The sequence below is a fragment of the Hyperoodon ampullatus genome, assembly GCF_949752795.1.
Source record: "Hyperoodon ampullatus genome assembly, chromosome: 5".
NCBI lineage: Eukaryota > Metazoa > Chordata > Mammalia > Artiodactyla > Ziphiidae > Hyperoodon > Hyperoodon ampullatus.
In genome coordinates, this window is record NC_136918.1 from 50802928 (window position 1) to 50875016 (window position 72089).

The following is a 72089-nucleotide window of genomic DNA, read 5'->3' on the forward strand; positions in this document are numbered from 1 at the left end:
TTCTTGGCACATAATAGGCATTCGGTAAATGTTTGGTGAGAGAATGAACTGTGCCAGAACAAACCAGTTAGGTGAAGGGAAACAGACTTGAGAGCAGCACCTTGTTTTTTCCTGGAACACAGACAAAACAGACTGCCTTCAGTTCACAAGAGGCTGAATCATGTTACTTTTGGGGCACTTAAAAATGTTCAGTGTAATGAGAAATTTGGTAGCAAAATAAAAAAGCAAAACTTAATGCCTATACTACAATGTCAGCATCTCTTCTATTTTCCTCTCTTATCCACTCACTCCATACAGCTTTAGATTTTTGGCCAACTTCTTGAGAAAGAAAGCCACATGGGAATATCTGTAATTGGAAGACTACTTGGGGTGGGTAAGCAAGTGTGTTTTTACATTCTTCTGAGAATGATCATAAAAGCTTTAAATACCTTAACTAATTCATTAAGGGTTTAGGGTTTTTTTTTAATAAATAAAGTATAGAAATTATGAATCAGGATTGCAGAGAGAAAAACAGAATATTAGAGAATTTAATTATAATAATAGCAAACTTTTCTGATAGGCTACTAGTAGGTAAAAGTAGTTTACATTTAAAATTTTAAAGTACAGTTTAAAATATTCTTTCATGCCTTACATGAGCTTTTCATGATTCATATGAAAATTATTAATAGTTAAGAAATACTTGTATGTCTTTGTCTTACGTGGATTAAAATAACTGTTCACTAACACAGCAATATAATTGTACAGGCTACATAATGCCTTGCTTTAGTAAAAATTCTGTGGACATTTTAAGAAGTGTAGAGAGAAGTCTATTTGAATTATGCAATTGTATTTTTTCCATTTTATTTAATAAGTTGGCTTGGATACAATGACCCATTGATATTTTTTGATATTTGTAACTGGTACAGCTGAACTTTTTAAAGGATAATTGATATGCTGCCTTCTGCTTAACTAACAGTGCTTTCACTATATGATCAAGTTATTTAAAATGTGTTAAATGAATCAAATACTCATGTTGAGAAAGAACCTAGTCAAGAAGTTATAGTAATTAAAAGAGCACTATGCTTATATCAAACTAATTTCTGTTAAATTATTAGTTTAAAATTGCCTTAGTTAGTAATTTCAGTACAACTGCAGAGATTGTGATAAACAGCTCCAGTTGGATCTTGAGTAAAAATCACTGTTGGTGAAATTCCTTGACTGTATCCTTCTGATGATTTTTTTGTGTTTTTTCATAAAGGAAGGTAGAGATGGCTCATATCTCATACACGTCTGTATCTTTCCTTCCTCCCAGGAGGGAAGTTTCTTAACTAGCTGATCGAAGATAGATCTGGAAAAACATAAATATTTAAGAAATGAATTGGGGGTGGGAAGGGGCGGGGGGAGGAGCCCACGATGATACGGATAAGGAATAGTCAGTGAAGTACAAGGAGGATCTAGGAAGTGAGGGGTCTGGAAAGCTACTGGAGTAAAGCTTGAATAAGAGGGAGGATCATTAGATTCAGTGGAGAGATCTAACAAAATGCCCTTCCAAGGAGGCGAAGTGGAGTGATTGAGAGACTGGGTTACAGAGTCATACACGCTTTGATTCAATTCCCAACTCTGCTTCTAATCTTAGGCAAGTTGTTTAACCTAACCTCAGTTTATTTTTAAATTTCATTCCATTACATTTATTTTATGGTTCCCAATGGACTTAAGGTGTGTTAAAAGGTAAACTGAGGGACTTCCCTGGTGGCGCAGTGGTTGAGAATCTGCCCGCCAATGTTCGACCCCTGGTCTGGGAAGATCCCACATGCCATGGAGCAACTAAGCCCGTGCGCCACAACTCCTGAGCCTGCGAGCCACAACTACTGAGCCCACACACCACAACCACTGAAGCCTGCATGCCCTAGAGCCCGCATGCTGCAACTACTAAGCCCACGTGCCACAACTACTGAAGCCCGTGCTCTCTAGGGCCTGCATATTGCAACTACTGAAGCCCACGTGCCTAGAGCCCGTGCTCCATAACAAGAGAAGCCACCGCAATGACAAGCCCACACACCACAACAAAGAGTAGCCCCTGCTCGCCACAACTAGAGAGAGCCCGTGCGCAGCAACAAAGGCCCAACGCAGCCAAAAATAAAATGAAAACAAAGGTAAACTGAGACGTATTGGATTGGCCAAAAAGTTCCTTCGGTTTTAAAGTAAAAATAAAAGACACATTTTTCATTTTCACCAAGAACTTCATTGAACAACGTATTCACAGTTTTGTTCCACTACCTTCTGTTATTTTTCAGGCAACTTCGTAATTGCATCTTCCCAAAACTTTTTCTTTTTGAGCAAAGAACTGTTCCAGGTGCCTTTTACAGTCTTCCAGGGAATTGAAATTTTTTCCATTAAGAGAATTTTGTAAAGACCAAAATAAATGGAAATCTGAAGGTTCAGTGTCTGGTAATGCAGTGGATGAATCAGAACTTCCCAGACAAGCTGTAACAGTTTTTTCCTGGTCATCAAAGAAATATGCGGTTTTGAGTTATCCTGATGGAAGAGTATGCGTTTTCTGTTGACTAATTCTGGACGCTTTTCTTCGAGTGCTGCTTTCAGTTGGTCTAATTGGGAGCAGAACTTGTTGGAATTAATCATTTGATTTTCCTGAAGGAACTCATAATAGAAGACTCCCTTCCAATCCCACCATATACACAGCATCACCTTCTTTGGATGAAGACCGGCCTTTGGTGTGGTTGTTGGTGGTTCATTTCGCTTGCCCCACAATCTCTTCTGTTGCATGTTATTGTACAGTATCCACTTTTCATCACCCGTCACAATTTGTTTTAAAAACAGAACGTTTTTGTTACATTTCAGTAGAGAATCGCACGCAGAAATACGGTCAAGAAGGTTTTTTTCCCTTAACTTATGTGGAACCTAAACATCAAAGCGATAAACATAACCAAGCTGGTGCAGATGATTTTCATCTCTTGATTTGGATATGTTGAGCATGTCAGCTATCTCCCACGTGGTATAACATTGATCGTTCCCAATTAATGTCTCGATTTGATCGCTATCAACTTCAATTGGTCTACCTGACCGTGGAGCATCGATTTCCAGCAAGAAATCTCCAGCATGAAACTTCACAAACCACTTTTCACGTTCGATCAGTCACAGCACCTTCTCCATACACTGCACAAATCGTTTTTTGCGTTTCACTTGGTTTTTACCTTTCTTGAAATAATAAAGCATAATATGTGGAAAATGTTGCTTTTTTCTCCCATCCTCAGTATTAAATGGCTACACAAAAATTCACCAATTTTGATAAGTTTTTTTTTAATGCACACTAATATGACAGCTGTCACAATACAATGTAACAAAATTGTTTTGAATGAAGTTAAAGACAATTAAGTGCTACTAGAGCCATCTTATGGAAAAAACCGAATGAACCTTTTGGCCAACCCAATATTAAAAAGCTTAAGTTTTCTGAGCAGAACTCGATTTGGATTGGGCACTACCAAACCAGAGTGGTTAGGAGTGTTCCACCAGCCACCTCTGGAGGTAGGGGTAGGACTTTTATAGAGAAGAGGAGGAAGTGAAGCAAGGGAATTATTTGATTGGCTGTAGTTTATGTGATTGCCTTATTGGTTTTGTTTGTTTTGTTTTGGCCGTGCTGTGAGGCATGTGGGATCTTAGTTCCCCCATCCCTAGCCCCCTGCAGTGGAAGCGCAGAGTCATAACCACTGGACCACCAGGGAAGTCCCCATTGGTTGTCCTTAGGTTTTGACTTCTTAACCTTGAGGCATTTACAGGCTTAGGTTTTGATTTGCTTACACAGGCTGCTAAGGTATTAGAATCACCTCAGTCTAATGGCCTCCTTGTTTAACTGAACGTGTGCAAGAATTGGATTAATTGTAAATATAGTGTTCATGGATCCATGTATGACTCACTGTTATATATTTATATTTGCTTGCTTATTGATAATATATAAACACCTGTAAAGCAAATATCCAACTCAGGAATTTGGAAATTAACAATTACTTGCAACTCCTTGTGTGTTCCTTCCTTCTCTCTTATCATTCTCTTGCTTCAAAAAAGTCTTATTGCATATATATGCATTCCTAAACAATATATTATTTAGTTTTAGTTGGTTTTGAGTTTTGTAAAGAGTATTATGCTGGTATGTGTCTTCTGGAACTTGCTTTTTTCCTCTTAGCAGTATTTTTCAGATTCATCTATGTTGTATACATCTGTAGCTCATTCGTTTTCACTGCGATGTAATAATTTGCTGTGAAAACACTGTAATTATCCATTTTCCTATTGGCGGGTGTTATTTTATTGCTATTACAGGTGGTGCTGTATGAATCCAGCCCTTGAGCACAAGTACTTAAGTTTATTTTAGGGCTCATCTACCCAGAAGTGGAATTAAATTGTCAGATTGAAGATACACATATCATCACCCTTGTTAGATATTGCCAGATTGCTTCCCAAAGAGCTGTCCTACCAGAATATGTTACCATTTCCCCACATCTTTGCCAGCTCCTGGATGAGAAAAAAAAATCTGTTAATCTGATAGGTATGAAATTGTTTATTTGCATTTCCCTGATTACTGAGGTTGAGTATCTTCTCATTTGTATATTGGCCTCTTCTGGTTTTCCTGCTGTGACCCGCTATTCGTGCTATAATTTGCACATTTTCCTTTTGGGTCATCAGCCTTTTTCATTATTAGCTTGTATTTTATTATTAGCTTGTAGGAATTTTAAATTCTAGATTCTGTAGACCTAAAACAGATAGACTGCCAGATATTTCTCCAGCAAAGGTGGGTTTATTTGGGTTTATTGCAGAGAAGTGCAATTCAGGGTCTGCAACCAGGGCAAACTAGCTGCAAGTCTCGCAGGGCAAGGGAATGAGAACTCTTTTATAGAGATGAAAATGAAGTTGGGAGGGCTCTAGTAAGCAGAGTCCATGGCTTTTCATTGGCTGAGTCCTTGCCAGGAAAGAAGAGGCATCTTTCTTTTGGGCTGTATTATGTCACAGGGTGTGAGAGCTCCCTCTTCTGACCTCCCAACTCTATTTAATTTTCTGTTCATTAATTTTTTATAAGGCTAATCCTTTCTTTGAATTTTAGCTTGCAGCTGTCTTTTTCCGATCTGTGTCTTCTTTTTTTGTTTTTTTCTTTCTTGCTCTTTGGGGTAGAGGAGAAACTCTCTTCTCATCATGCATACACTGTACTTCCACAGCTGAAGATGCTAGCTCTTATAGCTGACCTTTCCTCCTCTCCTCCGTCTTCTTGTACATAGGGATAATTGTGAAAATCATCATCAACTGTGTGTGTGTGTGCGGTGGTGTGCAACAGACTGCTGGGCTGTTTAGTAAGCCTGGAGAGTGATTCTGCTCCCACATGTTGGAAGCTTTTTAAAAAAGTAGTGTGTTTGTTGCCTCTTTGTTTTCAGTTTTGGACCAGTTACCAGGTCTGAGTCCTTAGGAGAAGTTATACTCAATTTTCTGTTATGCACATAACCAGTGTACATGGTATACTTTTATTTCTGTCTATAATCACTTCCTTTTTTGGTCAATAACTTAGGGAAAGTCTGATCAGAGACTGTTTTTTGGTTTACTCCCTTCTTAGGTTGGGATCTAGATTATTTTAAAATTTAGATAAGACTCTTCCTTATCTAAGAAGTTAATTTATACTGCACTTAGTCTGCCTGGCTACACCCACTGAGGATTTTTTCATTCGTTGGTGACTGTCTTACTGGTTTTCTCCTGTCATTATTTTCCATATTTTTCTTTTCCCCACATAGAATTTACAATGCTTTATAAAATATTTCGCCACTTCCCTGATTTCTGTCCTTTATTAACTGTGGATGCAAAGGAACTGCAGGAGGGCAGGTAGTCAGATGACTTTGTTTTCTACAAGTCAAAAGATATGCCCATAGAGACTTCACTTCTCTGATTTGGAGCATGCTCTTAGGTGTATCGTTTGAGGGAGCTACTTTAATAAACTATACCTCAAGCAACAATATTTTTCTCAAGAATTCAAAGCTTTTCTAGCCGTATTATATACACACAGACCATGGCAAATACACAGATGGGCTACTTCTTTAAATCCTCCCCTTCAAAGCATAATTTATTAGGATTTATCATATTAGGCTTCATCTGGGGGTATCCTGTTGCTTCTTTTTACCCTAATCAGCCTCTGGGCTTGTCTGGAAGTAGTTTATAATCTACTAGTCTGTGCTGCATGTACTTTTTTTTTTTTTTTTTTTTTTTTGGTATTCTTGGGAATACAAAATTGTCAGGTGAGAAGAAACCATCAACAGAAAGTCTGTATAATCAAAATGTTCTTCCTCCATAGTGACAGGACTAATGTAAGCAGTTCAGGTAGCGGGTCCCCAAGAAAGAGCATCAAGAATGGCTTTCTTGACAGAGGAGAATCCATTTTGGCCTAAGCCATTTTGTGCTCTAAACCTGGCGGCAACACTTGCCCTTGAACGGGTCTTAGTAATTAATGATCTTAAGGGAAGAAAGAACGACAGGCAAGAGATGTAACAACAGCAAAGATAATATATCAGTCATAAAGACTCCCAGTTTTATTTCTGTGGTAAAAGATAAGCCTGAAGGGCTCAACCACCAGATCAACTGGAACCTAAGGGATGATGATGTTTGTTGACCTTTTCTGACCCTGGTAACTTCAATCAACTGCAGTTTAGCCTCTGTAGACTGGCCAAGCCCCTTCTTGAGTCTGCATGTATCTTTAGCTTAAAATTTCCTAAGTTTTGCTGCTGGGAGACACTGTTTTGGGAAAGATCCCCAGTGTTCTCCTTACTTGGTGCAAGTAATAAATCCTTCCTTCTCCCAGTCTTTAGCTTGGTTGTGTTTTTTGGCTTGACACCCACCAAGAGGTGAACCCAGTTTTCGGGTAACACTAATAAGTTTTCAAATAAAGAGTGAAAAGTTAGTTCCTGTTTTTAGCAACAAATATGATAGGCGGGGAAGGCTGCTTTGACATTTTTCAGACATCCAGAGAAAGTTTGTGGTATTCAGTAGCGGAAGAAAAGTAATTTTCACGCTACCCTTCTGAGTTCTTGGGTGAGACCCCATGTAATAAAAGATTAACAAGAGAAAAACACACAAGTTTATTAATATGTATACCTCCAGTATACATGTGAAATACCCAGGGAAAAATGAGTAACTCCCTGAGGTAACCCAAGCCACCAGCTTAAATATTGGGTTGGCCAATAACTTTGTTCAGGTTTTCCCGTAACAGCTTAAGGAAAAGCCCGAATGAACTTTCTGGCCAGCCCAATACCATCTTCAGCTAAAGACAAAAGAAAGGTTGGGAGGTTAGGGGTGGAGACTAGTCTTGGGAGGATCCTAAGAAAAGCAAGGGTAGGGTTTGATATGCAGATTTGAATCCCAAGACTCTTTGTCATTTATAGTCATCCCTCACTGCTGGTACCGAGAAGGAGACACCCTTACAAATGGAGATTTGCTTTGTAAATGTCATTCGCCATTGCAAAGGGGTAATTTCTACTCTTGTTTTCAGAGTTTCTCTTGTATCTGTTGTTTCTCAAGATAATCCTCCTGCCTAAGAGGCATATTTTGGGTAGGCATATTTTGCTACCCTTCATTGGGCACAAGCATCACAAGGGTTCTGATTTTGCTGCTTGGAAACGTTTCTCGGACAATCCGTTGCTTTATAATTACCCCCTTCTTTTACATTATGCCTGCTTAAACTTAGCTGAAGTCATTGGGCATGAGACTTGAGGATTCAGAATTCCATATGAGGAAATAGGGTCATGTAAAGGCAACTGTCTTTGAAAGTTCTTAAACATAGAAAAAGGACTGTAAGTGATGGTGAAATATAGAATCAAGGAGTTTTTTTTTTTCTTAAAGGGAGAGACTTGAGTGTGTAACCCCTAATGGAAAGGATACAGTCGAAAGTGAAATGCTCCCCAGAGGTTGTTTGCTGAATGAAACTGAATTACAACTTTACAGTAGATGTGAATACACTGATCAATCTTAGCTTCGCTAATAGCGGCATAAACATTAAGTTCATTCTGATGTATTGTAATATGAAGTCTAGTCTCACCTAGAAGTATTCTTGCCAAATACATTGAACTTGAATATCATGTAGCCTGTAGATCTAACTTCCTTCCAGTTCATAGGCAGTATAGAGTATAGAGAAACAAGTTAAACAATACCATGGGAAGTAAACAGAATGTGGGACATTCTGCAGGACAGCTGTCTCCAATAAGTAAATTAGCATAGAGAAGAAAGCAGGAGATGGATTCTTCTGGATGGAGAGATTTAAGAGATAAAACCAAATATATTATATAGTCCTTTAATTGGATCCTAATTTGAACAAATCTGATGTAGAAGACGTTGGTGGAATAATTGGGGAAATTTGAAAATGGACTGGGTATTCGCTACTAAATAGTTGGTGTTAATTTGGGAGGTTTGTTAATGGTATTATGGTTTAGTAGGAAAATGTCTTGATATTTTTGGAGATGTGTACCTGAAGTGTTTAGGGGTAAAGTTATCTTTTTTCTTTTATAAATTTATTCATTTATTGGCTGTGTTGGGGTCTTTGTTGCTGTTCACAGGCTTTCTCTAGTTGTGGTGAGCGGGGGCTACTCTTCATTGTGGTGCGTGGGCTTCTCATTGCTGTGGCCTCTCTTGTTGTGGAGCACAGACTCTAGGCACGTGGGCTTCAGTAATTGCGGTGCACGGGCTCAGTAGTTGTGGTTTGCGGGCTCTAGAGCACAGGCTCAGTAGTTGCTCCGCGGCATGTGGGATCTTCCCGGACCAGGGCTGGAACCCGTGTCCCCTGCAATGGCAGGCGGATTCTTAACCCCTGTGCCACCAGGGAAGCCCTAGGGGTAAAGTATCTTGATGTCTGTGATTTTTTAAAAACTTGTTTTATTGAAGTATAGTTGATTTATAATGTGTTAATTTCTGCTCTACAGCACAATGATTGTTATACACACACACATATATATATACACATTGTTTTTCATATGCTTTTCCATTATAGTTTGTCACAGGATATTGAATATAGTTTCCTATGCCACACAGTAGGACCTTGTTGTTTATCCATTCTATATATAATAGTTTGCGTCTGCTAATCCCAAACTCCCAATACATCCCACTCCACCCCTCTCTCCTTGGCAACCAAAAGTCTGTTCTCTATGTCTGTAATTCTGTTTCTGTTTTGTAGATAAGTTCATTTGTGTCATATTTTAGATTCTACATATAAGTGATATCATATAATACTGGTCTTTCTCTGTCTGACTTCACTTAGTATGATAATCTCTAGGTCCATCCATGTTGCTGCAGATGGCATTATTTAATTATTTTTTATGGCTGAGAAATATTCCATTGTGTGTGTGTGTGTGTGTGTACCTTTATCCATTGATGTCTGTGATTGACTTTAAAATACTTCAGCAAAAACAAAAGATGGAACAAATACAGTAACAGTATTAACAATTTGTAAACCTTCACGGTGGACATTATGGATGTCTGTTATATTAATTTCTCTGCCTTTCTCTGTGTTTGACATTTTTCTTAATAAAAAGACTAAAACAATCGAGAAAGAGTGAGAGGTTGAATGTACTAGATGAAAAGGGATAATCAGAAGTGTAAGATTACTGAAAAGTTAGGGAGAGATAGGATTTAAATCTCAGGAGGAGGAATTGACCCAAATGACAGAAAAGTCAGCTTCTCTATTCTAACAGAAGGGAAGGAGGAGCATATGATGAGTCAGTCCTGTATGTATCATTTTGTAAAACTAATAGTGGAAAATTGAAAGAGTTCATGTCTGGTGGCTTCTATTTTCTCTGTGATATAGAAGGTAAGCTCACTTGCTGCAAAGAGGGGTTGTGAGAAGATCAGAGGCTGGCGAAGGATGCAAAGGAGCTGAAATCATTGATACTGAGTGGACGTGATGGGTAAAAGGCTGCATATGGTAGCCAGGTGGTTTTGAGGGCCCAGCTAGATTGCTTATATGAACTTGTAGTAGAACTAACTTGCCCCGCTGTTTGACTTTTCAATCCGTGTTTGATAGATTGAGTGCTGGCTGAAAGAAAGTACAGAGTTGGGTTCATCGAAGTTGTGATTTTTGTCGGTTGAATGTGACCAAATAGAAGGGCAGGGGAAACTAGGGTACTGGCAGAGTTGTTGATGAGGTGCTGGACCTGAAATTCAGCCTGTATGAGAAGGGAGTGCAGCTTGCAACTAGAAGATGAATAAGTTCTGGAGATGTAATGCACAGTGAGTGTAGTCAGCCACGCTGTGTTATATACTTCAAAGCTGCTAAGAGACTAGATCTTAAATGTTCTCTCCACAAAAAAGAAATCGTAATTATGTGATGTGATAGAGGTGTTAGTTAACGCTTTGGTGGTAATCATATAGATATATAAATATCAAATCAACATGTATGTCTTAAACTTACACAATATTATATGCCAATTGTACATACCTCAATTTTAAAAAAGGGGGAATTGCCACAAACTCACTATATTTCACATTGGACCCCTTATCTTTCATATAAACCTTCTGCCTGTCATGGACTGTAAAGGGTCTGGGATTTTACCTACTTATAAGCTAATAAATTAGCCTGTTAGTGTTTTGTGGATGCTGGCAGAAGACATGAGACTCTTGGGTCAGAGACCAAGGACGTTATTACTCGCAGCACCCCATGTAGCATGGCCTGACGTTGGTTTTTGCCCGTTCCCCATGCTCCTCAGTCCCATGGAGGTGACCCAGGTATGCCTAGATGGATGCCACATATGCATTGGGTTTGCATTGCAGTCTAGAAACACTGAGCTTAGGGAATTTACCACTTTTACAGTAAGAAGCAGCAAGGTCTCTGTCTTGGGGCAGACGTTGTCTCATCCCTCAAGGTTGCTCACTCCAAATGCAGCTTTGAGAAATAGCTTAGGTAAAAGTAACTAGGGTCTTGTATTTTTGGCATATGCAGCAAGAATGTGCAGGGATGCTCAGGGCCCCATGGCCTCTCCTAGTATTCCCGCTCCACAGAGTAGTGCTGGTGATGAGGGAACTGCTTCCTCTTTGTCATTTCTATTCGCGGTACCTCCATCCTTTTGGCACCCAAGCTGGAAAATTTCATTCACTTGGAACAACTCATAGTCTTTCCTGAATAACTCTTGTTAGCTGCAGATAGCTCTTCTTTAGAGGGTCCCTTGTGTGTGTGTGGCTTTGGGGGTGGAAAAGCAGAAGAGTTGGGTAAGAGGTGGTTTTGAATGCCCTTAAAAGTTATATGAGACTTCTTTGAGCCCCTTGATATACCTACAGAAAGTCATTCTGTAGAAAGAGAAAAACAAAGCAGGTATGAAGAGAGAAGCAGGACAGGTAGAGAAAGAATACTGCCAGTTTCCAGTCTCTGTTTTCTTCTTGAGGTCATAACGTCCTTGCCTTTTACTTCTAGGATTCATGCTAAATCCTTAGAATGAATTTTCCTTTAGTTCTTAGATTATTTTCAGGTTGGTTAATTTACTGGAGAATGAAGTGTCTCAGGTGCTAGAGATGTAGCAAAGAGTGAAGTGAGCAAAGTCCCTGCCTTAAGGAGCTTACACTCTACTAGGAGGAAGCAGACAACAAATAAGCAAATACATGTTAGATGGCATTGAGTATTACAGTGAAAACTAAGACAGGGTAAGGGGCCTAGTTGGGTACATATGTGCTATCAGTGAAGGTTGCTCTGAGAAGGTAACATTTGAACCGAGGTAAGGGTGCAAGCAGTGAAGATATCAGGGGCAAGAGAGTTCCGGGCAGAGGTAAGAGCAAGTGCAAAGCCTGAAGCTGGAGCCTGCTTAGGGTGTTCAAGGAACATCAAGAAAGCTTTTGAGTGGCTGGAGCAGAGAGGGGGAGGGGGAGGAGAGATACGAGGTCAGAGGGGGTGTGTGTAAGAGACTGTGTAGGGCTGTGTGGGTCAAGATAAAGAGTTAGATTTTGCTCTGAGTGGAGTGAAAAGCCATTGTAGGATTTAAAGCAGAAGAGTGACTTGTGTTTTAACAGCATCTCTGGTTACTATATTTAGAATAGACTGGAGAGTGGGTAAGGGCAGTAGAAAGGAGACCAGGTGGATGATGGTGGCTTGGACCAAGGTAGTCAAAGTGGAGGTAATCAGAGTTGGTCAAATCCTGGATATGTTTTGAAGGAATGCCTGACATGATTTGCTGATGGATTAGATGTAGGGTATGAAAGAAACAGAACAGAGCCGTTAAGGATGACTCCCAGGTTTTTGGTTTAAACAGTTGGAAGGATGGAATTGCCATTTACAGAGATGGGGAAGACTTAAGGGTGGTGTGGGGTTCAATTTTGAAATAAGTTGAGGTGTCTGTTAGGCATCCAAGTGTGGATGTCTACTGGTGCCCTTGAAACTGTTGTAAAGTATTTCTCCCTGGACTCCATTCTAGTACTGATTCTCTATAATTAAGTCTTGAATACTACAACTCAAGCTGTCTCTTCCTTCCTCTGATCCCATTCCTCCATAAAGTCCTTTAGTAAATAATCTAGGTCTATATTTACTAAGCAGTTTTAAGTTCCAGTAATAATTATCTCACTTGAGTTTCAGAGGGACCAAAAGGAAGTTACATGTCAGTATTTAAAAAGCAGATTAATATGTAAATGGGGAACTGAGTCAGTCTGTCTCTCTTTCTTTTTGAATAGTGACTTTCATTTGTTAGTTTCTGAGGTAAACAAATTCAAGGATGAGTGAGCTGGAACAGTTGAGGCAAGAAGCCGAGCAGCTGCGGAATCAGATCCAGGTAAGAGCAAACTTTTTCATTTTGAAATTTTAACATTTTTATGTAATACCAGCGATGAACAAAATTTGTGCATTAGTTTATCAGTCTACATATATTAAATAATTTGTAAGGTGAGAAATGGTCGATTTGTTTTTATCATGCCTCTGAAGAACTCTCCAAAAATCATTCCTAACAAATACCTATGTGGACCAACGGCCCCTGTGTCCCTAAGAAGTTAATAGTGTACATGTAATCTCTGCTGACATCATAATTCTCTTCTACTCACACACCTGGAATCGTAGTTTGATTTTTGGTATGATGAGGCATAATGTAATATCATAATGTTACATAATATCACATAATGTAATCTATTAGAAAATTAATCTCTAAACCATTAGATTGCAGAAAAACATTAAAAATTATTGGTGGCATCATGAAGATGTCTGTCATCTTTACTCTTGGAAATCAATTCAAAACAGTAAAGAGCATAAGGAACAAATTACAAGCTTCATCTTTAACAAAATTAAAGACACTTAGAACTTCAAAACCTAATAGAGTGGGGGAAAAGTTGTCAAATGTTAGGGTGTGGAAAGGCTCTGAGAGAGGGTTTCTGTGGCTGTAAATCTCATATTCCCTCAGGGACAACATCATTCCTTTCTTTTGGAACAGTGAAAACATATGCTTCCCTGGACTGAGAAATATCAAGGAGGGCAGAAATAAACATGAAAGGATATAGACATGCTGTCTTTTAGGAAGCCTCTTGGTGAGAAGGTAGAGGAGAGACTGAATTGTGAATAGCCTGCTGCTGCCTACTTCTTTTCACAGGGAAAATTAAGAGCTAAACAACTTACAAATATAAATGAAAAACTTCATAACGAAGCATGGAGAATCCAAGTTATTAGTAACTTGGAACACTGCTGTGATCTCTCCAGTATGAATCTTTTGCAGTAGCGATTTCAGAATTACTTATCTAATTTAAAAGTGAAGAATAAGAAAAAAGGAACAATCATAGGATCTATGCAAAGATATTACAGGAAAGAGAGGAAAGGAACAGGAAAATCGAGGGATGGGGGAAGAACACTCAGCAGAAAAATGTTGGTTCTGAGCGGATTAAAATCATAATCATTCTGATCACCAGGAATTCAAGGAAGTTAGTGATTTAAATGTGAATGAGAACTCTGAGTGGATACCTTAGGTGTCTGAACAAACCTGTCAAAACAAAGGAGGGATTTATTTTTTCTGGGATGATTAGAGAAGGCTTCATAAGCTAATCTCTGAGTTAGATGTTGCTACCACCACCAGAATGGATTCTCCACCATCTCTACTTTGTGTCACTTGCTCCAGATGCTGAGCAGGAATGACTGATTGGCCAAGCACATTGGTCACATGGCCGTCTCATTTTTAAAAATCTTTTCTCTGTATCTGTAAGCTTGGTTTTTTGTTTTTTGTCTTTCTTTAGCTTGCACATATAAGTGAGATTATGTGGTATTTGTCTTTCTCTGTCTGACATATTTCTCTTAGTGTAATGCCCTCAAGGTCCATCCATGTTGTCACCACAAATGGCAAGGTAGTCTTTTTTATGGCTGAATAGTATTCCATTGTGTGTATGTATGTGTGTGTGTGTGTGTGTGTGTATCTCACATTTTCTTATCCTTTCATCTGTCAACAGATACTTAGGTTGTTTCCATATCTTGATTATTATAAATAATGCTGCAGTGAACATGGGGGTGCATATATCTTTTTGAGTTAGGGTTTTTGTTTTCTTTAGATAAATACCCAGAAGTGGAACTGTTGGATCATACGGTGGTTCTTTTTTTAATTTTTGAGGAACCTACATACTGTTTTCCATAATGGCTGCACCAATTTGCAGTCCCACCATCAGTGCCCAGTGTTCCCTTTTCTCCACATCCTCGTCAACACTTGCTATTTCTTCTCTGTCTCTTTTTTTTTTTTTTTTTTTTTTTTTGCTGTACGTGGGCCTCTCACTGTTGTGGCCTCTCCCGTTGCGGAGCACAGGCTCCAGACGCACAGGCTCAGTGGCCATGGCTCACAGGCCCAGCTGCTCCGCAGCATGTGGGATCCTCCCGGACCGGGGCACAAACCCCTGTCCCCTGCATCGGCAGGCAGACTCTCAACCACTGTGCCACCAGGGAAGCCCCCTATGTCTTCTCTTTTTTTTTTTTTTTTTGCTGTACGTGGGCCTCTCACTGTTGTGGCCTCTCCCATTGCGGAGCACAGGCTCCGGACGCGCAGGCTCAACGGCCATGGCTCACAGGCCCAACCGCTCCGCGGCATGTGGGATCTTCCCAGACCGGGGCACGAACCCGTGTCCCCTGCATCGGCAGGCGGACTCTCAACCACTGCGCCACCAGGGAAGCCCAATCTTCTCTTTTTGATGATAGCCATTCTGACAGATGTGAGTTGCTCTCTCATTGTGGTTTTTATTTGCATTTCCTTGATGATTAGTGATGTTGAACACATTTTCATGTACCTGTTGGCCATCTGTATGTCTCCTCTGGAAAAATGCCAGTCAGACCCTCTGCCCATTTTATTTATTTTTATTATTTTATTTTTTGGCTACGTTGGGTCTTCATTGCTGTGTGCAGGCTTTCTCTAGTTGTGGAGAGTGGGGGCTGCTCTGTTGCGGTGTGCGGGCCTCTCACTGCAGTGGCTTCTCTTTGTTGCGGAGTACAGGCTCTAGGCATGCGGGCTGCAGTAGTTGTGGCTCTCGGGCTCTAGAGCACAGGCTCAGTAGTTGTGGCACACAGGCTTAGTTGCTCCGTGGCATGTGGGATCTTCCCGGACCAGGGCTCAAACCCGTGTCTCCTGCATTGGCAGGCAGATTCTTAACCACTGCGCCACCAGGGAAGTCCTCTTCTGCCCATTTTAAAAATCAGATTATTTGTTTTATTTTTCTGTTGAGCTCTATGAGTTCTTTATATGTTGTGGATATTAATCCCTTATCACATATACGATTTGCAAATATTTCTCCCATTCAGTAGGTTGACTTTTCATTTTATTGATGGTTTTCTTTGCTGTCAGAAGCTTTTTAGTTTAATGTAGTCCCACTTGTTTATTTTTGCTTTTGTTATCTTTGCTTTTGTGGTCAAATCCAAAAAATCATCACGAAGACTGATGTCAGGGAGCTTACTGAATATGTTTTCTTCCAGGAGTTTTATGATTTCAGATCTTGCATTCATGTCTTTGATCCATTTTGAGTTAATTTTTGTGTATTATGTAAGATAGTGGTCCAGTTTCATTCTTTTGCATGTAGCTGTTCAGTTTTCCCAACACCACTTATTGAAGAGACTGTCTTTTCCCCGTTTTGTATTCTTGGCTCCTTTGTTGTAAATTAATTGATCATATATGTGTGGATGTATTTCTCTGCTATCTGTTCTGTTCCATTGATCTATGTATCTGTTTTTGTGCAAATATCATACTGTCTTAATTACTATAGCTTTGTAATATAGCTTGAAATCAGGGCATGTGATGCCTCCAACTTTGTTCTTCTTTCTCAAGCTTGATTTGGCTATTTGGGGTCTTTTCTGGTTTTATACAAATTTTAGTATTGTTTGTTTTATTTCTATGGAAAATGTTATTTGGATTTTGATAGAGATTGCATCGAATCTGTAGATTGTTTGGGGTAGTAGGGACATTTTAACAGTACTCTTCCAGTCTGTAAGCACAGAATATCTTTTCATTTATTTGTGTCATCTTCAGTTTCTTTCATCAGTGTCTTAGTTTTCAGTGTACAGGTCTTTCACCTTCTTGGTTAAATTTATTTCTAGGTAATTTATCCTTTTTGATGCAATTGTAAATTGGATTGTTTTCTTAATTTCTCTTTGTGATAGTTCTTTATTAGTGTATAGAAATGCAGTTGATTTCTGTATATTTATTTTGTATCCTGCAACTTTACCAAATTCACTTACTAGTTCTCAGTTTTGATGGAGTCCTTAGTGGTTTTTGTATATAATATCATGTCATCTGCAAGTAGCAATAGTTTTACTTCTTCCTATCATATTTGGATGCCCTTTATTTATTTTATTTCTTTTCTTTGCCTAATCACTCTGGCTAGGACTTCCAATACTATGCTGAATCAAAGTGGCAAGCATGGGCATCCTTGCCTTGCTCCTGATCTTAGAGGGAAAGCTTTCAGCTTTTCACCATTGAGTATGTTATATATGTCATATATGGCCTTTATCATGTTGAGGTACATTCCCTCTATATCCACTTTGTTGAGAGTTTTTATCATAAATCGATATTGGATATTGAATTTTGTCAAAAGCTTTTTCTGCATCTGTTGAGGTGATTTTATGATATTCATCCTTCATTTTGTTAATGTGGTGTATCACATTGATTCATTTGTGGGTGTTGAACCATACTTGCATCCCTTGAATAAATCCCACTTGATCATGGTGTACGATCCTTTTGATGTGTTGAATTCTGTTTGTTAATATTTTCTTGAGGATTTTTGAATCTATGTTCATCAGGGATATTGGCCTGCAATTTTCATTTTTTGTGGTGTTCTTGTCTGGAGTGACTGGCCAATCACTTGGTCATGTGCTGATCTCATTTAATGCTTGTAGCAACCCTATGAGGTAGATGGTGTTACTTCGTAGCTGAGGAGACTGAGCCTCAGTGAGATTAAGTAACTGGCGAAGGTAACATAACTATGAAGTGGTAGATCAGGACTCAAGCCAGGTTTATTTTGGTTCCAGAGCCTGTGCCATAGGTACCCCTGTGGCCCTGCCTCCCCATCATGTCTGCTAAGATCTGGCTCTGTAGCCTGTGCTATAGCCACATGAATCTGGTTGTCGTTCCCTGAACATGCATTGCTCTTTTCCACTTTGTTGCCTTTTTTCAAATCGTTTCCTTTGCGTGGAATTATACTACCTCTGCTCTAATTTTGTTCCTGGGACTTCTATTCATTGAATCCTAGTCTTCCTCTAAAAAGCCTCCCAGAGTCCTGCACTTGGATTTCTTATTCTTTTGTTGGAAGGCAGCATTGCCTGGTGGAAGGGACATGGATTCCATCTTTTAATTATTTTGTGGCCAGGACATGTTTACAGCTTTTTTTGAATGCTTAATGTCTTTGCCCACTATATAGGTTTGCGGAGAGGAGTAAACAAAATGACATGTAAAGGATTTAGATCAATGCCAGTAAGTGGCAGTTCCTTACTTGTACAGCCCTTTGGATTTGTGTTACAAGGCTGATTACAGCCCACCTGATATTATAGTTCCTTGTGCACATTTGTCTTTACTACCTGTACTTGGCTGGGAAATTCTGTGTTTTAATTATCTTTGTATCTCACCAGCATCCAAGCAGAATGTCAGGGGCATAGTTGCTCACTGAATCATCTTCCATGATTTCAAGTAACCACGTGTATGTAAAATACCATCAGTTTCATCATGTCATGCTATATTTAAAGACCATTTCTTCCTTCTTTCATTTTTTCCCCCTTAATTCCAGAAATATAATTTAACTATATATTTAACTATGGTATAACACATGACATAATAGAAATGTATGCTATTTGGTGCAATACATGTTTCCTTTAAAAAGTTTATTTTATTTTATATTGGAGTAGCATTGATTATAATTCATTTTAAATTAAAAAAACAGAAATAGAGAAAATGTAGATTGTCTTTTGTAATTGTTACTTGTTTGATTTGGAGTGAGAAACACCACTTTTATTTTGCACAAAGATATTAATATCAGAGCTTTATTTCTTAAGGTGGGCAATAAAGAATTCAGCTGTTAATTGGGACTGATTCTCTTATATTCAGTTTTATAATGGATAAAAGTGTTCATAAGTTCAGTAATTTTAACTTGCAGTGTTTTAATTGTGTTGTTAATATTAAGGTAAGCTCTATGAGGGCAGGGATTTTTGGTTTGTCTACTGCTCTATCCATGGTGCCTAGCATAGTACCTGACACAGTGTGCAACAGACTCTTTTTATTGAATGACTGAATTAAGAAAGATGATCTAAACAGTGATAGTTCATTTTCATAAAGCTTAAAATCAGAGAGCTCTTTTTATAGAATTGTCTTCTACTCCAGCATTTTTGGACATGGCTCAGGCTGTCACTGTCGTTTCTGGAAATTCTTTTCATTGTAGGAAAGTGGGCTAAATTATTCCTTGCCAAATGAGGTTTCTAAACCCACAATCTGAGAATGAGAGAATCAAATCATATGTTTGTGTAACTACTTATGAACACCCTTACATAGAAATATTCTAAGTGCTTATAAATAGGTTGAAAAGGCCGCCAAAAAGATTGCATACTTATCCAGCCTTTGTTGCAGACGGTGGCAGGCATCCCTTGGCTGAATGGAACAGGTTGTCCTTTGGGGACAGTAATTCAACATATCGTGTGTGTCTCTCTGCACAGAAGCGTGCACAGCACACTGGGGAAGAACAGAGTTGAAGACAACACTACCCTAACCTTTGGGGGGAAAAATTGGAACAAATCTAGTAGGAAGAATTAATTGTGCTTCCCATGTATATGAATCCTCTAAATTTATCATTAACTGATAAACTTGATTTAAAACATTTTGTTGCTTATTAAACATGTTCTTTGCTTGCCGTTACTTATTTTGTTACATTAATTTTTGTTTCACTATCTTCCGTTTAATAATTCTCTTCAGTTTGTGTAAAAATTTAAGGTCTTTTTGAAAGGCTACCCTATAATACTTAGGCAAAAACACCTGATTACATGTAGGAAATTTGCTTTTAATATAAAAATATAACTCATTATATAAAAAATTATTTTCCTGACATACTGTATCTTTTTATCATGTTAGATCAAAAGTATTTTATTTCTAATAGCACCTGTATACAGTATACTTGCAAAGTATTTTAAAGAAATGTTATTTTTAAATTAAATTTTAATTGAGGTATAGTTGTACAATATTATATAAGTTTCAGATGTACAACATAGTGATTCATAATTTTTTTTTTTTTTTTTTTTTTTTTTTTTTTTTTTTTTTTTGTGGTACACGGGTCTCTCACTGTTGTGGCCTCTCCCGTTGCAGAGCACAGGCTCCGGACGCGCAGGCTCAGCGGCAATGGCTCACGGGCCTAGCCGCTCCACGGCATGTGGGATCCTCCCAGACCGGGGCACGAACCCGTGTCCCCTGCATTGGCAGGCAGACTCTCAACCACTGCGCCACCAGGGAAGCCCGTGATTCATAATTTTTAAAGGTTATATTCCATTTATAGGTATTATAAAATATTGGCTATATTCCCTGTGTTGTGCAGTATGTCCTTATAGCTTATTTATTTTATACGTAGTAGTTTATACCTCTTAATTTCCTAAGCCTATCTTGCCCCTCCCTCTTCCCTCTTCCCACTGGTAACCAGTAGTTTGCTCTCTATATCTGTAAGTCTTTTTCTTTTTTGTTGTATTCACTAGTTTGTTTTATTCTTTAGATTCCACATCTAAGTGATATCATACAATATTTGTCTCAACCAAAAGCTGCTTCTTTTTTTTTTTTTTTTTTTTTTTTTTTTTTTTTTTTTTGCGGTAGGTACGCGGGCCTCTCACTGTTGTGGCCTCTCCTGTTGCGGAGCACAGGCTCCGGATGCACAGGCTCAGCGGCCATGGCTCACGGGCGTAGCCGCTCCGTGTGCGGCATGTGGGATCTTCCCGGACCGGGGCACGAACCCGTGTCCCCTGCATCGGCAGGCGGACTCCCAGCCACTGCACCACCAGGGAAGCCCCAAAAGCTGCTTCTTTGAAAACATAAACAAACTTGATAAAGCTTTAGCCAGAGTCATCAAGAAAAAAGGGAGAGGGCTCAAATCAATAAAATCAGAAATGAAAAGGAGAAGTTACAACAGACACCACAGAAATACAAAGGATCATGAGAGACTACTACAAGCAACTCTATGCCAATAAAATGGACAACCTAGAAGAAATGGACAGATATTTAAAAACGTACAATCTCCCAAGACTGAGCCAGGAAGAAATAGAAAATATGAACAGCAGAATCACAAGTACTGAAATTGAAACTGTGATTAAAAAACCTCCAACAAACAAAAGTCCAGGACCAGATGGCTTCGCAGGCAAATTCTATCAAACATTTAGAGAAGAGTTAACACTTATCCTTCTGAAACTATTCCAAAAAATTTCAGAGGAAGGAACACTCCCAATCTCATTCTATGTGGCCACCATCACCCTGATACCAAAACCAGACAAAGATACCACAAAAAAAAGAAAATTACAGGCCAGTATCACTGATGAACATAAATGCAAAAATCCTCAACAAAATACTAGCAAGCCAGATCCAATATACATTAAAAGGATCATACACCATGATCAAGTGGGATTTATTCCAAGGATGCAAGGATTTTTCAATATCCACAAATCAATCAGTGTGATACACCACATTAAGAAACTGAAGAATAAACACCATATGATCATCTCAGTAGATGCAGAAAAAGCTTTTGATGCAATTCAACACCCATTTATGATAAAAAAAAAAAACTCCCCAGAAAGTGGGCATAGAGGGAACCTACCAACATAATAAAGACCATATATGACAAACCCACAGCAAACATCATACTTAATGGTGAAAAGCTGAAAGCATTTTCTCTAACATCAGGAACAAGAATGTCCACTCTCACCACTTTTATTCAACATGGTTTTGTAAGTCCTAGCCATGGCAATCAGAGAAGAAAGAAAATATAAGGAGGACTTCCCTGGTGGTCCAGTGGTTAAGACTCTGCCCTTCCACTGCAGGGTCTTAGTTGCGGCATGTGGGATCTTTTGTTGTGGTCCACAGGCTCTTCGTTGCAGCGTGCAGGCTTCTCTCTAGTTGTGGTGCACAGGATCCAGAACACATGGGCTCAGTAGTTGCAGTGCGTGGGCTCTCTAGTTGTGGCACACAGGCAAAGTAAGTCAGAAAGAGAAAGACAAATACCATATGATATCACTTATATGTGGAATCTAAAATATGGCACAAATGAACCTATTTGCGAAACAGAACCAGATTCGCAGAGAGAGACATCAGACTTGTGACACAGAGATCAGACTTGTGGTTGCCAAGGGGGAGGGGGGAGAGAGAGGGATGGACTGGGAATTTGGAGTTGGTAGGTGCAAACTATTACATTTAGAATGGTTAAACAACAAGGTCCTATTGTATAGCATGGGGAACTATATCCAGTCTCCTGGGATAAACCAAAATGGAAAAGAATATTTTTAAAAAAGTATATATGTGTAAAACTGAGTCAACTTGGCTGTACAGCAAAGATTGGCACAACATTGTAAATCAACTCTACTTCGATTTTAAAAAAAAGTCTAATTTGTTTGATATGAGTATTGGTACTCCGGCTTTCTTTTGATTTCTCTTTTCATGGAATACCTTTTTACATCCCCTCACTTTCAGTCTGTATGTGTCCCTAGATCTGAAGTAGGTCTCTTGTAGATAGCATATGTACAGGTCTTGTTTTTGCATCCGTTCAGCCAGTCTGTGTCTTTTGGTTGGAGCATTTAATCCATTTACATTTAAGGTAATTATCAATATGTTTGTTCTTATTGCCATTTTGTTAATTGTTTAGGATTTGTTTTTTTTTTTTTTTTTTTTTTGCGGTACGCGGGCCTCTCACTGTTGTGGCCTCTCCCGTTGCGGAGCACAGGCTCCGGACGCGCAGGCTCAGTGGCCATGGCTCACGGGCCCAGCCGCTCCGCGGCATGTGGGATCTTCCCGGACCGGGGCACGAACCCGTGTCCCCTGCATCGGCAGGCGGACTCTCAACCACTGCGCCACCAGGGAAGCCCTAGGATTTGTTTTGGTAGGTCTTTTTTCTTCCCCTTTGGTCCTCCTGTGATTTGATGACTATCTTTAGTCTTGTGTTTGGATTGCTTTTTCTTTTTTTGTGTGTGTATCTATTGTAGACTTTCACTTTGCAGTTCTCATGAGGTTTTGATATAGCAGTCTGTATATATACAAGATTGTTTTGATTTGCTGGTCTTTTCATTTCAAATATATTTCAAATATCCTGCATTTGCATTCTCCTCATGATTGCTGGTTTTGATATCATATTTGTTTGGGGATGATTTTCTACCTTTACTCTATGTTTGCCTTTACTGGTGAGCATTCCTTTTTGTAATTCTCTTGTTTCTAGTTCTGGCCTTTTCTTTTCTGTCTAGAGATGTTCCTTTAACATTTGTTGTAAAGCTGGTTTGGTGGTGTTGAATTCTCTTAGTTTTTGGTTATCTGTAAAGCTTTTGATTTCTCTGCCAAATCTGAACGAGAGCCTTGCTGGGTAGAGTCTTCTTGCTTGTAGGTTTTTCCCTTTCATCACTTTAAATATATTGTGCCACTTCCTTCTGGCCTGTGGAGCTTCTGCTGAAAAATCAGCTGACAACCATATGGGGATTCCTTTGTTTGTTGTCTGTTGCTTTTCCCTTGTTGCTTTTAATATTTTCTCTTTGTCTTTAATTTTTATCAGTTTGATTAATATGTATCTTGGCATGTTCCTCCTTGGGTTTATCCTGTATGGGACTCTCTGTTCCTTTCACTCTCTTCTCCTTCTGGGACCCCTATAATGCAAATGTTGGTGCATTTAATGTTGTCCCAGAGGTCTCTTGGACTGTCCTCATTTCTTTTCATTCTTTTTTTCCTTTGTTCTGTTTTGCAGCAGTGATTTCCACCAATCTGTCTTCCAGCTCACTTATTCGTTCTTCTGCTTCATTAATTCTGCTATTGATTCCTTTTAGTGTATTGTTCACTTCAGTTATTGTATTGTTCATCTCTTTGTTCTTTAAATCTTCTAGCTCTTTTTAAACATTTCTTATATCTTCTCAGTCTGTGCCTCTATTCTTTTTCCAAGATCTTGGATCATCTTTACTATCATTTCTCTGAATTCTTTTTCAAGCAGATTGCCCATCTCCACTTCACTTAGTTGTTCTTCTCGGGTTTTATCTTGTTCCTTTGTCTGGAACATAGTTCTCTGCTGTCTTATTTTGTCTAACTTTCTTTTCATTTTGTTGATGGTTTCCTTTGCTGTGCAAAGATTTTAAGTTTAATTAGATTCCATTTGTTTATTTTTGCTTTTATTTCCTTTGCTTTAGGAGACATAGCCAAAAAAATATTGGTACAGTTTATGTAAAAGAGTGTCTGCCTATGTTTTCTTCTAGGAGTTTTATGGTTTCTGGTCTTACATTTAGGTCTTTAATCCATTTTGAGTTTATTTTTGTATATGGTATTAGAGAATGTTCTAATTTCATTCTCTTACATGTAGCTGTCCAGTATTCAAATACTATGTATTTTTAAAAATATTTCTGAAATGACTTGGGTTATACTGTAAATATTCTTCCCATCACCTCAATTTCTAGTTGCCAGAACAAATAGAAGGGAACTCAGAACTCTTGCTTTTTGGTGAAGCTTATTAACAAATATAACTCTGAATATGATGGGCTTATTAAATCAGTCTAGTTCAGTTTATTTGGGGAATGCAATTAAAAATCTTTTAACCATAAACCAAAAGTATATTTGTGCAATAGAATAGAATTGTGTGTCTATATATAAAGCCATATATCTATGGCCAATTGATTTTTTAGCAGGGGTAATAAGACAATTCAATAGGGAAAGAATAGTCTTTTCAACAAATATTGCTGGGACAGCTAGATATCCACATATAAAAGAATGAGTTTGGGCTCCTACCTCATACCATATATAAAAATTAACTCAAAATGGCACCTAAATATAACAGCTAAAAGTGTAGAATTTTTAGAAGTAAGCCTATTTGTTAATCTCTGTGACCTTGAATTAGGCAACAGTTTAATATGACACTAAAGCTCAAGCAAGAAAGAAAAAAATAGATAAATAGACAAATTGGTCTTCATCAAAACTATAAAAACTTGTGTGTCAGAGGAAACTATCAAGAAAGTGAAAACTCAACCTACAGAATGGGAGAAAATATTTGCAAATCATAATCTGATAAGGGTCTACTATCCAGAATATATAAAGAACTCCTATAATTCAACAATAAACACATAACCCAATTTAAAAATGAGCAAAGAAGTTGATAGACATTTCTCCAAAGAAGATAAACAAATGGCTAATAAGCACATGTAAAGACACTCCACATGAAAAGATGCTTAGCATCACTAATCATTAGGGAAATGCAAATCAAAACCACACTAAGATGCCACTTGACATCCACTAAGATAGCTGTAATAATTTTTTTGAAAAAGACAAGAACAGTGTTGGTGAGGACATGAAGAAATTGGAACCCTCATACATTCCTTGTGGGTATGTAAAGTGGTGCACCTACTGTGAAAAACCATTTGACAGTTTCTTAAAATGTTAAACATAGTTGCCATATCACCCACCAATTCCACTTTTAGGTATATACCCAGGGGAATTGAAAATGTATGTTCAAAGCATCATTAATCATAAAACCAAAAAGTAGAAACAGCATAAATGTCCATCATATTAATTAATGGATAAACCAAATGTTATATTTTTATACAGTGGAATATTACTCAGCCATAAAAAGAAATGAAATACTGACACATGCTACAACTGAATGAACCTTGAAAACATTACTCTAAGTGAAAGAAGCCAGACACAAAAAGGTCATATATTGTATGATTCCATTTGTATGCAATGTCCAGAATGAGCGATCCATTGGAAAGTAAATTAGTGATCACCTGGGGATGGGGGAAGAGGGAATTGGAAGGTATAGGGTTTCTTTATGGAGTGATGGAAATGTTCTGGAATTAGGTAATGGTGATGGTTGCACAGCATTGTAAATATGCTAACCAACCCAACTACACACCTTAAAATGATTAAAATGGTTAATTTTATGTTATGTGAATTTTATCTCATTAAACCTTTAAAAATAAAGATTGTGTGGTACAGTAAGAAGTATATTTCAAATCTATATTTCCAATGAAAATATTATTTTAAATCATATCTAGGGATTTCCATATCTAAATGTATAATTATGTTTCTTTACTTCAGGATGCTAGAAAAGCATGTAATGATGCCACGCTTGTTCAGGTAAAGTTTTTATTTTTCCTCAATTCATTTTATTAATTCCCATGAAACTGCTTGATACTGATGCAAATGATGTTCAGATTCTCTTTATTAGTGTTTAATTGAAAGAAATGAGATCTCTATTTAAAAACACTTTGTAATTTGTCAGATGCTGGTAGAAGTGCTTTTTAAAGCATACCTGTTAAAATGGAAGTCTGCGAAAAAATACAATAAAAATATGTACATTCATATAGTATGTGTTTCTTTTTAGGTAGCTTCTGATTCTTTTGATATGCCCTGGTTAAGATCTTTTTTCTTATGTAAACTATTAGGAAGGTTTCATTAGTTTAATTAATATTGATAATTTTTATTAAGGAGATATTTTATGTGTTGTTTAAATATAAAATTGGCTTTCTTTAGATAGTTAAAATTAGAAATGTTTTACTATTTGATCATCTGCTATTAGATTTTTATTTGTGGCTGTTTTTTTACTAAGGTTGGAAGGTATGTCTGTTCTTTTTACTTAATAGTCTACAGAAGATGTTCTCACTGGAAGGTGTGCAAATAAATCATACTTTTTCTTGAACAACATATTAATCCTATAATGACTCTAGGAATTATTTGTATTAAAATACCTTCAATAGCTATAAATTTGTTTTATGTCTGCTTTTTTGCCTATTAATTGTTTCTACTTTATTTTCTGAGCTATGTCTAAGGTAAAGAATGACATTCTCGTCACTTCCTATAGATCACGTCAAATATGGATTCCGTGGGTCGAATACAAATGCGAACAAGACGTACACTGAGGGGTCACCTAGCTAAAATCTATGCTATGCACTGGGGATATGATTCGAGGTTTGTACCTGCCATTTTCAGACTGTGTGCAGAATTATTTTTGTTGAGTCATCATTTGCATTTTCTTTTTAGAAACAACCTATATCTATGAAGTATTTGCAGAAAATGCATCTAATGTGAACGCTTTGCTTTTAATAAAAATACTCATTGATACTTTAAAAGTTTAGAAACCTTTAATATGGAAAACAGATTTACCTCTCAGAAATATCCTTTATCAAATGATTTAGGGAAAGCGTTTAGGATTTCTTTTCTTTGCAGTGGGGTATTATACTTTGTTTTTTTTTTTTAACATGCCAAGGCAGCTTTATTGTGTATTAACATTGAAATTTCAGTTAATAAGGAAATATTTGTTGAATATTGCTATGTACAAGTTACCAGATATTGCCGTAATTATTTATTACCTAAATTCACAAAGGATGGAATTACATAAAACAATGACATTTTTGTTGAATACATCTTTTATTCCCCTAACCCCATCATACAAGTGTGTGTGTATTGAACACACACACACACACACACACACACACAGAGCCACCATCTGGTTGCAGTTGTGTGGTTGGTCATGATGATTTACTTTGTTCATAGGGTTACAGTGTGGCCTGTGCTTTTTTCAGAGTATCTGGCACTGCTTCCCTAGTGGTTGACTTGTTCCTTTGATTTGGTTCACCTAATTGGGAAAAAGTCTTAACTAAAAAATTACTTTTTAATAGAAGTTGCATATTTTTCCTCTTCTTCCAGGAGAACCTAAAAATGTTGCTACCTGTTGCTAATGCCTGGCACATCTTGATTTAAATAAGATACTTGAATACAGTAATATAGAACTTGTGCCTCTTAAGAGGGAATAAATAAAATTATATAACTGGCAACTGACATAAAACTAGGCCAAATGTTTTATTCTTTTTCTTAAAGAAGTTTAAGAAGTAATCTACCTATTGAGATAGCAAATGTGTAACTCGAAATACAATCACTTGAAACAATGTTAATGGTTCTTACTTTCTTATAGTTTTCTCAAGACTATTAATCTCAATAGAGAACCAAAAGTGTCAACAGAACCTATCTCACATTGTCTTTCTACCCATTCTGATTATCAACTTGTAACTTAATGTCCTTCTCAACTCAATGCTGATGATGCCAACTGATTTTTGAAGAACTTTAGGTTCCATCCCATACCCTGTGGTTAGATCTTCCCTTTCATAAAACTTACAGTAATTGCTATGTAAGAACCTGATGTTATTTACCTACAGTGAAGGGTGATAGGGACAGGAAGGTGATTCTTTTCACTGTATATCTATCCTTTTGTAGTTTTTGAATTTTATACCATAGTGAAAAATAAAATTCCAAAACAAAACAAATTCAGTGGCAGGTAACTTAGTCAAGATTTCATATTTAGCCTGGCAAACAGAGCTTTCTGTAGTTTAAGCCCAGTCCCCTTTTCTAAACTGTTTTTCCCATTTCTTACAAACTCTGTGTAACTGGGCAATTCACAATTCCTGAAACACCTGTTGTATTTTTCCACCTCTTGCCATGGAACATACCCTCCTCATAGAACACAGATTTCTCTATCTTTAGCTTTCGAAATTCCATTTTTTCAAGACTTGTTTTCTTTTGCAAGACTACTTGAGTAACCCAGTTAGCACTTATTTGTCCCTCATTTGTTTTCCTATGGCCTTTATTTTATACCACTCCTCTGACTATTTTCATTTACCTAATTTATTTTATTAAATGTCTTATCCCCACCAGATGATGGAGGGCCCCAGGGTAGGCGGTATAGCCTGTATTATATCCATAACACTGCCTTGCATTCACAGGCTCTCAATTGATATTTTTAGATTGAATGAAACATGGTTCGTAGGCTTATATGTACTCTACTGTCATTATATTTAAGTCAGTACATACTAAACCAGTCAGCAGAATCTTGAATAAGAACTAGAATGTTGTTACCATGAAAAAGTTGTTATAACCAGAGACATTTTTAGTAAAATGTCTAAAAAAATTTAATGTTGAAATTTTTTTGGCATGCAGAATATATATTTTTTAAGTTGTGAGAATATTTTCTCGTATCAAGTTTTTAATTCGAAAAATTATTTTTGTCTTTTCTGAACTGTTCTACATTAATGCAATGCATAACTAACTTAAACTACTTTTTTCCTCTAAGTGTCACATTATTTCTGTGTTTGTTCCTCTAGGCTACTAGTCAGTGCTTCCCAAGATGGAAAATTAATTATTTGGGATAGCTATACAACAAATAAGGTAGAGTTTCTTAATCATCCTCTTATATAACCTTTTATTTGGTTTGATGTCCACCAATTCTTTCCTTTATTCTATTACTTCAAGCTTTAATTTCTTTCCAGGATAAAATTACTCCGTTAATTTTAACTTAGATCCTTTCTTTAGACCTAGTGTTTGCTTTTAATATTTAACCTTTTTTTTTATTCCCAAGGACAACTACAGGAATATATAGTTCAGTGTGTCTTGAGTCCCATATTTCATACTTGAATATTAGAAGACAGTGTGCATCAGTTTTACATATAAATGATTTTTTTTAAAAGGTCCCATTTCCTAATGTGACAGTGACCCTGCAATTTTTTTTTTTTTTTTTTTTGCTGTACGCGGGCCTCTCACTGTTGTGGCCTCTCCCGCCGCGGAGCACAGGCTCCGGACGCGCAGGCCCAGCGGCCATGGCTCACGGGCCCAGCCGCTCCGCGGCACACGGGATCCTCCCGGACCGGGGCACGAACCCGCGTCCCCTGCATCGGCAGGCGGACTCCCAACCACTGCGCCACCAGGGAAGCCCGACCCTGCAATTTTTATTTTTAGTTGTGGATAAGCTAGCATGTTTTCTTTGGTCCACACTAGGCATTGATTTGTGTTTCTGGACTGCTCAGAAGATACAGTAGATTGGAGGCAAATTACAACTTGTTTAGATCCCTTGGTGGTAAAAGCCAGTGGGTCCTCTTAATATGTCCACTGGAAGGAACCCCTCACATAGAGGTGTTGAGTGATCATGAAGAAGCTCCAGGAAAATGCTCACAAGTCAAATACTTCTAGATTCTGTGTGCACTTATACCACTGTTTCTAGTAAAGATTTAGAAGTACTATTTTGTGAAATAAACAGTAACTTCAGCCTGGTTGAGAATTTAAAGCTAGCTAAGACACATTTGTAATATAATAGTTTTTCTGTATCAATCAGAATTGAGTGTGTCTTTCAACTATATTTTCCTAAAACAGAAAAATATTCTTTTAGGTTATGTGAGAGCATAGTAATCCCACAATGTGTTGATTCTGTGTATGGGCCACTTAGCCTTTATGTTCCCATTCACATTAAACTTTGCTACCTGACCTGCAAATGCTTGGTGTTGGGTAATAAGGCATCATACAATGGTATGAGTAGATCAGTGCAAACTATTACCATTGTTTGAATTCGAGCCCAGAATATGTGTTATTAGAAGGTCATAGTTCTTTGTGGAAGAACCATTCTGTTCAACTCCAGTACTTGTATTATTCAGTGTTATGTTAGAGGAAATTCATCTTTTGAGCACTAATGCAAAAACAAAAAATTTTATTAAGGTCTTTAACATTTACACTTAATATTTCAAATGGCTCTGTTAGTGTTGAAATGTCCTATGTCCTTGTTCTTCTTAAAAGAATACTTTCTGAAAAGAGCACTTAAATCCAAATGATTTGATAATAATACAGAAAATATAACAGGCATTTCAGTGTGCATTAGTATTTTATTTTATTATTATTATTTTTTTTTTTTTTTTTTTTTTTTTTTTTTTTTTTTTTTTGCGGTACGCGGGCCTCTCACTGTTGTGGCCTCTCCCGTTGCGGAGCACAGGCTCCGGACGCGCAGGCTCAGCGGCCATGGCTCACGGGCCCAGCCGCTCCGCGGCATATGGGATCCTCCCAGACCGGGGCACGAACCCGTATCCCCTGCATCAGCAGGCGGACTCTCAACCACTGCGCCACCAGGGAGGCCCTATTATTATTTTTTTTGTGGTACGCGGGCCTCTCACTGTTGTGGCCTCTCCCGTTGCGGAGCACAGGCTCCGAACGCATAGGCTCTGTGGCCATGGCTCACGGGTCCAGCCGCTCCGCGGCATGTGGGATCTTCCTGGACCGGGGCACGAGCCCGTGTCCCCTGCATTGGCAGGCGGACTCTCAACCACTGCGCCACCAGGGAAGCCCTGGCCTATTTTTAAAGTACATTTAAATTGCAGTAATATTTGCTTCATTGTAAATAGGTTTGAAAAATTAATGACTGTTTTTGTACTCTTGATTTAGTTTTTGTACTTAGTTTTTGTGTTGTATTTGTCCTATAGATGCATGCTATTCCTTTGAGGTCCTCCTGGGTGATGACCTGTGCTTATGCTCCCTCTGGTAATTATGTTGCTTGTGGAGGACTGGACAACATCTGCTCTATATATAACTTGAAAACCAGAGAGGGAAATGTGAGAGTGAGCCGAGAGTTACCGGGTCACACGGGTGAGCATCACTACATATTGTCCTTTTCTCCTAAACCTGATTCCTCCTGAAGAATGAGCTGATCAAGGAGAAGGAGTGACAAAGTGAGATCAGCTGGCCAAAGGATGCATATTAATCAAGTGAGAGTAGAAATTACCATGAATCTGGGAAACACTGACTTTTTATAATTATACAAATGATGACCATACTTCTATTTTTCTTTCAAAAATAGTATTGTTTTTAATATTATACATCAATGAAAAAGAAAGAAAATAAATAACTCCAAAAATAGTATTGTTTTCATAAAAATTATAAATTTATTGCAAAAAATTCAAATAATGAAAAATACAAAAAGAAAACAAATATAATTTTCTGTATTCTCTGCAAACCTATAACAATTATGGGATTTTGGTGCTTAATTATGTAATTGAAAGTGTGTATCAAGATACATTTATGAAGTATTTTTCACTATGTGATAGTGCATTCAATGTGCACGCCATAGTTCAATAATATAGTATTTGGTTAGCAGTGTTAATTAGGAATTTATCACCACTCACCAGGTTTCAGCCTCTCTGGATTCTTGGAAGTACTATTTGACTGTGCTTTTTACACAATCTCAATAATAGTATTTTTCCTGATATTTCCATATTTTGAAGCACAGGTGAATTCTGAGCATTTGAGTGCCACCTTTCCTTCCCTGAGGTTTTTAAAGTATTTCTCCAAGGTACTTAACCTAGTCTGCTATAGATTATAATAGATATTTGTATTAAGGAGTATCTTTCTCTTAGGTAATTGTAGTAGGTGGAAAGGACTGTATCTTTTACTCAAGTTTGTAACTTTCAGAGTCATCAACACAGTAAATACCTAAGAGAGTTTGTTGATAAAATTCAGTTGCAGGCAGCATAGAGTTGGAAGTAATTAAAAGTAGAACTATAGATTATACTAACAAACACTTGCCCAGGTATTATATTTTTTAAAATATGTATTACTGTTTCATACGGTAATTGAATTAATCAGTGATAACCTAACATTTGTTACTCTCTGTGCTGTAGGCTACTTGTCCTGCTGTCGTTTTTTAGATGACAGCCAAATTGTTACAAGTTCAGGAGATACAACTTGGTAAGTTTATTCCAGAAGATTACTGATTTTGAGGTTGAGGATGGTAGTAGGAACTAATGTAAGAAGAGAGAACAGTCATTAATTATTTCTATTTTTAATTATAGTGCTTTATGGGACATCGAAACTGCCCAGCAGACCACTACATTCACTGGGCATTCTGGAGATGTGATGAGTCTTTCTCTGAGTCCTGACATGAGGACTTTTGTTTCTGGTGCTTGTGATGCCTCTTCAAAATTATGGGATATTCGAGATGGAATGTGTAGACAGTCTTTTACTGGCCATGTGTCGGATATTAATGCTGTCAGTGTAAGTGAAGAGCATTTCTAAGGAAAATTTATTGTGCATATAAAGTGTTGAACTCTATAGTATGATTTTAACAATAGATTCCCTTCAAGGATTCTTATAAATAGTATGCTTTTATAACATTTAACCCCCAAATAACAAGGGTTTAATTTTTAAAAATGGAAAGGTTTTAATCCATAGGCCTAGGTCCTTATTTGCAGGTAAACAGGAATAAGTTTTTTTTTTTTTTTTCCAGATTTAGAGGGATAGATCATCTTGAGCAAACAAGCAGATCATGAGTATCAACAGTGTGTTCAGAGGAGAACAAAGTCCCATATCTCTGGGGTCAGGGGAACAACCCAAAGAGAGACAGTCAGGAAGACAGAGGCAGCTGTTTAGTATAGAGAGTATACCTTTTGAAGTCAGCAAACTCTGGATCTTAGTTCTGCTGGGAACCAGCTGTGTGAGATCAGGTGGGCTACTTAACCTCTGTGAGCTACACATTCCTCAGTAGGAATAATGCTACCTACATTAAAGAATAATGTGAAGACTAAATGAAACTATAGATTGGATGCTCAATAAATGGTATAAATTATTTATAATCTCCTTCATATTGAAAAAAAAACCCCTCAAACAGATATCCACAAATAGATTAAGCCAGACAATAAGTACTTAGTATATACGAGAATGAACTAGTCATATGTCTTTATAAATTAAAACTAAAATGGCATTTTGAATGACAATCAAAATGATTTACCAAACAGTCAGAATTGAGGAGAGGGATATTAAGAGGAGGTGGGATACCACTTGACTTGGGTAAATTGTCCTATGCGGATCAGATGCCAAAATGTATAGATATGACTAGAATTTCCTAAAGTACTGTAATTGCAAGTGTTTATGGGTATAAGATACACTCTAATTTTGCAAGAAGATCTTTTTTGGGAAAAATTGGTTTTTATTTATCATGTGCATATTGAAAGTCAATTTTATATAATCTTTAGAGAATATCAGAGAAAGTAAAGGCTTTGTTACCCCCACCCCTATTAGGCCAACCTGGTTTGAAGGGTGGAATTTTGGAATAGGCAAAAGCAATCCTCTCCATCTCTCATCCCACCACCTTTATCAAGTTGATGAGCTTCTCTTCTGTTCCTAGTTTGCTACAGATTTATCAGGAATGAGTGTTGAAGTTTATCAAATGTCTTTTCTTCATCTATTGAGATGATCATGTGGTTTTTCTTTTTCAGTCTGTTAAATGGTGAATTTATGTGGATTAGTTTTCAAATATTAACCCAACCCTACATTTCCAGGACAAACCTCACTTGGTTATAATGCATAAGCCTTTTTAGTTACTAGTGGGTTTGATTTGTTAAAATTTGCATCCATATTGATAAGTTATTATATGATTTTTCATTTCTTGAAATGTTTTTTTCTGATTTTGAAAGGGTTCCCTTTTCTCCACATCCTCTTCAGCATTTATTGTTTGTAGATTTTTTGATGATGGCCATTCTGACCAGTGTGAGATGATACCTCATTGTAGTTTTGATTTGCATTTCTCTGATAATTAGTGATGTTGAGCCATCTGTATGTCTTCTTTAGAGAAATGTCTATTTAGTTCTTCTGCTCATTTTTTGAGTGGGTTGTTTGTTATTTTGATATTGAGCTGCATGAGCTGTTTGTGTGTTTTGGAGATTAATCCCATGTCAGTCGCATCATTTGCAGATATTTTATGCCATTCTGTAGGTTGTCTTTTTGTTTTGTTAATATTTATTAATTTAATTTATTTATTTTCTTTATTTTTTTGGCTGCGTTGGGTCTTAGTTGAGGCATGCAGGATCTTTCATTGCTGCACAGGCTGTTTGTTGTGGTGCATGGGCTTCTCTCTAGTTGTGGCATGTGGATTTTCTCTCTCTGGTTGTGGCATGTGGGCTCCAGGGCACATGGGCTCTGTAGTTGCGGTACGTGGGCTCTCTCATCGAGGCGCATGAGATCAGTAGTTGTGGTGCACAGGCTTAGTTGCCCTGCGGCATGTGGAATCTTACTTCCCTGGATTCTTTACCACTGGACCGCCAGGGAAGTCCTTGTCTTTTTGTTTTGTTTATGGTTTCCTTTTCTGTGCAAAAGCTTTTCAATTTTATTAGGTCTCATTTGTTTATTTTTGTTTTTATTTCCATTACTCCAGGAAAGGATCTAAAAAGATATTGCTGCAATTTATGTCAAAGGGTGTTCTGCCTATGTTTTCCTCTAAGAGTTTTACAGTATCCAGTCTTACGCTTAGGTCTTTAATCCATTTTGAGTTTATTTTTGTGTGTGGTGTTAGAGAATGTTCTACTTTCATTCTTTTCCATGTAGCTGTCCAGTTTTCCCAGCACCACTTATTGAAGAGACTGTCTTTTCTCCATTGTATATTCTTGCTTCCTTTGTTGTAGATTAATTGACCATAAGTGTGTGGGTTTATTTCTGGGCTTTCTATCCTGTTCCATTGATCTGTGGATTAATGGAATCAAGTGTGTGTTTGTTTTTGTGCCAGTAACATACTGTTTTGATTACTGTAGCTTTGTAGTATACTCTGAAGTCAGGGAGCCTGATTCCTCCAGCTTTGTTTTTCTTTCTCAAGATTGCTTTGGCTATTCAGGGTCTTTTGTGTTTCCATAGAAATTAAAAAATTTTTTGTTCTGGTTCTGTGAAAAAATGCCATTGCTAGTTTGATAGGGATTGCATTGAATCTGTAGATTGCCTTGGGTAGTATACTCACTTTGACAGTATTGATTCTTCCAATTCAAGAACATGGTATAAGATTTCCTTTTTTATGGCTGAGTAATATTCCATTGTGTGTATGTATATGTGTGTGTCTGTGTGTGTGTACCTGTATATCTCACATCTTCTTTATCCATTCTTCTATCGATGGACACTGAGGTTGCTTCCAGATCTTGGCTATTCTAAACAATGCTGCATTGAACAGGGTGCATGTATATCTTCTCCAGTTAGTGTTTTTGTTTTCTTGAGGTAAATACACAGAAGTGAAATTGCTGGATCATATGGTAGTTCTATTTTTAATTTTTTGAGGAACCTACATACTGTTTTCCATAGTGGCTACACCAGTTTACATTCCCACCAACAACACATGAGGGATATTTTCTCCACATCCTTGCCAACACTTGTTTTTTGTTGTCTTTTTGATAATAACCATTTTGACAGGTGTGAGGTGCTGTCTCGTTGTGGTTTTTATTTGCATTTCCTTGATGATTAGTGATGTTGAGCATCTTTTCGTGTGTCTATTTGCCATTTGTATGTCTTCTTTGAAAAAATGTCTCTTCAGTTCCTCTGCTCATATTTTAATTGGGTTGTTTGTTTTTTTGATATTGACTTTTGTGAATTCTTTGTATGTTTTGGATATATTGTTTGCAAATATCTTCTCCCATTCAGTAGGCTGCCCTTTCCTTTTGTCAGTAGTTTTCTTCACTGTGCAAAAGCTTTTTCTAGTTTGATGTAGTCCCATTTGTTTGTTTTTGCTTTTCCTTGCCTGAGGAGACAGATCCAAAAAAAAATACTACTAAGACCAGTGTCAAAGAGCGTACTGCCTGGGAACTCCCCGGTGGTCTGATGGTTAGGACTTTGCACTTTCACTGCTGAGGGAGGCCTGGGTTTGATCCCTGGTCAGGGAACTAAGATCCCACAAGCTGTGCAACATGGCCCAAAAAAAAGAAAAGAAAAAAGCATACTGCCTGTGTTTTCTTCTAGGAGTTTTATGATTTCAGGTCTTACGTGTAAGTATTTAATCCATTTTGAGTTTATTTTTATATATGGTGTGAGAAAGTCATCCAGTTTGATGCTTTTGCATCTAGCTGACCAGTTTTCCTGACACCATTTATTGAAGAGGCTGTCTTTTCCTCATTTTATATTCTTGCCTCCTTTGTTGTTGACTGTGTGTGCATGGGTTTATTTCTGGGCTTTCTATTCTGTTCCATTGATCTATGTGTCTGTTTTAGTGTCAGTAACATACTGTTTTGATTACTATAGCTTTGTAGTAGTTTGAAATCAGGGAGAGTGATACCTCCAAAAAATTGCTTTATATTTTTAAAAACGTAAACAATATTAGAAGGCAAATGACAAACTATAAAATATTTGCCACAAAGAAAACAAATTTATATTCTTCATTTTATTCCTACACATCAGCAGGTACTAACAGAGTAATACAGATGACCAATAGATATATGAAGTGATTTCCTCTTTGTACAAAGTGTTGAGTAGTGCCACAGTATCTGAGAAAGGGGATTCACAAACTAATGACGCATAGTTTTCTTTACTACTAGCTTAACTTTATAACCTAGCCTAACTAGATGATTTTTGTTCTCTTTTATAAAATGTTTCCTATTTATTTCTCATAATGAGATTATTGGAACATTTAAGAGTATACATACATATATAAATTCTATAAATAGTAATATTTGATTTAAACATTTTAGTAAGACATATGGAGGACCAGAGCCAGGGTGTTTTGAGAACTTGCTTTGTGCTGAACAGTGGGTTATGGGTACTTTGCATGTTATTTCATTCAGCCCTAACCAACACACTAAATTCTGAAACTAAGACTCAAGTGTTTAAGAATCTTTAGTGCCTAACATCATTCATCTGGTAAGAAACCAAGTTGGAATTTGAATCTAGGTCTGTCTTACCCCAGAGTCTATTATTACACTGCCTCACATAATTTTTGTGTACTTTCATGGAATAAATGTTTGTTGCTTTTCTTTCTAGTTTTTCCCAAATGGATATGCCTTTGCCACTGGCTCTGATGATGCTACTTGCCGACTCTTTGACCTTCGTGCAGACCAAGAGTTATTATTGTATTCTCATGACAATATCATCTGTGGGATCACTTCCGTAGCCTTCTCAAAAAGTGGGCGTCTCCTGTTAGCTGGGTATGATGACTTCAATTGTAACGTATGGGACACACTAAAAGGAGATCGTGCAGGTTAGTAAATAAGTACACATTAGGTTTTGATTTTGTCAGGAAATGTGAAAAGGTTCCCATCGGTTGTTTCTGGGGCCCCCATGGACACCCTGGGGAATGGCAACATGGCAGTTCTCATTCATGGTCATTGTTGATCTTTGAGTGCAGTTACAGTCCATAAACCATATTTATGTTTCTGTTTTCTGAAGAGTAATATCTGATTCTATATTTTCTTGTTTGGTAAGTTTTGACATAAAGATGAATATAATTTAGTATATAATTTAGTATAATTTAGTATGGTCTTTTCCAAATTACAGTTCTCTTATAACCTGACAGGAAACATGGATCTTCTTTTTGGCTCAGATCTTGTATGGGACAGGACATGGAACCACTGTCTCCCCTTAACCCCATACTCTGTGTTCTCCTCTGCAGCTTCCGGAATATTAGCATCCAGTTGTACTGGGGACTGTCATTAATAACAAATTACACAGAGTGACTTAAAATTTTTTTAGAATCAAAATTATACTCAAGGAATCAAATAGGTCTACATGGCTTGTTACCAAAACACAGCAGTCCTCTGACCCCAGCCATGTTCTCTGCTCCCAGTGGTAGCTACTTTTAAGTATTTACTTTTATATCTTTAAAGAACATCCTGTATTGATTTTTTTTTTTTTTTTTTTTTTTTTTTTTACTTTTAGGCATTATCTGTTGAGGGTTTGGTTTCAACATCCCTTCTCCCACCACAGCTTCCATCTTCCAGTTTTTCCCATGTAGTGAATTTGGTTTAGAACATCAGTCAGTGTTTATTACACAATTATGAATTTTTAAACAGTACTTACTGCCAAGCAGTGAGGTATATGCGGTGACTTCTTTTGCTGTGCTGCTTTTGAATATTCTCTAGGGTCAAATTAATTTTTTGGCGTACATTCTTAGTTTTGATGTACTTCTCACTAATTAATCTTCAAACTTTTTGCAAGTTTTGATATGTTTGGGAGTAGATCCATTTTCATCCCTCATTTGGGGCATTCAGTGGACCTTTTCAACCTGGAAACGTTTACCCTGTAGTACTGGGAAGTTTAGGAGGCTTATTTAATTGGTTGCACTTTTTTCTCCATTATCATTCTGTTTTTAGAACTCCCATTATTCATTTATTCATTCATTCATTCATTCATTTATTTTTGGCTGCACTGGGTCTTTGTTACTGCACACAGGCTTTCTCTAGCTGTGGTGAGCGGGGGCTACTCTTCGTTGCGGTGCGCAGGCTTCTCATTGCGGTATCTTTTCTTGTTGTGGAGCACAGGCTCTAGGCATGCGGGCTTCAGTAGTTGCAGCATGCAGGCTCAGTAGTTGTGGCTCACGGGCTCTAGAGTGCAGGCTCAGTAGTTGTGGCGCAAGGGCTTAGTTGCTCCGCGGCATGTGGGATCTTCCCAGACCAGGACTTGAACCTGTGTCCCCTGCATTGGCAGGTGGATTCTTAACCACTGCGCCACCAGGGAAGCCCAGAACTCCCATTATTCTGATGTTGGACTTCTTGGACTTTATTAGTTTCTCTCATATTTTCCATCTGTCTTTTTTTGCTCCATGTTCTGGGAGAAATCCTTGCCTTTTCTTTCCATGAACCTTCTGTTAAGCTTTGGTTTTCCATTTTTGCTACCGTCTTTTTGAGAGTTTTTTTTTTAGGGCCCCCATTCTTTTTTTCATGAATAAAAGTCTTTTGTGTTTCTGGGGTCATTAATGAAAGCCTTTTTTGAAGTTTTCTTCTGTAAGCATAATCTTTTGTTTTCCAAGTTGCCTTTTCCCCCCTTCTTTCTTATTTTTTCAGTGTCCTATCTATTATATTTCCTTAAAACTCTGATGATTCTTAGCCTCTTATTTATCCTTAAGAGTGAGGCACTAAAACTGTTTGAAAGCCCTCTGCACATGGTTGGGGTGTACTGACTGTAGGCCTCACTGAACAGTGATCTGGCCAGGCTTTCATTGGGGAACCTCTGATATATCTTATGGCCTTTTTTCCCTTGGGCCAGCTGTCTTCTCTGAGGTGGATTGTTCCACTTTTCTAGTTGAAGTAGAAAGCTGACTGACAGTTTGGGGGCTGATTTCTGGGAAGAAGCTGGGGTGCAAGACAATTAGCAAGTAAACTTACTTATTCCCCATTTTCAGCAGTTTCACCAATCTCAACTGTGCCTATTTTCTTCTAGTTGAGACCTTCTTTTACTCTCTCTAGCAAATAAGTCTCTAGTCTTATGTTCTGGTGCAGGATGATAAATCATCTGACTCTGCAGAGTGAAGGAAGAGACCTGGGGAGTCTAACTGTTTCCTGGACACTTTCTAATGCAGCCCCAGTTTACCCCATCTTTGCCCGTGTCTGGCTCCAGAGATACCTGGTTCCACTAGTATCTGACCCTTTTGGAGGTTCTGCAGTTTGCTTTTGTTTCTTGGCTTATCAGACCATTTGCTTTGAACTTAGCATTTTGGGGTCCACTAACACACTTACCACCATACAGCTCACAAAATTTTGTTGCCACTGCTTGCTCTCATATCCTTGCTGTCCTTGTGGGTTTATGTCCTTGCCCTTTTAAAGACCTATACAGTTGTTGAGGTTTCTGAGGGAGTGGAGGCAATGTCAACATTACCAGGAATAATTTTCTACAACCTCTCTTGAGACTGCAGAAGGGTTAGCATTTTGCAAGTAAATTTTTGGAGATACTCTGTCGTCCAAAGCCAATTACTTTTTTGAGGTATTAGGTATTATTATTAGGTATTTTGCTTGGATCAAATGAATTAATATCCATAACAAAATAAAAACGTGTTTGTTTTCCATATTTTTTTAAACATATGCTTGAGTTTTAGTTTTGCTTTGCTTACAGCTATTTGGTTTCAAGTTGACTCAACTGGATACTTTCACCTTAAAATTGAAATGTGACTCATGAATTGCTAATTCATTCTTCTTTCCAATATGACTTGGAGTATTTAGTCACAATGGTCATTTTTTGTTATTTCAACCCATAATGGTAAATTTGCCTGTTGCCAAACATTGCCATACTGAAGGTACTGCACAGAATATTAATGAGTTAGACAAGATGAACTTCTGTTCCTAAGATTGGGTGAAAATGATATGCTTAATTACATATGGAGATAATGAAAACTCAAACAGTATATTAAAGAAAAAATTCTTTTTGAGAATTTGATATATTCTAATTTTTCTTTTAAATCTTTACTTTTCTCATTTTCCTCCCAAATATTTGGGAATATTTAATTTTATCCTGTGTAGTGGTCAGAAGATCAAATAGGTTAAATATACAAAAGAAAACTAAGACTAGATGAGTTTGATGGTTTCAGAAAGTTATGACCAAAACATTCCAGGGTTTGGTGGTTAAAGGAATAAAGTAAATAAATTATGTTGTTATTTTTGGAAGTGGTAGTATAAGTCAGCTTCATTCTTGTGTTTTTGTTGTTCTGGTGGTAAAAATTCATTGAACTTCATTTAAAATTCTGTTTTTGTTGAAAATAGCGTAGCTTATTGGCAAAATTTAGAAGTATTGTGAACTTATTAGAGATGTAAAAGTCTACATGTTGTCGAACAGATGATTTTGAACATAAGCATAATTATAAATAATTTTTCAAAAATGAAAAACACAATTTGATGCACATGTCAGAAGTTCATGGAATACAAAGAATTTTATTTTACCTACATGCCCAGCTTACCCCTGGCACTCAGTCTCTCAACTCAGGGGAACCTGTTAGCTTTTAAGTACCCTCCCAAATCTTTTATGCATACACTTGTTTAATTCTAAAACTTGCCCATTGCTAACTTTTTACTGAACTTTTGTTTTTCAGGTGTTCTTGCTGGTCATGACAACCGTGTCAGCTGTTTAGGTGTAACTGATGATGGCATGGCTGTGGCAACAGGGTCTTGGGACAGTTTTCTTAGAATCTGGAATTAACAGCACAAATTTTCTGTTCTCCACTGATACCTGGAGAAATCAGTACTACAGCCTATAGCTGTGAAAAAGAATTTACCTTATATTTGCAGGTGAAGATTTTTCTATTAAGATTATTATATACAAAAAGAAGCTTTCAGTAAACTACAAAACAAAAAAAGGTGAAAACAAGGTAAAGGTGCTTGCTGAGATCAGAACCAGTGTATTAATTTGAGGAGTTGAGCTAATTTAACCGTGATGAATTTTTGCTTGTACTGTCTAATTCTTTTTCTTTGTGTAGAACAGAATGTACACATTATAGCAGCCTATCATGTTTGAGAGTATGTGTTTGCATTTTTTAAGAACTACATTTTTAACCTTGTATACCTTAAAAAGTGTCATAGTTTTGAGTTTTGTAGTGGAGGAACCAGGCACAGTAATAGATGGAAGTGATACCACTGATGTGTGTACTGATATTTGAAGCAAGTCTCCTTGTATTCCGACCATTTTGATCTAAAAGAGATCCTGGTTGCTTACTGTTTAAGAATGCTGACAGGCCTAGGTACCACTGAGGGGAGTCCTTGTGAATATCATTAGTTTCTGCAATATCCTCTGCCATCTTATCAATTTAAATTAGTGCTCATGTTTAGTCTTTTGAAGGGGACATAATCTGATGGCCAGGGAATAGAGATCTCACTCTGAAATTTTAGACATACATAAGAAACTCATATTATATTAATTGGTAGATAGCAGTAATCACGTGAGAATGGTTCTTGTTATTTTAAAAAGCTGGTTATGATCAAATGACACTTAGGTAGCATTCGAAATAGCTGGGCTTTCCTATTGATTTCATATTCTAGAACTGAGTTTGTAAGGTGCACTCATTTCAGAAGATTGATGAACATTTGGACTGTCCTTGCATCTGAAGGGTTTTTCCCAGTGTTCTCCATCAATGTGTATCTAGGTAGGAAAAATAATGTGATGGCATTGTTTTTCAAAGAAGTATAAAATCTAACCAATCACCAGGTCTGACTAGTTATAATCATTAAGAAGGTTGCTTTATGAATTTGTTCACATAATATAAAATCTGAATTGATGTTAACTCCCCGTGCCTTCAAAAATTTAAAAAGCAGACATTCAAGCTTTTTGATCTTCTATAATATTTCCTCCCATTAGCACAAAATATTGGTTTCTAAGTGGTTTTGCTTCAAAGGATACCAAGATCAAAGTGACCCCCACTTTAAAGCCAAAAGAAGATTCTAAGAGCAGTTCTTGAAGGAGTCAGAGGAAAATACTAAGCAATTCCTCTGCTTGTCAGTGATATAATAATGTGTGTATTACTAGAACAGGCCCCCTTGAACTTAAACAGAGATCCTTGCCCCTTGGATTTCTCTTAAAAATAATCTAAATGATTGACAGTAGAAGATTGTTAGTCTTCTTTGATGGTAAAGTCGTGGGGTTTTTCTGATGTAGAAGTGCATTGTGTTTTGTAACAGTAAACTGTGTCTGTCAGTAACTGTTGAGATAGGTCTGTTAACTTTTGATCACCTGTAACCCTAACCTAAATACTCCCAAATTTTACTTGTAAATTTTCATTTTTATATTGTGGATGTGCTAGTAAGTGCATCAACCATAATGAAATCAGTAAATGTTTTAAGATACTAAAAAGAATAAAATGGGAAAAGGAAGATTAAGATATAGGACCAAAAAAACAGACTTGTAGATGGCAGGCATGAATGTATATTTATATACACATTCAAGATTTCTATGAACTTTAGCTGTTAATGTTTGTGGACTATTTATATCACTTCATAAAGAGAAGCTCTTTGAGATAAGGCAAGAATACTTCAAAGGGACATATTCATTTCCAAAAACAGAGAGGGGTGAGGGTTTACCATGTAGTTCAGCAATTTATTCCAAAATCCTCTTCAAGAAAGCACTTCTACCATGTGCAAAATAGCCTTATATATATAAAAAGAGAGTATCTCCTCTACTTTGAAAGTGGTTCTAGTAACAAGATACTTTAGTCAGAGGCACACAGACTATAAGAAGTTTGTGGTCTTCAAAATATTAATAAAAGTGATTTAATGTTATTAAAGTTTTTGTAGATAGTTAAAAAGCAATTCCCATAATTAAATATGTATTAGGCAACTGAAAATTAACCACTGCTACGGCTATTATGACCGTATTATACATATGACCGAATGGTGACCTCATTACCACATTAACTTACTACTTAAACCTTTGTTTAGTGATATGGGTTCCAGTTGCTAAATATTTGTTTCCTTGCAGTTTGAGTTCATCTGCTCGTCTAATTCTTTTGTGCATAAGAACTTCCTAAAGTCAGTATAATTTGTAGAAGCACAGTACAGTTTGAATCTGTTTTTCAAAACTTAAAAAAAATATGGCCAAAAGTAGTTTTAAGGAATTTTATCAGTATTGCAGTTCTGGTGCCTGATTTCTTTTTACCTAAGAAACATTTAAACGTCATGCGCCTCAGTTAGGTGTATTTGTAGTCTTTAATCACTTCATAAAGAACAGTTTTTTTTAAGATGTGGCAAGAATATTTTAAAGGCACATATTCTTTTCTAAAACAAAGTGGAGTGATTGCCATGTGCTTCAGCAAATCCTCCCATAAACCTTCTCAAGAAAGCACTTTGTGCTATCAGCAAGAACATCACCTCCACTTTGATGGACAGGCCTCATTTTTGGCAGCTATGCTATCAGAGATTTAGACTAAATATCCAAGATCCCTCCCTAGCTCAGATTTTTATAGTTGAGTCTGTGGTTACAACAGCATATTGAATTCCATCTTCAGAGAGGCAAAGATTTAGGCTTAATATTTCATGAGATACTTAAGTATACTTAATCTTCAAGAGAGCCTAGTAAGCAATCTCCTTATTTTAATTTAGACTCAGTTGAACTGATTAATATTGCATGATGATAGTAAACTAGTTTCCTAGACATAACGGAGGTAGCTGCTTCTGGAATATGTTAAGTAATTTTAAAGTTAACATATTGAAAGAGAAATGGATCTTGGCTTCTCTAGGTGACAAAGTGAAATTTTTATTGTTGCTAAAACAAAAAATACTGTGCCAATATTATATAACTAACCTTCTCCAACACTTTTGATGTCTTAGATTTAGTAATATTATTAAGACTTTTAAAAATGAAGACATTCGGGGAAATTTATGCTTGATCATTGGTGAATGTCTCAGTTTAAAGTATAACAGTTGAATACTTGCGGCTTACCTGTTGATGTGTTTAAACGTTAATGGAAAGTGATTAAACAATCTCCCAAATGGACCTATGATTTTAGTAATAAAGATGTTCCTTCTAAAATCTTCACAGTGTGAGTCAGACTTAAAAACATTTTTAAATTAAGTACTATGTTCAGTTTCTAATTTCCCTTTTGCCACTGTGGAAAGCAAAATTTTAAAGTGTTTCCTACCTCCTGTTAGAATTTTTAAAACACCCACCAGTCAGACTATCTTGTGAGAAATGGTAGCACAGTGAATAAAATTGGTATTTTAAATTAGGTTAAGTAGAATGTGAAGTACCCTTCATATTTACTAGTTTTTCTCCCATTGTTCATTGTAAGTTGCCTTAAATTCAGTGCTGTATTTAAAAATATTGGTTATAATAGGTACTCAGTAAAGTGGTCTGTAGTTGAATGTCTAAGCTAGCATTGTTTTAAAAGTAATTTATTAATCAGAATGATGGTACACCTTGTGTTTAGCAAATCTGTTTGCATGTTGATAAAATTTCCTAAGTCTTTTTTCTTAAATCCAATTGATCCTACAAAATAGTTGATTAATGCAGCATATGAAAAAGCTGGTTATATGTTTCAACTGGTGTTAAATGTGCCTGACAAAATCTTACATCATACAGTATTTTTTAATTAATAGAACTTCAGTGATATACTTGGTAGATATTTCAAGCCTTTTCTGTGTCTTACACAATGGTGCTCTATCCTATTGTTTTCTCTTTTCAAAGAAGCATCTGAACACTTGCATTTGCATATTTTTATCCAAAGGCATTCACGTCTAAGTGGGTTTTTTAAGTTGATTAAAATGTTTTTCTTCACCTAGAATGGTTTCTACAACAGCTGTGGCCAAGTGAATCTGAATATCAGTAGTTTGTGGGAAAGGTGAATGTATTAGATTAAAGCTCTTAGAAAAAAGCTTTAAACCAAACTATGGACTTGTATCATGATTTAACAGTATTCTTGAATCCTTCTTGCAGTAATTCGTTCCTTTAGCTGTACAGTAGCTCTGTGAAATAATGTTGCTGTGAATTGATACTGTAATCAATAAAGTGCTTTTAACAGATTTCATGTAGCATGTTTTGATTTTTAGTAGAATTACTTTTAAGTCCCAGAACTAAACTCCAAGCCCAATAATTCATGTTCAGTTCTAATTCCTTTATCTAAACATTGGCAATTATTTTCTTCATGAAAAATCAATGGGCTGCTGGAAGCAAGGAAGAGATTGGAGTGCCACTGACCTATTCTGTAGTACTGTGAATGTTAGCCTACTGTTAAAAGGCCACAGATTTTCATCAAAAAGCAAAATTGTCATTTTTTCCCTTAAAGCTCCCTTAGGAACAAGATGAGCCGGTCTCCCCAAGATAGCCATAAAAATCATTAAAAGATTAAAACTCACTAAATGCCAGTATAAATGCTACATTTATCAACTATCAGGCAAACAAATTTTATTTTCACCTTGCATACTTATAAAAAATCTAGTTTTGTAAAAAGTTGAAGGTTACACAAAGTTTATAAATAATCCTGCAGACATACATAGTAGACAGTCAAGTAAATGTGCAATAACTTTGAACGGTAACAGCTACAATTCTTTATAATTCATGGGCTTGGTCATAGGTGCACTTACTATCCCTAAGCATAAAGGCTGGGCTTCATTATTTTAGTGTCCCATTTCCAACACTCATATTTTCAAGCTTGATCAGGCGGAACTGGATTCAAACTAGTGATGAAAAACTTAGTATAAACTTACTACACGAGAACCACTATTCTGTAGTTCCAAAACTTCAGCATGCATCAGATCACCTTGAGGGCTTGTTAAACCAGAGATTCCTGGTCCCCAAACCTAGTATTTGATTCAGTAGGTCTAGGATGAGACCCAAGAATGTAGTTCTTACAACCTCCCTAGTGTAGTGCTACTGTTGACTGAGGGACTAAACTGTGAGAACCACTGTACTATACTAATGAGGTGATACCAAACCACTATGCTATTTCGAAAGTTCAAGTACTTGCGTATAAAGATTAAGGCCAAAAAAAAAAAAAAAAGATTAAGGCCTTGAAATTGTAAACTTAATTAGCAGTACCCAGTCTTAGACATGTTTTTCATGTTGCAATTGTTACCTAATCCCACTTCTTGGTGGCTTGTATCATTTTTTGGTTATAAAGCAACAATATTAGCCATAAATGAATATTTATTTGGATTTGAATATTGCATTCTAATATCTGATTTGCATAAAAATATTTTTGAAAGGCTTCTGTGGCCTAAATGTTATTTTCTCCTTAAAATATCCTGGAAAACAGTGTTGCACCTGTTGTGAAAAGACTGAATAGCATCCAGGAGCCTTAAAGGCACAGAAAAAGAAGTACTGAGCATTAAAAAAGCATGAAATGTTATCCCTCCCATGGAAAAGCAGCATAAACTATACTGGGCAAATGTGCTGTGTCTTCTGGGATTGTGCCTTTCTAACAAGCATCTAGGTGATGCTGATTTGGTGGTCCTCAAAACTACGTTTTGTGTAGCAAAGCCTTAGACTGTCAGTTTTTTAATGTTTCCATATAAGTTTTCTATTAGTTTTTAGCAGAAACAAACAATACTTGAACTCATAAACATTTCATTAAGGTAAAAAACATAATAATTTTTAACCGTGACCTGTCAAATTCATACAATTAAATGTTTAAAAGCCACTCCGGGGGACAACCCAGCAGTATCCTTGGCAAATACTTTCTAAAGAACAGCATTTGTACATGACTGTAGCCACCCAAAATTCAGATCTCCCATATCTCTGGCTATTTTTTATCACTCAAACTTAACTCTTAAAACTGAGAAAGCTTTCCTTACTGGAATCAGAGTTGAAGCTGGAAGTGTTTCTTGAGAAACATGAGAAAACTATTTAGACCCAAATACCTTTATAAGGACTCTATAATAACAAACCTATGTACTGTTTTACATCAATTTTAATGGGAATAAAAGAGGGAGTAGTAAAAAGCATTATTAGTGGTTTACATACCTGCTAGGATGGCAAAAGTGATTGTAACCTGCATAAATAATACACTCAAGAACATCCCACACTCCTTTGTGGTTAGAGCAATGCAGTTTATAAAACAAAAATGTGACTATTCCCATTGAAATAGGCATCAAAAATTCGTTTTGAGAAAGAAGATGAAAGGAGCACTCTCTAACTCCTGGATGCCAGGAAGCAGAGTTTTTCAGAATCAAAAACAAAGAGAGCCCTAATTAAGAGCAAGGCCCCACCCCTCAGGGGTCAGAGAGTTGGTTCTTTAAACTAATTCATCATTTTCACATATCAAAGGATTTTTCTTTACCCAAAATTAAAACTAAAGAGACATCACAACACTTTTCAGAAATGCACACACCCTGAGATAGATCAATACCAGGATCTACTCAAGGATTTGCTATTTAGGTATAGTTAGTATAATTCATATTTAAAGTCACTTCATAAAAATAACTGTCCCAATCTTCCAAGTTCCATCTTCTCCTATCATGATCACCAAAGCAATCTCTATTGTTAAGATTCTTCTTCATTGCTTGAATGTAGAAACTGCTTAGTAAAATTCTCCAGCTCGTTTTCAAGTTGAACAGCTTTATTTCTAATTTAAAAAAATGAATAAAACACCAATCTAATTATCATAAAGGTCAATGAGAAAAAATGCATCCCATGCAAATCTTAAAAAAAAATCACTAGCCAGCTGTTGCTACATTTGTCTGAACTCAGATCATCAACTCTTTTTAAAGCATTTATTATATGTGCTACTGTAACTTTGCAATAAACACAGAATCCAATGGCCAGAAGAAAGGTATACTAAGATAAAATCTTTAATAAGAATGAAAAGCCTAAGAGACAGTGGAGTCATATCACCTTACGTGGGAGTTACATCCTAAGTCACATAAAGACATAATTGTTCTTGAATTTCCATTAAGCATAAAGTGTAGAATAAGTGGCTTTATGTATACACAAAGTAGCTGGCAGATGTCAAAGGACCATAGTTACCAAAAATATTTTTTTTAAATATTAAAATTGTACTTGATGCAGCCAAATGCCCATAACAAGAGGGAAAACAGAATGTAAATTGACAGGGGAATGCAGGTTTGAATCTCCCATTCTCATACTCTGCCAGGGCACAAACACATACTTAAATGAGTTTCTCTCTTTTCTTGGTCCTGTTTTGTTTGTTGCTAAGTGCATATGGTCAAGGTCATAAGTTAAATGTTCATGTGAACTCCACTGTATATTTCTTCAGGTAATGCTCCTGAAGCATTAGTTAAGTTAAATTATATCTGAATGGCTAAGCCCAATTTAGTAACAAGGGAGATTCCAAATATTATGTTAATAATATTCTAAACTTATAATATTATGTTAATATTATTCTAAACTTTCCTATTAGAAGAATTAGCAGATCAAAAATATTGATACTTATTCAAGTCAGTCCTGCCAAAATTTGAAAGCTACGTAAGTACCAATAATCTATTTTATCAGTTACGGCTTTTTACTATAGCAAGATGAAAAAAATATTAAAAAACCTACCTAGGTTAAAGAAAAATTTCTATTGGATATAGTTTCACCAAATTTGAAAAGCTGTATTTGGGATGAACTTAAAATAGGAGCAATGGATATGTGAAATTCATTTGGGTGTATTTGTGTGTGTGAAGTGATGCTGGGGTTTAAGTGGTAGGCAGTCATCTTTTTCAGAGACCCTGAAATGGAGATGCAATGAGAATGTGACTGCTTAATCTTAATCTTTTCAGATTAAGATACCAGGGATGGACACTATCACAGGTGTTTTAAGTATAATGTCCCAAAATCCATGTCATAAGGACAGCCTCTCCAATTTGCAGAAGTTGCAAACTGTTTTTATACAGGCAACTGTATGTAGCATGTGCCCTGGTAAGTAGCAGCAGGAAGTAAATGACGCTTAATGATTCTACCAGACTTGTAGGTGAGCCAGCTAATGGGTAATAAGCTGAAAGTTAAGAACTGCCACGAAGTATAGATCTCGTGGTGACACTTCTGGTCTTGACCCCCAAAGCACAATTTATTTAGACTCCAAAGAATCCATGGCAAATCATATTAAACCAGAATTCCACATTATATTAGGATATCTTGTTTACTTCCGTTGCTTCAAATTTAAGTATACCTAACAGTCCCCAATGAGAAGAAAAGCTATGGGTCTTGGATATGTAGGACTGAAAATTCATACTTTTAATTACAAAACTTCTGCTCTGAAAAAGGACCAGTATAGCTTAACATAGAGCTATAAGCTTAGATCTAAAAAATTCCTTTAAATTCAGATTTGTTTTTTTGTTGTTCAAATTAGCTTTCATTGAAATTGCAAAATTACAATTAAGCCAATGCAGAAAGCCAAAAATTTTAACATAAATTTGCTAGTGATTTTACATAATTATATTTTGGTAATGAAACCAATAAATGTTCGTATTATTGAGGAAAAAAGGTTCAAATACCTTAAGCGCTTTGAATTGTTCTGTATTTTCTCCAGTTGATCTATCTCTTTGGATAATCTGGCAATTTCCTCTTCTAGATGTCTTTGTGTAATATCAACTTGTTGGCACAGGCGAGCAAAAGTGGTTGCCATTTCCCTTCAAATAAAAAATAATTTTATCAGCAGTCATGAATGTCTTTTAAAATGAATAAGCTTTAATTTGAAGCTTATATAAAAAAAGAGATCACAAGTTTAAAAAATTCCCCAAAATATAAGGTATCAAAGAACACGGCTAAGAATGGTATGAGGGAGGGTATGGCACTTGTAAGCTTAATATGACTGTGGGCTTAATGTCATCTGGCCTCAAGACAAATGCTCAGTGGGTAATAATATTACTCTGCCATATTGCTGTGAATATGAATAAGCTATAAAAAGGCGAAGGATGGGTATATTTCTTCAGAAGCATAATAAGCCTTACTCTTGTCCCCTGCCTATAAATATAAATTACTGAGAACAGGAAAGAAAATTTCATGAACTTCTGTGACAGTCAAAAATACTTTAAACTATAGCAACATTTAACCACATTTCTAGAACAAAAGGGCTGTATTTAATTTGTGTGCTAGTTAATATGTTAACTTTGGCAAATATTATATTTATATTTTTGCAACTGGGAGCATGCCTACTAGGTGTGTACTGCTGGAATTTGATGAAGTGACTTGTTTTTCTCTGCAACTATTCTCCTGCGCATCTTCATCTTTCCCAGGGTCCTTTCCCCCTCCATTCTCTCCCTATCTGACCAAATACCAATATCAGACAAATGAAGCATCTTTTTATTTTAATATTTTATTACATTAATATTTAGCTAGTATTATTTTAACTGGAGTAATTATTTGAGGTTGCCTCCATTAGAGTGTAAAGTCCTCTAAGGAAGAATACAAGTTATCTTTAACTTTTAATTTCCCATAACTTCTAGCATAGTTATTGTCACACGGTAGGCAATTAATAAATGTTTGATGATGAAATGAATAGTAAGCTTCATTAATTCTCTTTTTATGAATGTGAACCTCAGCTGATTTTGTTTGGAGGTCCAGGTTATCCTCATTAAAGATCTTAATATAAATAAATCAAAATTAACAGTTATATAAAATAGGAGCTCAATAAATATTTGGTAAATGAGTGAACTAATTCAGTGGTCTCAATTCTGTGCCCTCATTGTTTCCATTCCCTACAGCTCTAACTTAACTACGTTAGTACAGGCTCTGATCTTGTGTCTGAAACAGTTTAATCTCCCTGCCATTCTTGTCTCCTGAGTCTAAACCACTTTACACACCACACCACTGCAAAGTTACCTGTTCTAGAGCTAAATGTTAATGATACCACTCCCAGCGTTCCTAATTATCCAAACCTCAGTCCTAGTATTAGGCTTATACTTGAATGGACCCCTTCTTATGTACACATCTGCCACACTGAAATTATCTCACGTTTCTGAACACATTCCTTTTCCCCCAACGTTCTTGCCTTTGGTTTGATCTGTTTTCTCTGTCTCACTCTTTCTATTCTGATGTTCAAGTCTCATCAGGCTACCTCTCCTCTAGGAAACCTTTGCTGATCCACTATCCTTCGTGATTTCAGATTCTAGGGACTTCCCTGGTAGCAGAGTGGTTAAGAATCCGCCTGCCAGGGCTTCCCTGGTGGCGCAGTGGTTGAGAGTCCGCCTGCCGATGCAGGGGAAGCGGGTTCGTGCCCCGGTCTGGGAGGATCCCACATGCCGCGGAGTGGCTGGGCCCGTGAGCCATGGCCGCTGAGCCTGCGCGTCCGGAGCCTGTGCTCCGCAATGGGAGAGGCCACAACAGTGAGAGGCCCGCGTACCACAAAAAAAAAAAAAAAAAAAAAAAAAGAATCCGCCTGCCAATGCAGGGGACACGGGTTCGAGCCCTGGTTCGGGAAGATCCCACATGTCACGGAGCAACTAAGCCCATGTGCCACAACTACTGTGCCTGCGCTCCAGAGCCTGTGAGCCACAGCTACTGAAGCCCAAGCGCCTAAGAGAAGCCACCACAGTGAGAAGCCCACGCACCGCAACAAAGGGTAGCCCCTGACTCGCCGCAACTAGAGAAAGCCCACACAAAGCAACGAAGACCCAATGCAGCCAATAAATAAATACATACTCAATGTGATTAAAAAAGAAAAAAAGATTCTAGAGCCTCACATTATGAAGCTCTCATTACTTTTTACTTTTCACCTTTTATTATAATTATATACATGTTGTTTCTTCTATTAAATTGCAATCATCTTTAGCTCAGAAAACTTTCTAATTCAGCTCTCAGGGGCACTCTAATACAGAATATTATGCATTGATTTGACTGGAGTTCTATATATTTTTACTAAATCAATGAAACATATTAAAGATACGTAAACTCGGTGGACATAGGTATTTATTATTATAATAAAATTCTCTTGAGTTTTAAAAAGTTATGCCTTTAAACCTACAAATCGGGGCTATAATAGTAAAAATAAATTACATTTACCACCATGCATTTTGAGCCCACTTGTTTGGTATCATTCTATGTTTTCCACTTTGGTGGCAATTATAAAATGTGTTCATGTTGTGATAATTCTTTGAGCTGTACTCTTATTTATGCATTTCTGCATGTATGTCCTACTTCAGTAAAGCTTTAAAACAAAAATAGATGAATCTTTCAACTTACTGTTGTACTTGATGGCTGCAGTTGGCGCTTGTGAAGCTAACAATCAGTTGCAGTTTTTCAGTTGCATAATTCACAAATTGCTGTTTAAAGGCTCTCTCCTTGGCACGGGTGGTCCAAGTCAGCCTTTCATAAAGATACAAAGCTCCGTACATACTTAATGAAACAGATATGAGTTTCCAGCCTACAGTTTTCCAAATCTGTAAGATAAATTCACAGCTTACTTTGAGAAAGAAAAATACCACTAGGGAGATTGTACTAAAAGGCATTTTAGAAAACTCATTGGCTCCCTACAGATCTTTGAGTCAGATCCATTTTTTAAAAATGTATATTCCTTCTCTATGAGAAAATATGAAATTACCAGAAATCAAGCCAAAAAAAGGAGCAGCACATAAATACCAGGCAAGAACTTTTATAACCTGCCAGGCATTTGGTAAGTTGATTTAATGTATCTCAAAAAGGGATGTTAATTTTTTCAGGTCAAAGGTTTAAAAAACCAAAATGAACTATATATAAAATAGTTAACTGGGAGTTCCCTGGCGGTCCAGTGGTTAAGACTGCATGCTTCCACTGCAGGGGGCACAGGTTCAATCCCTGGTTGGGGAACTAAGATCCCACATGCCGTGTGGTGCAGCCAAAAGAGAAAAAAGAAGAAAAAAAATAGATAACCAACAAGGACCTACTGTATAGCACAGAAAACTATACTCAATATTTTGTAATAAACTATAAGGGGAAAGAATCTGAAAAAGAATAGAGATATATATAGTTGTGTAACTGAATCATTTGCTGTACACCTGAAACACAACATCGTAAATCAACTATACGTCAATAAAAACAAAACAAAAACCCAAAATAAACCTATGCTTTAATGATATGAAAAAAACTTTTAGCATATAAGAACTACTACAAAAAATAATATTTAATACTTTAAGGCAGATCCCTTTGGTATTTGGAGAAGGCTAGATAAGGGACCTGGATCATTCCTGTTACTGCAATGCACAAATATTGTTTCTTCGTGTGCTATGATGTAAAAGTAGGAAGTATTATTTATGTTGTGGTAATCATTTCACAATATATACATACATTAAATCATGTCATACACCTAAAACTAATACTATTTTATATGTCAATTATATTTCAATTAAAATTTTTTTAAAATATTTATTTTTAAGATTAGACTTGTGAAAACCAATTCACTAATTTTAACTTACAACTTTTCATGTCATCTTATAGATCCTGGAAACTGAAGTAAATATATCTTTCTTTTCCTGATCTAGCAGGTAGCTTTGCAATAATTTCAAATTCAATTACACTAAAAAATACTGTTTCAAAAAAAAATGTATTATTTCTTACCACTCCTCCAACAACAATGATGCCCATAGAAGTTCTAGACGTAAGAGAAGCTAATGCTGTTATTAAGGTAACCATGAGTTCTTCCTGTGACGCATTATCTGGTGTTGCTGGATTGGCAGGAGCAGTGGGAGTAGAAGCTAAAGATCTGGGGAGCTAATAAGGTTGGGGGGGGGAGGATTAATGCAATTAAACCACTACAAATGGAATAGTTACATTTACAAAATTCGATTGTATTCTCTTTTAAAATTACAGTAGTAAATCTACAAAAAGAATGACTCCAATTAATGAGTTTACCATAAATACATGAAGAAAATAAAAATGGTCTGAAAATTATCTCCTGTGACATGTACCAATGATATCATGAAGAATGAATTTTCATAACGTACAATGAGTCTACCTAAAACAACAGGCCTTCAACTCTCAAATGAAATTAAAACTGTATATAAAAAAAATTTTTTTTACACCAAAAACACAATCCTTTAAAAAAAACTGGACTTCAAATTTAAAACCTTGGGAATTCCCTGCCGATCTATATGCTTTCACTGCCGAAGGCCCGGGTTCAATCTCTGGTTGGGGAACTAAGATCCTGCAAGCTGCGTGGCCAAAACAAATAAAATAAAAAATAAAAATAATAATAAAAGCAAAATTAAAATCTTTTACACTTCAAAATACACCATAAGAAAATTAAAAGGCAAGCTACAGACTAGAAAAACATACGTATTTGGAAATCATGTATCTGATAAAGACTTGTATCTGGAATATATATATATATATAAAACTCCCACAAGTCGATAAGAAGCCAAATAACCTAATTTAAAAATGGACAAATGATTTGAATAGACATGTTACAAAATAAGATACACAAATAAGCACATGAAAAGATGTTCAAAATCATCAGTCATTAAGGAAATACAAATCAAAACTACAATTAGGTACAACTTCACATCTGCCATAATAAAAAAGACGATAACCAGTCTTGATGAGCATGTGGAGAAAGAGAACCTTAATACACTGCTGGTGGGAATGTAAAATGGTGCAGCTGCTTTGGAAAACAGTTTAGCAGTTCCTCAGAAAGTTAAACATGGAGTTACCATGTGGTCCAGCAATTTCACTCCTAGACATACTCAAGAGGAATGAAAACAGATGTCCACATAAAAACAGTCTATGAGTATTTAAAACAACATTATTCATAATAGCCAAAAAGTACAAACTCAAATGTCCATCAATTGGTGAATGGATAAATAAAATGTGTGATACCCATAATGGGATATTATTCATCCAAAAAAAGAAATGGAGTATTGATACATGCTACAACATTCATATACCATGATGACAAACCTTGAGAACATTACGCTAAGTGAAAGTAGCCAGTCACAAAACACCACATTTTGTGTGATTCCATTGATATGAAATGTCCAAAAGGGTAAAAATGATAGCTAGAGAAACCTGAATAGCAGTAGGGCTGGAGGTGGAAATGACAACTGACTGCAAATGGGCACAAGGGTAGCCTTTGGGGTGACAGACATGTTCTAAAACTGGATTGTGGCGATGGTTTTACAACTCTGTAAGTTTTCTGAAAACTTATTGAATTGAGGGACTTCCCTGGTGGCGTAAATGGTTAAGAATCCGCCTGACAATGCAGGGGACACAGGTTCGAGCCCTGGTCCGGGAAGATCCCACATGCCGCGGAGCAGCTAAGCTCATGCACCACAACTACTGAGCCTGTGCCCTAAAGCCCATGAGCCACACTACTGAGCCTGCGTGCCTAGGGCCCATGCTCCGCAACAAGAGAAGCCATCACAATGAGAAGCCCACGCACCACAACGAAGAGTAGCCCCCGCTCACTGCAACTAGAGAAAGCCCGCATGCAGCAATGAAGACCCAACGCAGCCAAAAAAAAAAAAATTAATTAAAAAAATTATTGAATTGATAAATTCAACAAAGTTTTTAAAAAGAGACTCTAAACTGGTAGAATCAGATACATACCTGTATAGTACAGCAATAACCACCTAATAAAAAGCCTACTCAAAAAAAAAAATATATATATATACCTGAAAGATAGGCTCTGATAATCCTAGAAGCACCCGCTGAGCATTTGTAGGACCCAAGAAACGATGGACAAGGGAGGACCAGCCCAAGGAAAAATGAAATACAATATCCTCTTGAAAATCTGAACATAACTTATGGCAATTTAGGTCATAGCTGAGATCAAATTTCTTGCAAGGAATCAGTGTATGTAGTTTATTCTGTATACCAGCTGGAAGTAATGGCTTCAAATTTTCTAGAAAGAACCGAATTATGATATTTTAGTTAACAACAGTAAATAATATTTTATAAAATATCTAAAGGATTTTATAATAAATCTTTTAACAAAGACATAAAGAAAAAACTACACACGAACTTGCAGACATAAATATTACCAATAATTTCTTGCTGGGATTGAAGCATTGAAGCATTGACTTCATTGGTGCACCGATCAGCCAAATTTCTTCCCATTCCATCTTCTATGTGCTTATTTAACTCCTGTTAACAATGGTAAATGTCCACATTATTTTTTCTCTAGAATATATGCAGATTTTATTAAAATGTCAAAAAAGTAGTAAACACTAAAATGATCTTATTCTTTTCTAAGATGATAATTCTTCTGTGTACTTTATAGTTTAGATTTATTACAAGAGTGCACAGGAGATGTAATAGTTTAATCATGTACTGATTGCCATGAAGACACTAAAATGGCCAAACCACTAAAGAGTGGAATAAGAGTCAGAATAAAATAAGGAAACTGTATCTGAATAACATTTAACTACAATTTAACTTACATTTTTATATACTTTCAATACACTTGGAGTAGGATGAAACTCAGAACAAAATTCATCAACCAAAACAGAGAGTCGACAAATTTCATCTGTCATTGCACATGAAACCTAAAAATATTAAAATATTTAAACAAGATTACCAACTACTCAAAAAAATTAAATTGAAAAAAAACTTAAATATTCCTTTAAGGTAACAGATAACATTTTTAGCATTATCAAAAGTATTTCCATTCCCAGATATTATAATCACAAAGACAAAGCTAATGTTACCCACCTTATTTGCAACCTCCTCTGTAACCTCCCTGATTTTTTTCTTAACATCTAGTGTTAAAAGGTTCATCTGGTTTCGGATAAAGTCCAGTCTATCAATTTGGTCTTCCCTCTCTTCTATTGAATAAACCCTATTATAGTATGAAAAGGAATTAATATTCAGGGTATATTAAAGTCCCAAAGAAATTAAGTACAAACACTCACTTATATATTGAACCATCTGTTAGCATGATAGAAGAAAAAAAATCTTGTATTTCAACATCTAAAAGGATTCAAATAATATTTCACTTATAAAGTGTTTTACAGATGATTGGATATAAATTGTCTCTCTGCTCATGTGGTACCTGAATCCCACAAAGGATTAATAAGGATGCTAAATCTCCACCCATTTCATAGATATGAACAGTCAAAACAGAACTAACTCAATATTAAGTCTACTTAATAAACAGGGGCCAGTAAACAGCACTCTGCAAGCCCAATCCAGCCATCCGCTAGTTTCTGTTAAAGTTTTCTTGGAATATAGCCACAAGCATTCATGAACCTATTGTGTATATGGCTGCTTTTGCTCTAAAACCACAGAACTGAGTAGTTGCCAAAGAGACAGTATGGCCTACAAAGCCTAGAATATTTACTATCTGCTAAAATTTGTCAACCCCTGGATGATATAGGAAAATAAAAGCCTGAGATCCTTTTAAGATCATTTTTCCCAAGACATATGTTCCCAAGGCAAGATTATACAAACCACCCTCAAATCACATCTTTTTTGTGCTACGTTTATTTCAATGTCCTATATTTTTATAAAAATTAAGGTCAATCCAGTGGACGAATACTTACTTTGGCTACCATAATAAAGCAACTGAGCTCACTATACAGAAACAGTATGCACAGGGCCAGAGATCAGAATCTGGGTTCTGATCCTTGAGTTTTATATGCTGCAAGTTCTCTAATGTTGTACATAATGCATTCCTGCTAAAGTGTCAAAATTAGGCAACAGACCTAGATATGAGTGGAGTTTTGTTCTCAGCAAGATCAAATACATTTAAAATCCCCAATTTTATATCTTGGATTTAATCTTAGATGCTTTATATCTTCCCATTGATTGACTTAAGCCCACTTAAAGGTCCAATTGGGGCTTAACATCATTATGCTTATAACATCTAATAACATCTTAATCTCTGTTTCAAGTATACCAAGTTTGTGAGAACTACCCTTTTCTTCGACTAGTGTTGGCACTTTCGTGTATTCATTTTCATCATTACCAGGTAATAAATGGAATAAAATACTGCAGTATAGTATGACATATAGAGTAATGCTTACCAAATTCACTTTCTGGCTGGCAGGTAGTATCACCTTGTTTGTTTACCAGCTGATATAAAACCACAACTGGCATAAAGAAGTGATTTCAAGGTTTCAATGTATGAACATATGAAAGATGAGTGATAGGTTGAATGTAAAAAGAGGGTCACCTGTTTTGGACTTCTTCGAGAAGTTCTGCTGGAAGAAATGGTTCTTTCACTGCTTTAAAGACATTTAAAGCCACTGAACATTTTAAAATCACAGCTCACACACGAGAATACTGAGATCCAGGGGATGTAAATGATGTATTTGTTCAAGGTTGTAAAAAAAATATTTAGTTTCAAATATTCATTAAAAAACATGCCAGTAGGCATCAGCTAAACCTACAGGGTTGATGTTAGTGTGAAAGGTATTTAATAATATAAAAATTTTAAACCTTAGTCTAAAGAATTCATATTGACACAAAAATAATTTTTATTTTGCAATAAAATGAATTCATACCTTTTCTCTGCTGCTGCCACGTTTATTGAATCCATTATGTTTTTCACAGTTTCTAGTATCTGTTTAGCTCTGATAGTGTGCTGTTCAAACTTTGTTTTCACTGCTGACTGCGAGATACACTCCTGCGAGGGGCCCAAGCCATAACACATTACTGTAATTCCATCCCAACATTTTCAGGAATTTAAACACAAAAACTTGCTGTTTGGAATGTTAACCAAAACAGACATAAGGATAGAAAATAAATGGATGACAAACACAACTTAAAATTATAAAGGTAAAAAAAAATGTTAAAAATTTAAAAGTTAAAGGCTTTAACAGCAAGTTCATAGCTTTGTGTAATTTTACACAGTAATGTGCAATGGTTCTTTGACTATATTATTTTTTAAAATAAATTAAAAAGGGTGCTATTTTCAATGTTAAACAAGGCTTCCTATTAAGATTACTAATTTTATTTGGATCACCTTTAATCTACTTCTAGTTCATCTATCTTGATTTTTCTCATATTTGCAATGAAAACCTCATGAAGTTCTTAAGCCATGAAATAGAATTCTACATTGAAAAAAATGAACGATATGATTCACATAAAGTTAGTAAAAAGGACTTCTACAGATTAAAGCTTGAACAAACTGAAAAATACTATTTAACAGCAAACAACCTAAGTAATATTTTAAATTGTTCATAGAAAAATATCTAAAGCTATTTCTAAGATAATCCCATTATTGTCATTGGACTAGTGTGTGCATACAGGTCAGAATGATGCCTTATCTCATGCTTCACTTTCAAGCTAACTGTAGCTCACAACTTACTAACAGTTGTACAAATCAATTAGTGTTTCATGACCAGTGTTTTTTACACAGAGAATACATCAGAATGCACCACATATGATCATGGATGTTTCTTTTGTGAAATTTTATTTCAGTTTCAATATATGTGCATATTACTTGCTATTTAAAACATTTACTGTGATTCATCATTTAAGTGCTAGCAAAATTATTAAATTAAAATTGGCCTTTCACTTTTACATCATAGAAAAGTCAAATTCTGTACTGACATAACATTTGAAAACAACTGCAAGTGTAGAGAAATACTATCTGGTCTTTGAACAACCAAGAACACTCATCTGGGTCACGACATCAAATTAGGGATATACCCCCAACTCTCCAATATTTCCATGAATTCATCTTCTTGAACTTAATATAAAACCAGTACAAATTGTGGTAATTACTTCTGAAAGTAATTACTATCCTTTATCAAAATAAATAGCTTTTAAGCTTTAAAAGGTAGTCACTTAATACTCTAGCACTATATTTGTTATGGTGAAATCATTAGTATATTATATATTCATTCAGTGTTCTATTTATAATCTATGCTGAGCCTTCACATCTCTAAAATGATTATTTCACTAAGACAGAAGAGACTTTTAAATTCTCTCTTTGGTATTTTTTTGAGGTATAGAAAACAAAGCAGATTCATTTCTTTAGCTATAGGGCACATGAGGGTAATTCATGTAGTTAACAGTTTATGTCTTAACTCAGAGCCCATTACTTTTTTTCAGTGCATAGTCTTACTTTTGCACATTGTCAAGCTCATTTACACATCACTCAATTATCACTAATCCTGAAGAGATTAGTAATAAGAAGTTACAGTATTCCTGTTCTGTATATGCCAAAGCAGAAGCCACCAATAACTACACAATATTAAACATTTAAAGTGCAAACTGCTTATTTTTTAATGACCAAAACAAAGTTTTAATTTTACTTTAAATAACTATCTCATAAATTGCCAAATTAACCGTCACAAAAACAATAATAAAAGAATAAAAATATTTTTAAAAGAAAAAAAGTTAAAAGAAATTCTGTTCCTCGATGAAGCAGATCTAGATATCAGCAATGAAGACCCCAAATTTGTAGATAACAGCACAGTATTAGAGCTAGACTAGAGAAAAAGAAAAGACCTCCAAAAGTTATTAGGCAATATACAAGTTACTCCTTGATTCAAAAATATACATTGGTGAATAAGTATAAAGAAGAAAACAGGCAATCTTTTTCTAATTAAAAAGTATCCCACACTGACGTTCCCGCTGATCAGAAAAATATCAGAAGTCAACTGCAAAAGGAATACTCTATTCCAAACTAAGTACGGGGAATGCTAATTTATTTTTTTTAAAATATTTATTTATTTGGCTGCACCAGGTCTTAGTTGCAGCATGTGGGATCTAATTCCCTGACCAGGGATTGACCCCGGGCCCCCTGCATTGGGAGCACTGAGTCTTAGCCACTGGACCACTGGGGAAGTCCCAGGGAATGCTAATTTAAATAAAGGTTCTTTACTGAACCATTTCTCAGAGCCCTTTATACACTAATATACTTAAGAATCTCCATGGGAGAAATATATAGCATGCAGCAGTTCCCAGACTTATTTTATCAGGAACTCTAATTTTCCAAGGAGAAGTTTAAAATACTACACCAGACAATTTAAATTCCATCTTGTCAGAGTATCCTGTAGGCTGTAAGATTTAGAACCAAAGCAATAATCACATCTCAATTATGATCATCTTCTGATTTTCTAATAACATCTACAGAAAACAGCTGATGATTTAGTCATACGTAGTTACAAATTTGTAAATATTAATATTTATGTGTAATTAAGACATACAGGGCTTCCCTGGTGGCGCAGTGGTTGAGAGTTCGCCTGCCGATGCAAGGGACACGGGTTCGTGCCCCGGTCCGGGAAGATCCCACATGCTGCGGAGCGGCTGGGCCCGTGAGCCATGGCCGCTGAGCCTGTGTGTCCAGAGCCTGTGCTCCGCAACGGGAGAGGCCACAACAGTGAGAGGCCCGCGTACCACACACACACACACACACAAAGACATACAACCAGCTTGACAAGTCCCCTTGATTAAAGACCCTAAATACCCAATAACATGCTATTTACCACTCCCAACGTATTATTTTGAAATATCTTAAACTGACAGGAAAATTGCAAGAAAGAACACCAAGATACAATATACCTTTCAAGTAAATATACCAAATGTTAACATTCAGCTTTGTTTACCTTTCCTTCTCTCTCTCCATGCAGATTTATATAGATAAGTCTATATAGATATTCATCTTTATACATACCTGTATATATTTCTTCCTGCTGAACAATTTGACAGTTCATTGTAACCACCACAGCCTTACTACTAAATATATTAACATGTGTCTCCTAAGAACGGGGACATTTTCCTATACAACCACAAAACAATTACTGTATTCAGAACTTTTATCACCGGGACAATACTATTAACCTAACATACAGTCCATTTCCAAATTTTACCAGTTGTCCCAGGAATGTCCTTCACAACAAATTCACTAACACAAAACTATTAAGAATAGTTAATGGGGCTTCCCTGGTGGCGCAGTGGTTGAGAGTCCGCCTGCCAATGCAGGGGACACGGGTTCGTGCCCCGGTCTGGGAGGATCCCGCATGCCGCGGAGCGGCTGGGCCCGTGAGCCATGGCCGCTGAGCCTGCGCGTCCGGAGCCTGTGCTCCGCAATGGGAGAGGCCGCAACAGTGAGAGGCCCGCGTACCGCAAAAAAAAAAAAAAAAAAAAAAAAAAAGAATAGTTAATGGCCAAATATTTGGGCAAAAAAATTTTAGATTGCTAAACTGCGTTCAGAATATACACCTGTCCAAATATAGGTTGAAAACAAGGAAATATATGAATAGAATTAACATTGATTTTCTTGACTGATTTTATTTAATTTCCAAGCCTTATTTAACTTGGTACCCTGAAAGTTCATAATATTCAGCTTCTTTTAAACCAAATGAATCTCAAGAGGTCCATGGCAAACAAAGATCAGACTGTTTGATAAAATGATTAACTTGGTACAGTTTTTCTTTACACAAAAATCATCTTATAAGACTACACACACAATATTGAATTCCAAAAACAGAGAAAATGTGTATAAAGGCCACATTTTGTGATCACAATGCAAAAAAAATCAAGAAAAGTTAGATGATAATAATCAAAACATCTGAATTTTAATAACTCCTGTATTGAATAGGAAATGCCAAAAGCTATCATTAAAAATTAATCAACAATGAAACCGGATACTGAAACCTACAGAGTACATCCAAAGCTACACTCACAAATTCATGGCCCTAAATCCTTTCTTAAAGACCAAAAAGCAAAAAACGATCCCACTCATATAATGAAAGCAGAAAGAAACTTTGTGTAAAGATTAACATAGAATTTAATGAATAAAAACCAAAAAATAGGGCTTCCCTCGTGGCGCAGTGGTTGAGAGTCCACCTGCCGATGCAGGGGACACGGGTTCGTGCCCCGGTCCGGGAAGATCCCACATGCCGCGGAGCGGCTGGGCCCGTGAGCCATGGCCACTGAGCCTGCGCTTCCGGAACCTGTGCTCCGCAATGGGAGAGGCCACAGCAGTGAGAGGCCCGCGAACTGCACAAAAAAAAAAAAAAAAACCAAAACCCCCAAAATACTATGTATCAACTGATAAATTAACCAAAGTCTTTGGAGGAAAAGCAAAGCAATCAGATAATTGGTAAATCCAATTAAGGTTTAAAATACACAGATATTTCTTGTATCCTTTATCCATCTATATCTACATATAAGTATATATATAGATATAGAAAAGGAATACAAACATTTTTTAAATAAACAATTTTATACTAAATCATAAATTCTCAGAAATGCACCAATTTATAGGAAATCATAAATTACCAAAATTAGTTTTAAAAGTAACATATTTTAGCTTTGGCAAAAAGTTGAAAAGAGTTGTCAGTGCAGTTACCAAAAAAAGGTTTGGCCATCCAGACAAAATTTTTTGCCATCTGATTATTTCTTTAGGTAAATTCAAATAATTTCTAGCTGATTCTCATTTTATATCATAGTTTTAAACAAAAATTTCAAACTCTAAAGCCTAACATTCTCCATGCTCTTGCTCATATACAGTTTTTTCCATATATAATTTTTAGATGCTCAAATGAACTTTTACAATAAAAAAGTGAAATGCCAAGTTTCTTCTAAAAACATTAAAAAGAATAGTTCCTAAGTCTGCCTGATTATTGCAATCACTCAGGGAGCTTTAAATATATAACAGATTCCTAGGTCCATCCTAGCCCTACTGGATTAGTCTCTGAGATGAGTCAGGAGTCTGCAGTTCTCTAAAGTACCTCATCATCAGCCGGGTTTGAAAACCAGTGCTCTACAGCACATCTGTTATTCTTCTCATTCCCACCTCTTCAAGGAGATATTCTGGGAAATCAAATGCTGTACCAGGAACCAATATGAAAGAGGTATAAATGTATAACTGAACAGTATATGATTTGGTAGGAGAAATCAATGACAAACACACATGCACACAAACACACAGGAAGAAAGAAAAGCTCAGTAAATAAGAAAAGACAAGGGAAACAATGATGAGCTCCCCAATTATTTTCTCCATGGATGAAATGACTACAACTGGTAAGAGTGAGGAGAGAATTGAATCTCTTGTGAAAGCAAAAGGGAAAGAAGATAAACAATGGTCTTTGAGTAACTGGGATATCATATATCCTATAGCTTAGCTTGACAAGACACCTACTGATATCCCAGGGGCCTCTGAACAATCAGAAACATCTTACCAAGATAGCAGAGAGTGAGTTTTCTTAAACACCTTGTCTTTATCTACCTAATGGTCTTTCTCTCTCTCACCAAATTAAAAATAGGGGATAGTGAGCAAATGGTTAATTTTTAAAAATTCTGCCAAGTACATTCAACATTTATGTCCTTACTATTAAGACAGTTACTACTTATAAGGAAGAATAATTACTGATGGAAGTTTTTGTTCAGTTCTGAAGTATTTGTGTTCATCTGCAGGTGAGGAGATATGCAATCTAATAAGCACAACTAAGAGATAAATTAGAGTCAAGAAGATTAACAGCTAAAGAATTTTTCAGTCAATGTAGAAACTTTTAATGTTTCTGAATAAAACACCTACACCAAAACATAAGAGTATCTACCCTCCCCAGTGCTGCACACACATTATCTATTCATGCACCTCAGTAGTTTAGATTCCTAAAATACAGGACCTATACCTTTATTTTTGTATTCGTTTGTTCAGGACATTTGGCATAAAACACAGAGAATTAACAGGTGACAATACAGTTTAGAAATGTAATTAACTTTTGTCCAATGACATTAACTATGTTCTATCAAAAGAAAAAAAATCTTCATTTTGCTCTATTATCCATTCCAACAGCAATTACATTTCTTTAATCTTGTGCCTGACTATTGAATATAGAATATTTTACCCACTAAGCAACAAAATATTAGAAACTAGTGTCTCATTTAAATACAAATACATTAAAGAAAAAGAATAGGAAGAAATTACAATCTTTAATTTTCCATTCTTATGGATCATCCATTTTGCAGGGACTTTCTTTCTTCCAACTTTCCTCGTTTTACTTGCTGTGTCAGAAACTACACTAAATAACACCAAAGATTATTGACAAAGGTAAGTAGTGAAAACAGAAGATTATGATCACTCTCCAACCAATGTTATGGTTTTACATTAGTCAGTGCATTCACAAAATTCCTACCTCAAAGATTTGTTCAAAATTCTGAAACTCCTGCAATCTTGCCTGAAATCCTTCTCCAAGTGCCCCACCTGTAATATAGGTGAAGATTTTAAAACCTAGTATATAGCAAGATAAGATTTCTAGCATGCTATTTTTATAATCTATTTGTATTTCAAAAGGATGAAATAATGAATACATACCACCTTCTGGCATCCCCTGGGCTTTGTGCTTTCTAGCACTAAGAACTTCCTTTGCAGAAACAAAAAAGATACGACTCCGTGCTTCTAAAGGATCCACAACTTTGAGCTCCTCCACCAAGAAATGTAGGCATCTTTCCATGTGCTGTCTGCGTACCTAGAGAAAAACAGGGTATTAAAAGAATTCGAATAATTAAACAAATATAACAGTTACTGGCCTATACTAAACTTCACTTATAGTGATATTATTATTATATGATATAGTAACAGTTGCCTTATACGTAACAAATCCAAAAATTCTAATAAATGAAGTTTGATACTTGCTGACAGGAAATCTTCCTCTTAACTTAACGATTCTTCCTTGAACATTTAAAATTCTGATGGACCATCAAATACTACACAACCATTAAGAAACATACTGTAGACAAACATTAGTGTTTAATGGCATGGGGAAAGGTTCCTAATTCTGTATTAAGGATATATGATGTGTACATATATTTATGTAAATTAATAGGTGGCATGCAGGCAATACCCACAAAACTAGGTGGCATTTTAATTTCTTCCTTAAGCTTTTATTTTCCAAATTTTCTACAGTGAAGCTATTAATACCTTTAAAATCAGAAATTAAGTGCTACAATAAATTTGCTATAATGAAGTTATTTTTATTTTGAAATCAGAACACAGATGGTATATTTTTCTTCTAAAAAACACTGGGGGGACTTCCCTGGTGGTCCACTGGGTAAGACTTCACACTCCCTATGCACGGGGCCCGGGTTCAATCCCTGATTGGGGAACTAGATCCCACATGCATGCCGCAACTAAAGTTAGCAGGCCACAACTAAGAAGCCTGCATGTTGCAACTAAAAGCTCCCACATGCTGGAACGAAGATCCCACACGCTGCAAATAAGACCCAGCGCAGCCTAAATAAATAAATAAAAATAAATATTAAAAAAAAAAAACTACCTGGAATTAAAATTGGGGAGAATGCATTAGCTAGGGATTGGAGCTCTAACATTAGGTTTAACAATAGCACTTGAGGGCTTCCCTGGTGGCGCAGTGGTTGAGAGTCTGCCTGCTGATGCAGGGGACACGGGTTCGTGCCCCGGTCCGGGAGGATCCCCCATGCCACGGAGCGGCTGGGCCGTGAGCCATGGCTGCTGAGCCTGCGCGTCCGGAGCCTGTGCTCCGCAACGGGAGAGGCCACAACAGTGAGAAGCCCACGTACCGCAAAAAAAAAAAAAAAAAAAAAAAAAAAAAAAAAACAATAGCACTTGGGTATCTAAATTAGGAAGAAGGATTAGAAGTTAGTTAGGGTTTAGTACCAGCCTTTAGCATTATGGCTATGATAAGAGATCTCCATGTTAAGACTTAATAAAATTAAGCTAAATAGGAATGGAGAAGAACAATTTGTGGGTGATATTTCCTAATTCTCTGATGGTTAAATGAGACCCCAATTTGAAAGAGTATGATTATAAAGCAAGAGTTAATAACAACAGGATATAAATCGTCATATTAAGCAAAATTTCAATTTGGGGGGTGAGGGGAAGAATGAAAGCAAATAATCTAACATGTGAATAGTGATGGGATAGTGTAAATTTTATTTTTTAATGTATTTTCTAAGTTTTTTAAAATAATAAACACATACTACTATTAAAATCAGAAAAAGTAGTATCAAGCAAATTAAATATTATTTGTAGACCAAATATCAGATTCTCTACCCTTTTTAAAATGAAGTTTCTAAAACCACCAGCATGACTAAAATGAAAAACAAAAACAAAAAATACTAAGTGTTGGCAAGGATATAAATCACGTGGAACTCTCAGTCTGGTGGTAGGAATATAAACTGGTATGAGCACTTCAGAAAACACTTGGGCTGTATTTATTAAAACAGCATATTCTTGGGAATTCCCTGATAGTTCAGTGGTTAGGACTCTTTTGTTTTCACTGTCAAGGGGGCGAGTTCAAGCCCTGGTCAGGGAACTAAGATCCTGGTAAGCCACGTGGTGAGGCCAAAAGACAAACAATAAACCCCCAGCATATTCTTAATCTGTAATCCAGCAATTCTACTCCTAGATTATACCCATGGATTACTGATTCCTGTGTTATTGACATTTTGAGTCAGATAAATCTTTGGTTTGGGGGCAGGAGCTGTTCTGTGTTATAGGATGCTTAACAGCATCACTAGCCTCTACCAACTAGATGCCAGTAGCACACACCCTCAATTGTGGCAACCAAAATATTCCCTGGGGGCCAAAATCGCGCAGCCACTTACATTGAGAACCATTGATATATACTCAGCAGAAATATACACCAATGTGCACCAAAAAGACATATACAAGAATATGCACAGGGACCTCTCTGGTGGCCCAGTGGTTAAGAATCTGTCTTGCAACACAGGGGATGCTGGTTCAATCCCTGGTCAGGGAACTAGGAACTCACATGCCACAGGGCAACTAAGCCCACGTGCCACAACTACAGACCTTGCATGCCACAACTAGAGAGAAGCCCATGCACCACAACAAGACCCAACACAGCCAAAAAATAAATAAATAAAAAAGAATATGCACAGCAGCATTATTCATGATAGCTAAAAACAGGAAATTTATCCAAATGCCCATAACTATCAGAATGAACAGATCAATTGTTATTCATAGGATGAAATACCACATAGCAATGCACTTCAGCTATGCACAACAGTATGCATACATACCACAAATGTAATGTTGAGCAAAAAACCTGACATAGAAGTAGATACTACGTGATCCCATTACATAAAGTTGAACAACCAGAAAAATTAATCTAGGGTATCAGAAAACATGGTAAGTGGTTATTCGTGGGTTGGAGGATAGAGGCTGGAAATGGGGGATACTGGGGTGCTGGAATGTTCTGCTTCTTGATCCGGATCCTTCTTGATCTGGATCCTTACACAGGTGTCAAATTTGTAAATTCACTGAGCTGGACACTTATGATTTGTACACTTTTCTGTCATGTTATACTTAAATAGAGAATTAAAAAAAACAGGGGACTTCCCTGGTGGTGCAGTGGTTAAGACTTCGCCCTCCCAATGCAGGGGGCCTGGGTTCGATCCCTGGTCAGGAAACTAGATCGGCGAGCTGCAACTAAGGAGCCTGCCTGCCTGCGACAAAGACCCAGCACAACCAAATAAATAAATAAATATTAAAAAAAACAACAACAAAGAAACAGAAGGATATTTCAAGACCTAAAATGACTAGATAGTACTTTTATAACATAACTTTCCTTCAAAGTAGCTTAATACTCTGTCTCTATCACATATCCACTTCAGGTTTTCTGTAACTATATTCTTCTCAAGAGAATAGCTGCTTATGATGTTCTATTCTATGAGGTGTATTGTTTCTTCAGATAGCAATGTACATGACTGTATTTCAAAACTTAAAGAAAAAAATAACTTACATCTTCCATATATTCTGGCTCTGATGCAGAGGCATCCCAACGATTATTCAGAATAAAAATATTAGGCTTGGAAAGTCGCTCATTTACCTTGTGAAAAAACTGTTTTTCCTGAAAAACATGAAATATCCAACAGTATGTTTACTTTTTAAAGCTCCTTTATTTTTACCTTTATACTTGAAACTTTATTTGAATCTCAAAGTTTGAACCATTTAAGAACAGTGATGAACACCCACTGATAAAGGATCCCAAAGCACTCTGAGTATTAAACTTTCAAAGACGACAAAACGAAGATATAAGAAAGCAAAAGTTAAGATTTTCCTACTCCTCCCATCAGTCTTTTTTTGAAATTCAATTTAACCAATATTTATCTGTTTCTACTATATGCATGACATAAAAGATACTGCTAGATATGACAGTCCATATTTTCAAAAAGCTACCTCAAATCTTTTTGAAGATTTAGACTAAGTAAATAATAATGTAAGACACATGTACAACACATCATAATAAACAATAAAGGTATATGCCATAAATAGTATAAATATCCAATTGAAATTAGGAAATGCCCCATAAAGAAGGAAGTGGTGATAAAGAAGGGCTTGAAAAGTACTGACAACAGGGCTTTTTGAAGGATGAAAAATTGGGAGGGGGAAGAACTGTGCACAAAGAATAACATAAACAAAGGTACCAAAGTCAGGATGTGTATCAAAGTTTGTTTATCCAACGTCTAAATAATGTAGTTACTCTAAAACAGATTTTAAACATTTCCCTATTTTTTATACCATCAGGTTGTAAACAACTGTCAGTGTTGTCACAGCAACACGGTTTATGTGATACAGATTGGGCCATATAAACACTAATAACACAGTGACAAAACAGGTCTTGCTGGTAACACCTAGGTTTTAATGGTGTTTGGCCATTTATATGCTTCTGATGAATAACATTTTTTTAAGATTATACAATAGTTTTGGATATTAGATATTGAAACTCTGGAAAGTTTATTTGAAATAAGTCTGGCTCTAGACATTCTGGATAAATAATCTTCTATGTTTGACAGCAGCTTACACTGTACACAGGTAAGCTGAAACCTACAGTGCACACAGATAAAGCCGGAAAAGGCTGACAAAACTCAAAGTATGAAAAGCCTTGCCTGCCAGATAGGGAGGTGAGGTGGGAGTGTTATACTTTATTCAAAAGACTTAAGCCAACAGCCTAACAATTCTGATGCCTATTCCTTCAGAAACTTGTAAATAACCACAGTGAATGTCAACAACACACATGTATCACACCGTGAACTCCAATATTCACTAGAAGCTAGAGCCATCAAACCAGAATCAGCCCTTCCAATCCCACAGAAACACAAACCCCTTCGTTCACCTCTGATATTAGAGATTCTTTCTAATCCATGACTTGGACTTCCTTCACTTTTCAGAATTAAAACAGACATCATTTCATTTCCTATCATTCAAACAAAATAATCATTAGACCCTACCGTATTCATTAGAGTTGATTCAGAGTTTGCAACCAAAACGAAGACATCAGCATCTAAGCAAAATTTATCAATCCAGCTATCCAGCTCTGTAGTGACATCTGTACCTGGACTAATGGGAATAAAATAAGAATTGTATTATATATTCTTTAAAAAGAAAATTTAGATTACAGAGAGATAATTTTTTTAAACTTTTAAGAATTAGTTGACGTCTAAAGGATAGGATTTCTACTAGTTATCAGTCTGAAGCCTAGGAGATTTAAATTACTTTCTCAGCTATAAGACAGCAGTTGTGGAAAGCTGAGAATCTGTGCTTTATATACTTCTATTCTGCTGACAACCCCCAGAGCCTGTCCAATCAACAACTTAACAAATGCTAAAAAAAGTTTATTTACTAAAGAGAGAAAATTTCGTGATTTTTGACAAAGCAAGTAACATGCTCACTATTTTAATCTTTTAAATCTTTATGCTTTGGAAGACTGAAAATAAGCAATGGAAAAAAAGAAAATAAAACCTAGGCTAATATACAATCTATACTATAAAAAGTATAGTCCAACTGTCTATACATTGACTTGACATGTCCTGTGACAAATTGGCAAGTTAACAGGTTGGGGTCATGGATACAATCTGGCCATGAAATAAAGAAAAATTAATTAGTTAATATTATATTTAAACCAAATATTTAAATTTCCCAAGCACCTTCTCTCATCTGAGCTATTTCTGTTGATTACTTGAAACTCGCTTTCAATCAAAAGGGAAGACCCTCAACCAAAAAAATAAAGATTTCCATAGAACACTGAAATTTTAACTGAAGAAAACAAAAGAGCACACCACAATTTAAAAAAATCATTTAACTACTTTTTTTGGTTAAGGACTATGCTAAAGAGATATGCATTACCATTTTATTAAGCACCAGTGTAGTAGAATGATTTTTGAAAAAACATATTAAATACAGGTTAATCAGAAGAGCCCGAATAAATTACAAAAGCATTCGATTAATTCTTGAACAATGAAAAGCTGTATGAACTGTCCAGTGGTGATTTTGGTAAACTAAGTCTCAAGAATAATTACTGATTAAAAATAATACCTATTTAGAGTTATCTATCTAGGTATCTAGAATGAGACAATCTCTAAGGCCCAACCAATTATCCAAACTACAAAGTCAGTCTAGAGAAAAAAGTGACAATTCTTGAAATTTCCTGTAATAGAATTAAACTGATAAATTGGCACTTTTATGAAACCATTAAAAAACAAAAAAATAATAACTTATCTGTTCCATTACAATCTAGCAAATGAGAACAAAGTAGCAATTGAACATTTTTTTTAAGCAACTGAACATTTAAAATTTTTACATACTACATGCTAAAAGCAAGCAGCATTTCTAAAAAAAAAAAAACAAATACGTATGTAGAAAACAATTCATATATAATTTTA

At 36.4% G+C, this 72089-nt stretch overlaps 2 protein-coding genes across 2 annotated transcripts in view; one reads left to right on the forward strand and one right to left on the reverse strand.

Moving 5' to 3' along the window:
- Positions 1-12698: 12698 nt before the first annotated feature.
- On the forward strand, positions 12699-41333 carry GNB4 (G protein subunit beta 4; the record flags this gene model as incomplete). Its single annotated transcript, XM_079705632.1, has 9 exons — positions 12699-12755; positions 25707-25745; positions 26470-26576; positions 28763-28826; positions 30899-31061; positions 32093-32159; positions 32264-32465; positions 37194-37410; positions 41227-41333. 9 exons carry the CDS (start codon positions 12699-12701, stop codon positions 41331-41333), a joined length of 1023 nt encoding a protein of 340 aa, XP_079561758.1.
- A 6765-nt stretch (positions 41334-48098) lies between these two features.
- Positions 48099-72089, reverse strand: part of MFN1 (mitofusin 1) — a gene marked incomplete at both ends in the record, with an annotated part of 31205 nt that continues 7214 nt past the window's right edge. Inside the window, 13 exons of the mRNA XM_079705328.1 lie at positions 48099-48180; positions 50051-50185; positions 52737-52933; positions 54087-54239; positions 56138-56367; positions 56507-56609; positions 56906-57010; positions 57177-57303; positions 58970-59091; positions 65561-65628; positions 65740-65893; positions 69170-69277; positions 70659-70767. Coding sequence (XP_079561454.1) covers positions 48099-48180; positions 50051-50185; positions 52737-52933; positions 54087-54239; positions 56138-56367; positions 56507-56609; positions 56906-57010; positions 57177-57303; positions 58970-59091; positions 65561-65628; positions 65740-65893; positions 69170-69277; positions 70659-70767 — 1693 coding nt within the window. The remainder of the gene's footprint in view (positions 48181-50050; positions 50186-52736; positions 52934-54086; positions 54240-56137; positions 56368-56506; positions 56610-56905; positions 57011-57176; positions 57304-58969; positions 59092-65560; positions 65629-65739; positions 65894-69169; positions 69278-70658; positions 70768-72089) is intronic.